This window comes from Hevea brasiliensis, chromosome 9 (genome assembly GCF_030052815.1).
Source record: "Hevea brasiliensis isolate MT/VB/25A 57/8 chromosome 9, ASM3005281v1, whole genome shotgun sequence".
NCBI classification, from domain to species: Eukaryota; Viridiplantae; Streptophyta; class Magnoliopsida; order Malpighiales; family Euphorbiaceae; genus Hevea; species Hevea brasiliensis.
This window is the reverse complement of record NC_079501.1, coordinates 83256805-83328893: the sequence shown is the minus strand read 5'-3', so window position 1 is coordinate 83328893 and position 72089 is coordinate 83256805. Positions and strand designations below refer to the sequence as shown.

Sequence of the window (72089 nt, the reverse complement as noted above, 5' to 3'; positions counted from 1 at the left end):
TCGAAAAATTATGCCATGGCCTAAGTTGTGTGTGAATTAGCAACACTGTGTTTTTAAATTATTTGACTAAATTATATTATTATGAGTTTTAATAATTTGTGAAATGGAGTTAAATTCTTATTGACATTCACTGTCTTCTGAGTTTAACTATGTTTTGATTTCTGAGATTTATTGTGATATTGTGTTAAATTCCTTATGATAATTATTGTCTTGAATTTAACTATGATTTTAAGTATCCACTATTTACATGACTTATGAATTGTGATTTAAATTTGTATTTGGTTAATGTTGTGCACCACTAAGACATCGTCTCAGCGATAGCTTTTTATTCTTTATCGCAGTAGACAGACAGACAAAGTGAGACTAGGTCGCTAGTACCTCCAGCGAGAGATTTTTTAGTATAGTGAGTATACCACATTTGGCATTTTGTACTGTAATGTATATTCACTGTATGTATATTTTGTCTTTGGTTTTGAGCAGTTGTAAATTCAAATTGTACCTTGAAGTTGTAAAATAATTATGAGTTACTTGGCTTGTAAAAATTTGTATTATATTTCTGTATCTCAGTCTTTGAAAAATCACTGTGGATTTGAGTTGAGAAATATGTGTATTGAGAAATATGTTGGAGTTGAGATTTGAAAATATATTGAAGTGCTTTTTATAGGTTTTCTGAAGAACTGTTTTATCCAAAATACAGATGGCACTCTGCCAAAATTTTTACAGAAATTCCAAATAAATCAAATGAGTTAGTTGTTTCACTTTAGTTCACCAAAGTCTTTAACACCTGTAAGTAGTGCTCACCACTGCAAAAGAAGTAAGAAAAGTTTTTTTTAAAAAATCCCTTGTAGTGTATTTAATGGGTTATCAGGAGACGGAGTTGGTAATTCATTAGGTATAGTACGGGATCATGTTATGCCTTACAGAGGGGTAGGGTGTGACACTTAGCACGATGGAATTGCTACCTCGCGCAGGTACTGAAGGTAAAACTAGTAGACTGTCGACTGAGATTTTTGGAGTCCAGATCTGCAGAAGTGTCAGAAGAGTTGAAGATTGTCACCTCCTCAGCAATGCATGTAGATAGGGCTCATTTTATACATGTTATGTATATCGTTCATTCCTAGCACATTGTAAATTATTTGTATATCTTGTACAAAATAAACTCATGTAATTAACCTGTGAATTATGGAAGCTACTCAAAGTAAGTTTTTTTTTTTAAAATGTGAATTGAATTTGAGTTATAATGAGATTGTACTTGTGAATATTGAGATAATGGAAAATCTGATGAGATTTCTGAAAAATCTGGATACTGTATTGAGATACATTATGTTTGAAAAATTTTTGAGACTGAATCTGAATTTGAGAAACTGATGAGATATTATTGAGATAAATTGAGCTATGAATTTGAATATGTTGTGAATTGTCTTTGGCAGGTTCAGAAGAACTGTTAGTCCAAATTACAGCCGACACTTTGTCGGATTATCGTTAAAATTTTTGGAATTTCCAAATTAGTTAGATTTTGATAAAAGTAAAAATAGCCTAAACCTTAAATAAAGTTTTTGAATAAATAAATCAAGAACTGTAATGAAATCAGATAAGATTAGCTGCTCCGGCACGCTGTGTAGCATGCCTCACTCGGCTACACTGTAGACGGGTGAGGGGTGTTACAGGTAAACCAACTAATCCAATCTCCACTAATGTAGCAAAACACAATCAACAGATTTAAAGGACTTTTAATGGTTGTAATGGGGCTAAGGGGTAATAATGTGGCTAACAAAGAAAAGGTAAAATGAAAGCAAAATATGAGAATAATTAAATTGTTAAAAGGATCAAGATACACTTTTCTTAATATATATATATATATATATATATATATATATATATATATATATATATATATATATATTATTTATTTTTTATTTTTTTTATATTTTTATTTTTTAAGAATCAAATGGGAGGAAGAACTTTATAATAAATCACTAATGCTAGCATACAAATTTTGAACTCTTTTAGGGACTACATGAATAACATTGAATTTTGCATTTGCAATTATCCCTTTTTAATCCACCTCCAAACTCATTTCTTTGTATACTTGGGTGGTAAATAATTTTTTTTTTAATGTATCTATCATTTAATCAAATTATTCTCATGAAGGGTAGGTAAGTGTTTAGGTTTATGGCTAGGTAAATTATGGGAGCCAAGGAAATAAGGGGTATAAATGAAGGTTCAAATTGGTTTCAAAAGGAAATTTTAAAGTGGGGTTGGTTAAGGCTAAAAATGTGGATTTAAAATTCAAAGAATGCATTGATCATTTCTCTTTCAGGTGAATACTAAGATTTCACCTCGAAAGGTCTAGAAGGCTTGTTCTAGGATTGGTGAGAAACAATTAGTTATTTCTTACTCTAGAGTTTTCTTTAAGCACTTAAAACTCAATGTAATTAATTGGGTGGCCCTTGACTAAGAAGATATAAACCTAGATAAGAATCTTATAGCCTTATACCAATCCGGAACTTTCAATCCATCAAATCTCTCTAGAGGCAAGCTCAATTGCTTTTCAAAATAATTTTCAATCTTCTAAGAATTAGGTAGAAATTTATTTTTTATGTATGCATGATTCCTAAAATGAATGCAAAACTTAATTAATAAAAAAAATGAAATAAAAACTATATATAATCTATATGATATATATATATATATATATGCAAGTGTAAATATTTACATGGTGTAAGTGTATGGTGTATGTGAACTAAGTAATTGAGTATGAATGAGATGTAAATAAGTGATGCAATTTAAGTAATGTAAATAAAAAGGAATAAAAATTTTGCAAAAATTTTGCCCTCCCCCAAATTCAAATGAGACAATGTCCTCATTGGCTTAATCGAAGTGGCAAGAATGTAAATTAAATCAATAAATGATAGCTTGAGAGATATAAACCAAGAAAGAGTGGAAAAGAGTTACCATGTGGAATATACATGCCTAGTGTTGAATGATCAGAATATGTACATGAGGTATGTTAGTTATAAGTATTCGGAGCATGAGGCATGTTGATCAAAAAGCATGACGCATATTGAAGTAAAAGTAAATTGACATGCCCTGTGCTGAATGCTAAGCAACTGACACTGGGTAGCAACATGGGGCATGTCATGCTTCATGAAAATTTTGGTGGGTTTCAAAAATTTTGCAAATTCGAAGCAATTCAAATAGCTCACATGATAGAATAACTCTTAGGATGAGGCATGGTAAAGGAAAGCAGTGTCAACATGCGGCATGTGAATGTCTAGAAGTTACCTTAGATGCTGAATTGTCATAGCTAATAGAAGAGTAGCTGCTGTATTTTCAATAATCAAGTTATATGACTATCAAAAAGCAATATCAGTAATGCAATATCAATTTACAATAGCCCATAGAAACTGAGATTAAAGAAAATGATCAATGCAATAGAAATCTGGATTACAAAGACAATGCAAGTAGCACAACAAAATAAATCAATACAGCCAGTAAAAATGAACAAGTCAACTTAAGATGCATAAAATAAACAAAAATAAAGAAAAACAAAATTACACAAATAGATAAAATATGTAGAGGCTCCAATAACCAAGAAATTAACAGTTCAAACATAAACATACTGAGCAAATTACACAATTAAAAACTAAAGTTTCATAAGGTAACTGAAACTAACAAAAACAAAGTTCTAAAACTAGACAGCTGGTTGGTCTCCTTCATTTGTGGATTACAGTGGCTCATTTGCTGCTGCAGGTGCTTGCTCATTGGATTTCTCAGAAGCAATATCCAGGTTTTCCACCATAGCCTTCATCTCTTCAAAAATGTCTTAGCCCCATTTGTACAACTGGTTAAAAGAGGCTGCCAGCTTGTTATAAATGTCAATCATTTCTTTGTCATGAATTTTCTGCTTTTTCCTAAATGAAGAAAACTTCTTTTTAATCTTTTTCTCATGCTTGGCTTGCTTCTGTCCAAGTGCATCAACCTTAGCTTCTAAAGCTTTCAGAGCAACCATAATATCAGAGCTATCATCAGAAACAGGTTGCCATGCATCACTCATCTTGTCAATTTTGGCTTCCAAATTTTTAAGAAAAGCAAATAAGTCTGATTGCCCAATAGTAAGTGGGTGAGAGCTAGAAGGACCAGCATCAGTTGGCTATCCTATACCCTATGATTGTTGCTCTGTAGCATCATGTCCCCCATCTACCAGCACATAAACATCACCCATTTTTATACAAATTTTCATTTGAGTCATGATAATCCTGTCCAGAAAGGACTGGCCAACCATAGATACTATAGCATACTGGTCAGGGTTTAAACCAAATGATTTGGCAATTACAGTCACTATCCCTTCAACAACTATATTACCAGCTGAATTCTTGGACACTATGTGTTCCACATGAGAGCAAAGAAAATAAGCACCATTTATCTTTTTCTTCTCTTTCATGCACTATAAAAAGAATAAGTCATGTTTTCCTTCTACTCCATTACTATGCCTTCTGCCTAATATAGTGTAAGACATGAATCTTTGCAAGTATCTAAGAGCAGGGTCTTGGATAGCTGAGGCCTTAGCAGAACTAGGGTTGTAATATTTTCCATATGGTGCAATTAACTTCCAAAATGAAGGGGGCTCATAAATAGTCCTTTGCCACTCAATCACTTTTGCACCATCATTACAAAAACCAAATAAAGCATTCAATTGAGCAATGTCAAGTTCTCTATCCTAACCCAGACACCTAAAGGAAATGGTGTCCCTATGGTTATTGTTAATGGGCTAGAAATCCAATTGCAGGGAGCTTAAAAACTCAAATGTCAATTCTTTAGAAGCAGGTTCTTGAATTTTAGCAAAATCACTCCAACCTATATTCTCTAAATATTCACTAACAGAGTCATAAAGCCCTATCTCCCTGAGACTGTGTTCATCAATGTACTTGGTGGCTAGAATTTTCTTTTTAGCAAGTGCTTCATAATTTTTCCACATTTCAAAATCTCTAAAGTCCATGGGTAAAATGAATTTACCTTCTCCCTAGATTGAGGGATATTTGGAGTAATTTGAGATACTATTGGAGAATGATGTAGAGGCGATTGAACCCTAGTTAGAGCAGAAGAGACTTGTGGTGAAATAGGATTTTGGGCAGTAGAGCGAGTCCTGGTACTGACTGGTTGTGGAGAAACAACCCTAGGCTATTTCGGTGGAGCAGTAGAGCTAAGCACTGATTTTTTTTCTTTTTTGCGTCTCATACACAGCTAAAGGGGCAAATTTTGTGTGTTTTTGGGGGGAAGGTGTGGCATCTTGGGTTGCATTGCTGGGATTTGGGGTAGAATGAAAGGATTGGCGAGGTGAAGAATTAGGGTTCGTATTGGGAATTTGGGGATTTGAGGCCAAAATGGGAATTTCGGGTATAGCATCGAGTGGTGTAGGATTTGGTGTTGGGGTTGAAGAGTTGCTGTTACTAGCCATTTTTATGGCTTACAGCTTGGGTATGTGGGTGAAAGGTTGTTTGGTGCGCACCATGGAAGGAACAGTGAAGGTCTTGAATCGTGTTGCTGATGATATGAAATAGAATGAGATGGCAAGGGTAAAGGTTTAAGTGGTGATATACCTAGGGTCTGACATGAGGCATGTTGAGAATAGTTGGGGGTGACATGCCTCGTGTGACTTGGGAAAAGATGAATGGCATGAGGCATGTTGGATTAAAAGAGAAAAGTGACATGCCCTGTGTGATTGTACATGAGGTGCTACATGAGGCATGTGAGACCCCATGAAACTCTCGGTAGGTTTTGCATTTTTAGCAATTTAGAGTCCTAAGAACAGGTTTTGATGGTGACACTACCCCTAGCATACATCATGTTGAACCTAGTGCTAATTGACTTGATATACAATCCAAAAATGTGATCCTAAACACACTGAAGCGAAACCCAAAACACAATTTGCATAAAAATTTCACTCAAAATCCAATTGAGACCCAATTAATCACTAAGAACAATTAAAATCCATCAATCCACCAAACACAAACTAAAACATTATTCAAGTAATATTCACATTAACAATCACACCACAAGGAATAACACCCAAATTCAACCCCAAACTCAACATTAAAACTTCATGAACAAGGAACAAAAGTTTTGCTGTAGACACTGCTCACATGACTAAATTTCTGCAGAATTGTATCATGAAATTTCACAAAATATCCAATGGCAAATATGTCAATCTCAGTACAATACATCAAAAAATCAAAAGCATGTTGCTATTGATTACCATGAAAGTTACTATATTTCTCACCAATTTCCTCAAAATTTTAAAACAAAATGGCCTTTCACTCCACCATGTTGCTGCAATCAGACATAAAGCTAAAATTAGTTCAGATTTAACTTTGTTAAGAACAACATGCACCATGGAAAACAAATATAAGGTTCAACAACTTCCCAAACACTTGTTCCTTCAATTCAGCATACACATTTGCTTAAAAATCACCATTAACCTGCAGAAAGAAATTTTAATGTCAAATTTGAGTTCAATGGGGGTATAAAATGAAACAAAATAAAAGAAAAATTAAGTATAAGGAAAAATTTTTGGGTGCCTCCCAAAGAGAGCTAATTTTAGGTCATTAGCTTGACCCTCCTTAATTCAGTGAATTGGTGGATCATCAAGGAAACAACTTGTTCCCTTCTCAATTGGCTGGCCTGTGATATAAATCTTAAGCCTTTGACTATTAACTTTAAAAATCCTAGAATTTTCACTCCAAATATCCACAGCTCCATGGGGATAAACTTTCACAACCTTGAAAGTACTAGACCATCTTGATTTCAACTTCCTAGGAAAGAGTCTAAGTCTAGAATTGTACAATAAAACCAGGTTACCCTCTTCAAACTCCTTTCTTTTAATATACTTATCATGCCAAAATCTAGTCATTTTCTTAAAAATCGTAGCATTCTCATATGCATCCAACCTTATCTCTTCAAGTTCATTTAATTGAAGCAACCTTTTCTCTCTAGCACTTTTTAAGTCAAAATTCAAAGTTCGGATTGCCCAATATGCTTTGTGTTCCAACTCAACCAACAAATGATATGATTTTCCATAGACTAACTTAAAAGGTGTAGTTCCAATGCGTGTCTTGTAAGCTGTCCTGTATGCCCATAATGCATCATCTAGCCTCAATGACCAATCCTTCATTGAATGATTAACAATTTTTTCCAAAATTCTCTTCAATTCCCTATTAGATACTTCAACTTGCCCACTGGTCTGAGGATTGTAAGGTGTAGCTACCTCATGAGTAACTCCATATTTCTTCAAAAGATTTTCAAACTGTTTATTGTAGAAATGAGATCCACCATCACTGATTATAGCTCAAGCAGATCCAAATCTAGTGAAAATAAACTTCTTCAAAAATTTCACTACTACCCTTGCATCATTTGTAGGGGAAGCAATGGCCTCAACCCATTTTGACACATAATCCACACCTACCAAAATGTGTTTATTCCCAAAAGATGATGGGAATAGTCCCATGAAATCTATGCCCCAAACATCAAATAACTCAATCTCCAAAATTCCTTGTTGTGGCATTTCATTTTTCTTTGAGATATTCCCCATTCTTTGACATCTATCACATATCAAAATAAATTCTCTCACAATTTTGAACATTTGTGGCCAATAAAATCCACCTTGAAGTACTTTAGCCACTATTTTATCCACACTAAAATGACCTCCATAGTCAGAAGAATGACAATGCTCTAAAATGTTTCCTATTTCCTCTTCAGGCACGCATCCTCTAACTAGACCATCATTACATCTCTTAAATAACAATGGATCCTCCCATGTATAAAATTTCACATCATGCAAAAGTTTCTCTTTCTATTGATAGCTTAAATCTGGTGGGAGAACTCCACATGACAGGTAATTGACAAAATCTGCAAACCATGGCAATGCAGCAGCAACAACTAGTAATTGCTCATTTGAGAAGAACTCATCAATTGGAAATTCTTCTTCATTTCCATCTTTACTCTCATACTTAATCCTTGATAGATGATCCGCTATAACATTTCCAGCTCCCTTTTTATCTTTAATTTGTAAATCAAACTCCTGTAGCAATAGAACCCATCTTATCAGTCTTGGCTTTGCTTCTTTTTTATTCATCAAATATCTTATAGCGGTATGGTCTGTATAGACAATCACTTTTGATCCAACCAGATATGACCTAAACTTTTCCTCAGCAAATACCATAGCTAAAAATTCCTTCTTAGTGGTGGCAAAATTTACTTGAGCATCATCTAAAGTTTTGCTGGCATAATAAATTGCATAAGGCCTCTTCTCTTTTTTCTGACCAAGTACAGCTCCCACTGCAAAGTCACTAGCATCACACATAACCTCAAATGGCAATGACCAATCCGAAGGTTGCATAATAGGGGCTATTGTTAGAGCTTCCTTCAACCTGGTAAAAGAATCAAAACAAGCTTGGTTAAAATTAAAAGGAACATCATGATTTAACAAATTTGTAAGAGGTTTAGCAATTTTTGAAAATCCTTTATAAATCGCCGGTAGAACCCAGCATGCCCAAGAAAACTTCTAATTTCCTTCACTGAAGTTAGTGGAGGCATCTTCTCAATCACTTTTACTTTGGCTTTGTCCACTTTAATTCCTCTATGTGACACCAAATGTCCAAGAACAATGCCTTCTTGCACCATAAAATGGCATTTCTCCCAATTTAACACCAAATCTGTTTCTTCACATCTTTTAAGCACTTTAGAGAGGTTAGATAGACAATTATCAAAAGAAAAACCATATACATAAAAATCATCCATAAAAGCTTCCATAATTCCTCAATAAAATCAGAGAAAATGGCCATCATACACCGCTGAAAAGTAGCTAGTGCATTACATAAGCCAAAAGGCATTCTTCTAGATGCAAACGTGCCATATGGACATGTGAATGTGGTTTTCTCTTGATCACTAGGATGTATTGGGAATTGAAAAAAACCAGAATACCCATCCAAATAACAAAAATATGAATGTTTTGCTAACCTCTCTAACATTTGATCAATAAAAGGAAAGGGAAAATGGTCTTTCCTCGTAGCACTATTAAGCTTCTGTAATCTATGCAAATTCTCCATCTGGTGATGATTCTAGTAGGTATCAACTCATTATTTCCATTTTTAACAACAGTCACACCTCCTTTCTTAGGGACTAGATGAACTAGGTAACCCAACTACAGTCAGAAATAGGATAGATGATCCCAGTTTCAAGCAATTTCAAGACTTCTTTCTTCACCACCTCTTTTATATTAGGATTCAACCTTCTTTCATGTTCTATGGTGGCTTTAAAATTATCCTATAAAAGAATCCTATGCATGCACAAGGTAGGGCTTATACCTTTGATATCATCAATGGTGTAACTAATGACTTTCCTATGTGCTCTTAATTCTCACAACAATAATGATAGGATAAGTTGAATTAGGTCCAAGAAAAGCATACCTTAATGTAGATGGAGGTGGTTTGAGGTCTACCTGTGGTGCTTCCTTCTCATCTTGCAAAGGTGGTTGTGCAACTTCATGTTTCAACTCTTCAACTTGTAAAACTTGATCTCCTGCAACTTCTTGAGTAGCTTCCAAAATTTAAGCAAAAGCTGCAACTTCAGGATTTTCATCCTTTGTTATTCTACTATGTACCAAATAATTCTCCAAAGGGTCCTCAGGATATCTTTTCCTAAATTCTTCTTCCACAATCTCGTCAATAACATCCACCCTTAAACAAGGGTCAACTTCATGATGTTTCTTCAAAGCTTGATTCAAATTAAATTCCACCTCTTCTTCTCCAATTTTTAATGTCAATCTACCATTCTTCACATCAATTATAGCCCCTACTGTGGCTAAAAATGGCCTTCCTAAAATTATTGGTGTGTGAATATACTATTCCATTTCAAGAACCACAAAATCCACAGGAATGAAAAATTTCTCAACTTTTAAGGGTACATTCTCCAAAATTCCTACTGGATATTTGATAGATCTATCAGCTAGTTGCAAAGAAATGGTTGTTGGCTTCAATTCTCTAACCTTCAACTTTTCACAAATAGAGAGTGGCATCAAACTTACACTAGCTCCAAGATCACACAATGCCTTTTCAATACTTGTCTCTCCAATGTCACATGGAATAGAGAAACTTCCTGGATCCTTCAATTTCGGTGGGAGCTTATTTTGCAAGAGAGTTCTACACCCCTCTGTTAATGCCACAGTTAACATAATCTTCTAGTCTCCTCTTATTTTACAAAATTTCTTTCAGAAACTTAGCATATGAGGTCATTTGAGAAATTGCATCTATAAATGAAATGTTGATGTATAACTTCTTCAAAACTTCCAAAAATTTCCTGAACTGCTTATCTAGCTTTGCTTTCAAAAACCTCTGAGGATATGGCAATGGTGGCTTGTATGGTGGTGGAGGCACATACTTTTCCTCTTTTTCTTTTTCAACTTCCTTCTTTTTGTTTTCTTCCTCATTAACTTCATCATGATTTGAAGTGGGTTCATTCTTGTCTTCATCTTCTTTCTTCCTTTCCTTTTCTATCTCATATTTCTTTTTATCTCCCACAATTTTCCCACTCCTTAGGATCACTGCCTTGCAATGTTCTCTAGGATTCTCTGGTTGACTTGGAAGTTTTCCTTGTGCTTTGCTAGAAGAACTTGCTTATTGAGCTATTTGGTTTTCCAACATCCTATTATGAGTGGCAAGCTGATCTATCCTTGAAGTTAATTATTGAATCATTTCTCCTTGTTTCTGTTAAGCAGCTAAGAAATTCTCCAACATAGACTTCAAAATTGAATCTTGGTCTGAAGACTGAGTAGGTGATTGTGGAATAGGAGCATTTTGATTCCTTTGTGGTGGAAATCCAGGTGGTACTCTGTTTAGCTGAAAATTCTGTTGTTGTTGCTGAAAATTAGGAGATTGTTGATAATTCTGCTGCTACTGTCCTTGTCGACCTCCCCAAGAAAAGTTAGGGTGATTCCTCCATAATGTAGTCGAAAAAGGATTACCAACTAGCTTCTGATTATAATCCCCAATAAAATCAACTTGCTCATTTGCAAATTCTTTCCCATAAGAAGGAAAATCATTGACACAATGCATATTTCCCGCACCAATATCTTCTGCATAACTAGATCCTCCAAATGAAGAATCAACCTTCATGCTTAACTTATCCATTTTTCTCGTTAAAGCATCAAATTTGGCATTGAACATACTCATGGCATTTAACTCATATACACCAGCTGAAGGCTTCTTTATTTCATTCCTTTCACAGCTCCATTGATAATTGTTGTACGCAATTTTATCCAATGCTGAATAAGCTTCATCTTCTAACTTCTCCATAAGATCACCTCCTAAAGATGCATCAATTATACTTTTAATTGCTGGAGAAACACCATTGTAGAAATGCTAAACTAGCATCCATTTAGGGATTCCATGATGTGGACATCTCCTTTAAAGATCCTTGTATCTCTCCCAAGCTTCATAGAGACTCTCATCATCCCTTGCTCTGAAAGAAGTTAATTCATTTCTCAATTTTGCAGTCTTGCTAGGAGGAAAGTATTGAGCCAAGAAAGGTTGTGACAACTCATCCCAAGTAGTTATTAAACCCGGAGGTAATGAATGCAACCACTCCCTAGCACGATCCTTCAAAGAACAAGGAAATAATCTCAGCCGAATGGTATCATCTGACACTCCATTTATCTTCAGCATGTCACTAATCTCAAAAAAATGTGCAAGTTGCACATGTGGACTCTCAGTAGGACCTCCCCCAAACTGTGATTGTTGAACCATTTGACAAAGTGAGGGCTTCAACTCAAAATTATTCGCTTTCACTCTAGGCCTTGTAATACTTGGTCTAAAATCTTCAAAACTAGGGAAAGCATGATCCTTAATTGACCTGTTGTTGTTGTTTGCCATAGCTTCTATCACTTGTTGCTCTTGATGTTGCTCTTGCTGTCTTTGAATTTTGAGTTCAGCTTTTCTTCTTTTAGACTCTACTCTTAAAGCTTTAGCTGTCTTTTTAATCTCAGGATCAAAAATTAAATCAATTTCTACACTTTTTGTTCTTCTCATATAAAAGATATACTCAACTCAACTCAACTCAACTCAACTAAGCCTTTATCCCAAAAATTTGGGGTCGGCTATATGGATTCGCTTTCTCCACTCTAAACGATTTTGGGTTAAATCCTCAGAAATGTGTAATGCTTCTAGGTCATGTTGTACTACTCTCCTCCAAGTCAATTTAGGTCTACCCCTTTTTTTCTTTCTATCATCTAACCTAATGTGCTCTACTTGTCTAATTGGAGCCTCCGTATGTCTACGCTTCACATGACCAAACCACCTCAATCTCCCTTCTCTCAACTTATCCTTAATTGGCACCACTCCTACCTTTTCTCTAATACTTTCATTACGGACTTTATCTAGTCTAGTATGGCCACTCATCCACCTTAACATTCTCATCTCTGCAACTCCTATCTTAGACGCATACGACTCCTTCAGTGCCCAACACTCCTATCTTGATGTGTACTCCACAAGTATACGTGTCGTTCAAGTAGTAAAGAAAAGATATCATTCCACAGAGATTTGTTTTTTGAGTACCAAACTATAAAAGTCATGATTATTTGGGCTATCCATAATGTGTGCGAAAAAGTAGAGTAAAAGATGCTGCAAATTAAATTGGGAAAAATAAGGAAATTATAATGAAATAAGCAATTAAATTTCTAAGCACTATACTAATTTACTAAAATTTCAGCAAGTAACTAAAGATTTAATTAATTAATGTAACGATTAATTCCAGAGTTGAGGTTCATGAAGAAAATTTTATTGGGATTTGGATAGGCAAACCAAGATTAAGGGAAATACAAGTTTGAAGGAAGTTGATTCTGATTTCCTTTAAGTTTTCTTTCAAGCAAACTAAAGAGTGTTTTAAAGGAAACTAAACCCCATTCTCATGCGAAGTTTAATTACCTAAAACCCTTTAAGTACTTTAATCAACTTGAAATTCCTCTTAACCTTCTAGTTTATTTCTAACACTAGGTGATTAAGTTTATTATCTTAATTATCTATCATAGATTTTCACCTCTCGGTCCTTCAATCTAAGATTAAGAACAAAACCCAAAGGGTACCAACAATGAGTATGTAAATAAGCACGCAAGATAAGAATCAAAACTTATATATATATATATATATATATATATATATATATATTAAAATCTAGTTAAAACCAGCCCAAATCCTAAAATAAAACTTAAATCATTACACCCAACTTTGAAATCCTAAGTATCTACTCACTCATGCTTGTATTTACAAGTAGAAAATATGAAATAGAGCAAGAAAATATGAAAATAAGACTAAAAATAAAAGAACCCAGAAGAAGAGAATCTAAATCTTTGAAAATGGAAGCTGGAAATGTCACTCTACAGGTGTTCTTCCTCTAAAAATGGCATGGTTCCTTCTTTCCTTCTTCCTTTGATTTTTCTCTCTTTTTCTCCTTATGGTAAAAATAAGAATATGATGCTTATATAACCCCTCAAGGTTTACCCTAAAAATAGTCTCTAAAGGGATAAACACAAAATGTGTAAAAGGTGTGAAAAGAGAAAATTTTTCCATGTCAGCATATCTGCCAGCGCCATCTCGCATGCCTCATGTTGATTTAAACATGCCTCATGTTGATTCGGAGGAGGAGCCTTTAGATTCTACACGACTAGCTACACGGGGCATGTTGAAGTCCTTGAAACTTTCGACGTATTTTGTTCCAAAATCTCTGTCTACATGACCCAGTATTGAATTTACATGCCTCATGTGGATTCCTGCTGGATGACTCTTATCTTCACACGACCTTTAACACGGAGCATGTTGAAGCCTTTGAAAATCTCGGCTGGTCTTTTTCCTTAGACAAATTTTCTTCATTTTTTCACACTACTTTAAGCTTCCAAATCACTTTGAATTTCTTCTATATGGACCTTTTTGCCTTCAAATCTTAATAAAACCTATCAAAAACATTAAAATTCCAAGAATCAAATATAATGAAACTAAAATTAACAAATTAACTAAAATAAGCATTAAAAGCATAAAATTGCTAAGCTAAAAAGGGCAAAATGGGTGCAAAACTATCCTAAAATACCTATATAAAATTGGTTTATCAGTTTTTAGCCTCCAAAAAATTTTATCATGATTCCATATGAGTTGGCTTTCCCCTTTTTCATCTGAGACCTTCGCTATGTCGCTCACAACCCTAACTTCCCTTTTGGGACCAACTAGGATAATTTTCATCATTAAAAGCATTTTAAAACGTAGAGCAACACTATAATTATTTTTTGATTAGTTTTCGAACATTTCCTGTAATCTTTTTGAGTAACTAAGAATACACTTTAACTTAGTGCATAGTGAGCTTTGTGTCATCTTTTTGAGTAACTAAAAATATGCTTTAAATTAGTGCATAGTAAGCTTCATGTAGGTGCCTTCAATTCACTAAGATTTCATAGCGCACGAGATTACAATTTCCACTTAGACGTGTAACCCACTAAGCAATCATGAAAGGCACCAATATCATTGTCATTTCATTATTTTTGGGCACCACAGAAGCAACCTTGATGACAAAATTGTGTAGATAAGCTTGAGATCTACAATAATAGGTCAAATATAAAGCCAATGTTTAGTTTATGTAATCGAGCAAGTTTAGTCAAGTAAAATGAATTAATATATATATATATATATATATATATATATATATATATATATATATATATATAGGGACTTAAAGGATTAGGCATATGAGACTAAAAATGTCAAATATTTACGTCAAATCACGATTATATCCAAAACTTCTAATTTTGTGTGAAATATCCAAACCTTTAGAATTTGTGATAATTTTATCCAACGGGGTGAAATTGAATTTGAAAAGTTAACGGTAAATTACAATATAATATCTGAAATTTTATTTGATTAACAAATAAAAGTTTTGGATATAATCATGATTTAACATAAATATTTGGCATTTTTTGGTCAATTGATTACACTTTATATTTAAAAAAGTAAATATATTTTATATTTATTTTTAATTTAAGTTTTATACTAAAAAATATTTTTATTAATTTTAATTAACGTAATTTTCTTTTGAATCAAACTAAACAAATTTAGATATCTAAATATAAAATGTAAAAATAAATTCATACCTTTTCACAAAATAATTTTGAAAAAAATATATAATTGAAGAGAATGTATCCCACATGAATTGTAGTGGCCTTTAAATAAAATGTGTATTGTATATATAATTTACTTTAATTAACATATGTATTTTATTTAATGGATACTACAATTCATGATAAATTGGATTTAAACATATTTTTTTTTCACTTTTTTCCTTTTCTTTCCTTTTCCTTGTGAAAAGAAGATTAGGAATGCAGAATCATGCATATTATTGCATTGTTTTTTTTTTCCCTTTGAATTAGAATTCAAACTCATTGATTAGTTTTTCAAAGAATTAGTGAGTAATAACTATAAAAAAAATCATATGTGGAGTTGATTTATCACGTGGATCAAAATATATGATATATAATATTAAGATATATAAATTTTATAAAATTTGTATGAGTTCCTTACATTGCAAATCTTGTGTATATGAAAAAGTAACATATTCTAGTTCTTCACAAATTTTAATAGAATTGTTTTTTCTTTTCTTTATGAAGAGAAGAATAAATTGTAGAACCATGTACATTATTGTATTGAGCTTTTTTTTTTTTCAATTCTTTGCAATTAAAATTCAAACTCATTAATGGGTTTCTCAAAAATTTAGTAAACAATCAGTGAAAAAATTTATATGTAGATCCAATTTATCATTAATTGTAATATTTATTAAATAAAATACATATATTAAGTAGCGTAAACTATATAAAAAATACACTTTTTATTTAATGAATGCTACAAGTCATGTGGGATACATTCGTTTCATTTATTTATTCTTTTCAAAATTGCTTTGTAAAAATTTCTAAAATTATTTTTACATTTTATAATTGGATAAATAGATTTGTTTGGCTTAATTCAAAAGAAAATTATGTTAATTTCAGTTAATACAAATGTTTTTTAGCATAAAATTTCAATTGAAAACTAATATAAAATCTATTTTTCTTTTTAAAAATAAATTATAATCAATAGACTAAAAATGCGAAACATTTATGTTAAATCACGATTATATCCAAAACTTTTATTTGTTAATCAAATAAATATTTTAACTTACCATTTGACCCCTTCAGATACAATTGTGACAAATCTTAAAGGTTTTGATATTTCACACAAAATTGGATATTTTTGATATAATCGTGATTTAATGTAAACGTTTGACATTTCTAGTCCAATTAACCTAAGGATTAATAATAGTGTTTATTTTGAGGACTGTTAGGACAACATGAATATTAAAGGAGTTTAGGCACTAAAGTTAGAATGAATAAATATTAGTTAAATAAAATGAACTTGTAGGGCTTGGATGGACATTTGTTGCATGCTGCTAGGCTAATGCCAATTGGATTGTTGCATGAGTTATAAATTGTTATTTTTTTTACAAGAGTTTAAGTCATAGGTATAGGGAAAACTCTGTCGAATTTTTAGCATGACCTTAGGATGTTTATTTGTTTTTATCAAGTTTATTTTTGGTTTATAATTGATTTTTTTTTGGCATATGTGGATAGTTGATTCAAATCCGATATCTTCTTCTTTTTAGCCAGATAAGAGACATGTGGTTGGTAGTTTGTGAATTGATATTGAACATGCATCTAGTTGAAGACTCCTTCATCACCTCTCTCCCTCTAGAAAACTCTTCAAGATTGCAGAATTATCAAGTGTGTGGGAGAAGCTTCATTGCCACCATTCTAGATGTTTCAAGGGACTTATTCACTGACTTTAAACTTGTGGCCCAAATTGTTTTAGTTACCAACTTACTTCAAGTATTAATAAGTGTTTGTGTGTGCAGGTGGTGTGTGCAAGTGAATGAATGCAATTAAGTATAAGGTGTTCAAGTGTGAGTGTCCTAGAGTCTAGTGTGAATTATTAATGTGTGCAAGTGAAGAAAGAGTGAGTGCCTTAAGATTGAAAGTCTTGTATATGTGTGAGTATTGGTGTAACTGAGAAGAAAAAGTAATAGTGTAAAACGTAAGTGTTTTCTTTAGTTGTAAAACTTTAGTTTAGTCCCTTTCAATAAAAAGTTTTCTTCACTCAAGTCCGCTTCAGCATTGGGCTTCCTATTTCTTTTTGCTTCCAATTTTTAACAGTTTGGTATTAAAGCCTAACGGTCTGAGACCATTGACTGGAGTATTGTTTGAGGTGCTACTCATAGTTATGCTCGTGTACAGTCAGGTGCTATGAAGCTTATTAGTCAGGAACCACGCTTACTTGGTATTATAAGTGACATTATACTAAGTCATGATTGTAGATTTAGTTGGTATTGTGGGGAGCATTAAGAAGCTAAATGGTGCTAATTATAAGCATTGGCACATGTGTATGCAATCTTATTTATAAGGCCATAGTTTGTGAGGCCTTATTGACGGAGTAGAGATAACACTACCCACTGACGATAAGGACAAAGAAACATGGATGATCAAAGTGGGGAAGGCCATGTTTATGCTTAAGACCTCTATGGAAGATGATTTGCTCGAGCATTATGAAGATGCAAAGTCACCTCAAGAGATATGGGATGCCTATGTCACTTTATTCATAAGGAGAAATGATGCTCATCTATAGTTGTTGGAGAATAAGCTCTTATCTACCTTGCAAAAGGAGATGACGATAAGTGAGTATTTTGCAAAAATAAATTTCTAAATTAGATCTTGAGTCTAAAATTAGTGAAGCAAGAATGAGAAGAATTATTATTCATGGCTTAAGACAAGAGTTCAATCCTACTGTCACTATAATACATGGTTAGTTAAGCCAACCATTGTTATTAGAATTGGAAAATCTATTAGCCATACAAGAAATGCTGGATAAGAAAAATAAAGGGCTTCTTCAAATGAGAAGAAGAAGCCTTGTTTAGTACAAGAGGTAGCGGTAGATAAGGGTGTCACATTAGTGGGTGATTGAAGTAAAATCTAAAACAATCAAAGGATCAATAACAAGGGAGCTTTCAATCAAGGGGAGCTCAATAAAGACTTGGAAGAGGAGGTCAACATTGAAGAAATTATAGACAACATGATAAAAGTTAAAGTGCAGTAAGCTTGGTCACTTCACTCAAGATTGTAGATTAAAGAAATAATATGTTGAAGGGAATTTAGCAACCAATGCACGAGAGAGAGATGAGGAATAGAATTTTCTTACATCCTTTGCAAGTGCAACATTCGAGACACAACAAAGGAGACAAAAGAGGTGTCACTCATCACCTATAATGATAAGGTAGTTAACTACAACAAAGATTGGATCATAGACTCTGGATGCTCCAATCACATGATGGGAGATAGAAAGAAGCATTGCAACATGTCTTAATATAAAAGAGGATGAGTGGTTATAACTGCTAATAATTTGAAGTTGCATATTGCAAATTTTGGCAGTACTATGATCATGCCACGCTTTAGTCCTAATCAAGTGCGGTTAGAGAAAGTTCTCCATGTCTCAGGTATGAAAAACAATTTATTATTAGTTTCACAATTGACATTTTCTAGAAATTATGTGGTGTTCAGACCAGATAATGTCAGGGTATTTAGAAGGTTGTCACTTTGTGGCAAGCCTATCATGGAGGGAAAAAAAATTATAGTCTATGTATGTAATGTTCGCTGAGTCAACAAACATAGATAAGGCGAGAAAGAATGAGATAGTTGACTTGTGGCTTGAACAACTTGGACAAGTTAGTTACTGGAAGTTAAAAATTATGATGCCAAAGTCAATGCTTAAAGGCCTTCCTTAATTAGAGATTCGCAATAATATTATTTGTGCTAGACGTCAGTATGATAAAGCTCATCAATTGCCATACAAGGATTTAGAGTACAAGGCAAAAGAACCCTTAGAGCTCGTCCACTTAGAAGTGTTCTGCCTAGTTAAAGATTCTTCCATTAGTGGGATGTGATATATTGTGACTTTCATTAATGATTATTCAAGGTACGTTTGGGCATTCTTTATGAATGAAAAGTATGAATCTTTGATCAAGTTTAAGGAGTTCAAGCAAAAGGTTTAAAATGAAGTTAGAAAGAAGATTAGATGCCTTCATACTGATAATGGTACAGAGTACATATTGGACGAGTTCACAAATTATCTAAAAGAATAAAATAATATGTGTCAGTTGACTTGTCTAGGGACTCCACAGTAGAATGTACTTGAAGAAAGGAAGAATCGACATCTTGCAGAGATTTGTCAAAGCATGTTACATGCTAAGAATGTGCCTAGCCACTTATGGGCTGAATATATAAAGATGGTAGTGTATATCACCAATCATTTGCCACAACCTTGCCACAACCAAAGCTAGGCTTTGTCTTCCCATTCGAGAAGCTATGGAATCACAAGCTCATAGTCAGTCACCTAAAGGTTTTCGACTATGTTTGCTATGTGTTTGTGCCTGATCACTTATGTAGCAAGTTTGATAAAAAAGCACAATGATGTACCTCTGTGGGCTATGATAATGCAAGAAAAGGTTGGAGATGTTACGATCCCACTGCCAACTGATGCTACATTTCAAAAAATGTTATCTTTGATGTTATATCATCATGGTGGTTTTCAGAGGAAGTGGTGCTACCTAACTCTAAGGGGCTAGAAGATAAGCTATATGAAAAGCTAGATAAGGAAGAACAAGATAAAGAAGACAATATTCAAGAGGCAACTGACGAAGGGCCAACTATTGATGATGGAGAATAGTTTAGCTCACAAAATCAATAATGATCCAGAAGCTTGTGGCAAATAGGTGTACATCATGAAACACCTAAAGATATTCGATCAAGCTAACATAAGGAAATTGAACAAGCAAAACCTCAACTTCGAAAATTTAGTAAAGTAAAGCATCTAAATCCAAGTTATGTCAATGTTGCTTATGCTGAAGTAGGTAAAATTAAGAAGCCTATTACCTTTGAAGGAGCATATAACAACAACAATTGGCAAGAGGCGATGGAAGTAGAAACTAATGTTCTAAAACAAAATCAAACATGGGACTTGGTTCCAAAGTCAAAGGATGTCAAGCCTATGTCTCTTCAATGCGTCTATAAAGTGAAGACTCGTTTACATGGCTTAACCGAAAGGTACAAGGCTTGCTTAGTTGCTCATGGGTTTTCTCAGCAATATAGCTTGGACTATGATAAGATGTTTAGTCTAGTAGTGAAGATCACTATAATTCGTGTCTTATTAGCACTAACTACTAATAAGTCTTCGAAATTATGGTAGATGGATGTGAAGAATGCCTTCCTTCTTGGAAAAATTGATCAAGATATTTATATGGATTAGCCTAGAGGATTCACCTAACTTTGTCTGCAAGTTGAGAAAAGTTTTTTATGGACTAAAGCAGGCACCACGAGCATGATATGGGAAGATAGCCAAGTTCCTTATGCAAAGTGGATATCAGGTGAAGCCAAGTTCCTTGTGCAAAGTGGATACGAGGTGACACCTCTTGACTTAAGTCTCTTTGTCAAAGCTAAAGGAGATAAACTAACAATAGTGCTAGTTTACATGGATAATCATATCATAACAAGAGATGACAAAAAGGAAATTATCCAAACACGAAGTAACTTATCTATTCATTTCCAAATGAAAGAGCTCAGAGAACTTAGACATTTTCTTGGGCTCTAAGTGGAGCGCACAGATGATGGCTTATTTCTATGCCAAAGGAAGTATGCTAAAGACCTCCGAGAGAAATTTGGAACGATGGAGTGCAAGCCAATTAGTACACCCATGGAGACTAATGCTAGGTTATACACTGAAGAAGGAAATGATTTGGAAGATACTACCATGTATCAACAGTTGGTAGGTAAAACTTAACCATGACTCGACCTAACATATCTTTTGCCTTGGAAGTTATTAGTCGCTTCAGGTAGAATTCGAAGATGCCTCACTTGGAAGCTATGTAAAAAATATTAAGGTATGTTAAAGGTACTATTAATTTTGAACTCATGAATAAAAAAAGGGGAGCTTGCAAAATTAGTGGATATTGTGATGCTAATTATAGAGGCGATCAAGATACAAGAAGGTTTACTATTGGCTACGTTTTCACTCTTAGATCAAATGCAGTATCATGGTGCAGTAGAAGGCAACCTACAGTATCATTATCAACTATTGAAGGTAAGTATAGAGTAGTGGCAATGGCATCTCAAGAAAGTATGTTGCTGTTACAAGTGATGAAAGATCTACATTAGCTCATTAATTGTCCTATGATGCTACATTGTGATAATCAATCTGTTATACACCTGGTAGAAATTTCAGTATTCCATGCTCAAACAAAACATATAGAGATACACTGTCACTTTGTTCGAGAAAAGGTGTTATAAGGAGAGATCGAGCTACATTCGATTAAGACACAAGACCATGTGGCCAACATATTCATGATGAGTTTAAGTCCTTTAAAACTCAATGACGCTGTACACCTGGAAGAAAATTCAGTATTCCATGATGCTACATTGTCATAATCAATCTGCTATACACTTGACAGAAAATTTAGTATTCCATGCTTAAACAAAACATATAGAGATACATTGTCACTTTGTTCAGGAAAAGGTATTACAAGGAGAGATCGAGCTATATTCGATTAAGACACAAGACCATGTGGCCAACATATTCATGAAGAGTTTAAGTCCGTTAAAAATCATTGAGTTTCGAGAACAATTTGATATGAAAAATGAGAGTCGGTGCTAAGGGAGAGCATCACCACCTCTCTCCCTCTAGAAAAATCTACAAGGTTGCCAAATTATCAAGTGTGTAGGAGAAGTTTCATTGCCACCATTCTAGATTTTTCAAGGGACTTCATCATCGACTTCAAACTTGTGGCCCAAATTGCTTTACTTATCAACTTACTTCAAGTATAAATGAAGGTTTGTGTGTGCAGGGGGTTTATGCGAGTGAATGAGTAACCAATATGTATGAGGTGATCAAGGGTGAATGTCCTAGAGTCTAATTTGAATTGTTAGTGTTTGCACGTGAAGAGAGAGTGAGTGCCTTAAGAGTGAAAGTCTTGTGTATGTGTGATTATTGGTGTGTGTGAGAGGGAAAAATAATAGTGTGTGACGTGAGTGTTTTTTTTTTTTTTTAGTTCTAAAATTTCAATTTAGTCCCTCTTAATAAAAAGTTTTCTTCATTTAAGTCCACTTTAGCTTTGGGCTTCTTTTTTTTTTTTTCTCCCAATTTTTAAACATCTGTATCAATGTTATTATATATATTTTGGCATGTAACATCACAGCCTTGGAGATAATTTGGAACCAATGAAGTGCTATGTATGTCTACCCTATGAATAACTGTATAATTTTATTTTATTTTTGTTACTTTAGAGTTGCATTAGGCTCTTCTACTTGTGATGGAATATTTTTATTGACAATTAACCTTATACTATTGATTTTGGAAGTCCTATCTCGATTTAAATCCTAGTGCCGTTACAGCTCAAGTATTCAGATCGTGACAGGTATGAACTGTTCATGATGGATTATATTTTTTTTCATTATTGTATAATGGAAAAAACAAATTCAATGATTGGTTATGTATAAAATAAGTCCACACGTTTTATCCTTCATTTATATTAGCACTCAAGTAGAAATTGATTTCAACATTATTTAAGATTGTAAAGACACAGTCTAAAAGCAAGTTTATCTCATATTTCCAACGTGCACTGCAAGGCATAGAAAATCTGCTAATCCAAAGACCATTCACAAATTCAGAAGAGGATTGGATAGGTCGATGCTAGAATATTATGTCACACAGTCATGAAATTTTTCTGGCTAGGAGGAGCTATATCATTAATTCCAAGCAAATGCAGAGAAAGTTTACAAATATACATGATGTGAGAGTAAATTACGTCCCCTGATAAAGATTTTTCTTGTTTAGACCTCGTTTATCATGAATCTAAAATATAAGATATAAGTGGAACCTATCTATTAAATACATGGATCCCACTGTATTTTGAATCTATAATAAACTGATATAATAAAGAATCCCTTCCCCCCCCCCCTTTTTTTTTGGTATATTGGATAAAAAAAAATCTCAAGAGATTGGAGTTGTTATAATTTAAACCGACTTAATTAGTGGACTACTAATCCAATGTATGTGCTTCAAGTTGTTTAATTTTCTTAGCAAAAAAAGAATGATTACTGATAAAAGTGGTTAGGCCCTGAAAAAGCTTATGTTTCCTATAAGACCAATTTCGATTTACTCTACTCTCAACATTTTTTCAATTACATGATTAGTCATTTTAATAAAAATAAAATAAAATAAAACAAATAAATAATTATATAATATGAGGTTCTTGGACTAGGCACATATTGCAGTAGTGCTAGGCACTTGTACGCGAATACAAAGAGGCAACTGAATACTATGGAACAGACTACTAGATTAAATTTGCTTTATGTTTTCCTATATATGCGAATACAAATAGACAAATGCTTCAGTTCATCAATATTATTTTAGCATCAACATTTATCTGTAAAATTAGATAATTTCTGTTTGCTCAGCTATCTCTGAATTGTCTGCAAGGTAATATCTCTCTCCAATATTGCTTATTGTTTTGTACACATCAAGCATGCTGGGCCTCTGCTCTGAAACGCACTGTATGCACTCATATGCAACTCTAAGTAACTCAAAAATCTCACCATCATGTCCTTGCCCTATTATAGGGTTATCAATGGCATCATATAGACAAAAAGAGCTAGAGAAGAGAGCACTTACCCATTTATCCAAACTTCCATCATCAGAATTGTTTAAAGAAGTAGCCTTCTTCCCAGTGATTAGCTCAAGCAGCACAATTCCAAAGTTAAAAACATCTTCCTTGAGATAACACTGCTCCCAAAATTCAATATCCATAGAGAAACTCCAGCTCGAATTGTTCTCTTTTGGATTGATGAGCATCGCCTTTCCAAAGTTTGATAACTTGGGTTCAAAATTCTGATCAAGTAAAATGCTTTTTGCGCTTACGTTAAGATGAGCCACACGAAAATTGTCGCCATGGTGAAGCCATGCCATTCCTCTAGCTAAACCAACTGCAATTTTCACCCTCAAAGGCCACTCAAGAATCTTCTTCTTGTCCTCCTTTGAATGTAACCAATCGAAAAGGTTTCCAATTGATATATATTTATACACCAGAAGCCTCTGGTTTGATTCTATGCAGAATCCAAGGAGTGTAATTAGGTTTTCATGCCTCAGTCTACCTAGCGTCTTCAATTCAGACATGAACTGTTCTCCCAAGTCAAAGTGTTCTTCTAAGTCGAAGAAATTTGATAATCTCTTCACTGCAATAGACCAACCGTTAGGAAGGGTTGCCTTGTACATGGTCCCCATTTGTCCCAGCCCAATGATATTTTGTTGGTTAAAATTTTCTGTAGCTTTGCAGAGATCTCTGAAGTTCATCCTTGTAATATACTTTTCTGAGCTTGAAATCTGTGAATGGGTTTGCTTGATTAGTATTGAAGGATTTTCGAGTGTAAACATTACTTTTATTAAAATTGATAAAAAAAAATAATTTTTTTTATTCAAGTTAATTTTGACAAGTTTTTAAATACAGACAAAATTACAGAAACAAACAAGGTCTGAAATATTTTTAGCCATTAACCCTTAATTCTAATATTTATATTATTTATCATGCTATTTTACAATTATAGAAAGGAAGAAGATGATTATAGACTATAACTAAGGACTCAAGGTTGTGAGGGAGAAAGAGAACCTGTGTCTCTAGAAGGAACTCCATAGTTGACATGCTACCCAATTGGTCAACTTCTGTTTTCTTGCGCTTGCTCCTTCTGATCATCAACATAACCATAGCTGCAACTGTGATCATCTTATTCCTTTTCCCCACGTTCACCCAAGGTACACAATAGGACGCATACACAGTTGCAACTGAAACCGAAAAAACCACGTAACCAATCGCAAACCCACTCTTGAATGAATAATCAAATTTCCTTGGACGATGTACTCTGCATCTTTCCAACGGCCCTCCACAGAGTCCAACGTTATTTGCGTAGCTGTCAACTGAAATCGTAGCGTTCTGAAACATTGGCACTGGCCCTGATAATAGATTATTACTGACATTAAAGGCCTTTAGCCGAGTAAGCCAACCAATTTGTTCAGGAATATGACCTGTTAGACGGTTGTGGTCTAGTTTAAGAATATTTAGAGTAGAGCAATTGGCAATACTTAATGGGATTTCGCCCGAGAAATTGTTGGAGGATAGATCAAGGCTTGTAATAAATGGTAGTATTTTCGAGATGTTAAATGGAATTGGTCCCTGAAGCTCATTACTGGAAAGGTCTAAGCCTGTTAAGCTGGTACAATTCTGAATCCCCAGAGGGAATCGGCCCCTGAGCCCCATCTCAGAGAGTCTGAGATTTAAAACTTTGTTCTCATCAGGATGCCAGCAATCCACTCCAGTAAATCTACATATGTGGCCTTCGGAATTGTTGTTCAAGTCCCACGAAGACTTCAAGTTATCAAAAGGGTCTTCCAAGGAAGCTTTAATAGATCTTAAGCAAGCAAGATCAGTTTCAGTGGCCACAGTTGCAGTAAAAGTACCCAGCAATGACCAGATAAGTATGGAAAGAAACTGCATCAAAACAAGGAACCAAAGATGAATAGTTGCATGCAAAATATATGATAATAAAAGGAATGATATGAGAAAAAAACGATAAAATGAAACAAAATCATTTTAAATGAAGTAAGAATTTAAAGACCATATTTGAATCTCACAGCTCCTCCAGAACTTAATAAACAGAAACAAGAAATGTATAATTAGATGGAGGCACGGTTCATCAAGAGAATGATCTATAATTCCATTGTGAAATTAATGAGTCAAGCTCAGAAAACACGCTGCTAGAATTTCCACGAACGCCCAAAAAGGATAAAGCCAAAAATCAAAGTCCACAAAACTACTCTTACTTCTGATTTCTGAAGTACGCATTCTTAAATGCAGATCAGAAAATTCGACCCTTCTTAGTTGAAAGTTCAAGGTATTTGCCAAAGCATGTTGGCCGAATTTATAAAAACTTCTGATTTAAACTTAATTAGCCTATGAAGTAGTGTATAAGTTATTTTTTTAAAATTATTTTTAATATTAATTAATAAAAAATATGAGTTAATTACTTCCAATTGGCGAGGGGTTAATCTGAGGTTTGAATTAATTGGGTCAAAAACTCAAAAATGGATAAAATTAAACATAAATAAAAAGTTCAAGAGAAAAAAATAACCTTCTTCCAATTTTCTAAAACTTGTGCGCAATTTGAATTTTGATTTTAAATTAACTTTCACATATTTATACTATAAGCTTTAAAAGCATTACAAACTTCAGTACAAATTAATACTTTTTATATTCTTATCATTAAACAAGTTTTAACATTCATTTTAATTTAAAAAATTTTTATTTTACTAAAATAGAAATTAACAAAAATACAAGTGGTAGCTAGTTTTGTTCATACACTTTTTTTTTTTCTTTCTAATTTTGTAATTTTATCTTATATTTATTTGAAAGTTAAAAAAACATAATTGAAGAATATTAAATTTTCAATTAAGGTAAAATTTTATTCTGAAATGCCTAGAGAGCGTAGATATTCAAAAGAGAGAACCCTCCCCAAATACTTAATAAGCATTTTCTTTGTTCCTTTTTCTATACAAGGAGAAAAATTGTCCAATATTCATAGAAACTTGACCATATAACTAGAGATATGCAATTAGTCATTTTGATTTTAAATCATAAATAATTCATAAATTAAATTATCAAAATCTTATAATATTTAAATCAAATCGAATCAAAACAAAATAATAAAAGAACAAATTTAGCTCGGTTCGCTTCCGACTTGTTGATTTGTTGCCTTTCCTACATGTAAATATAATTAATTCAGAATTAAATGATAAATTAAAATAGTTCCAAATTCTACACCACAAGTTTGGCCCTTAGACCACGGCCTACTTTGCGGTTTGGCACTTAGACCACGGGTTGGCCTTGCAGTTTGGTACTTGGACCGTAATGGACACGCTGTCTACCCTCACATTGCAAAAACATGTGAGTTGGCACCCAGACCACTGTTTGATCTTGCTTGTGGGTGATGTCCACAGAACGTGGTTTACTCTGCGAGGAAATGAAAATGATAGCGCCCAAAAGTTGAGACTTTTATGCATAAGTTAATAAAACGCCCGATATGACATGAAGATCCATTCCGTTCAATTAGTTCCAATTTTTTTATCTGAATTAATCAAATCGAATAAAAAAAATTAAATAATCGCTGAAACTGAATTGAAAAACTAAAAGAATGAAATAGAAAAATCGAATTAGATCGATTTGATTTAATTTTTTGGATAAAATAAAAAATTGTTCACTCATTTATAACTATTTTTGCGATGAAATTCTAGATTTTCTATGAACCTAGAAAAGAAAGTTTAAACTACATAAGAGCACAAAAAATTTTAATACAACATAGAGACGAACAGAGAGAAGAGTTTTATCTTTATATCAATCCTTCTTCCATCAATAGGTTCTCCTCTCTTTTCGATTTTCTTCATCGCTGATTTCTTCTTTAACCGTTTAGCCATAAAAATCCAAAAATCTATATCTATATATAAATATTATAAACTAAGTGTTGAAAATATAGATTGAGCCATTCATGATGGGTGAACCCGAATCAAAGAATTTGTTGATTTTTTTTATGTATTAAATAAAAGAAAAAATAGTAAATATAAAATTCATAGAAAAGTTAATTGCATGGCAGTTAACAAAGACCATGCAATAACTTCTCTTAAGACCAACAATTGTGTCTATTAGTGTAGACACATATAACAAGAAACTTGGCTTCTGCACGTTAACATAGAAGCAAGGAAACCGTGGTACAAGAAAACAAAAAGTGTGTTTTGGTCTTCGTTCTTACACTCTCATTTTCAACCATTTTTTTTAGCATTAATTTCTGCAATTAAAAGTACACTTAACAAATATTGGATAGAGATTTTAGGATATTTTATATGAAAATGATGAGATGTGATCCATATAATTGAATTTACGTCTTGGGTTCTATAATTTTCTTCACAAAGTTTTAAAATAGGTTAACATAGTATTACCAAGTGGAAGTCTATTTATTTGCCAAATGGCACCTTAAATGGGGAGAACAATTTTTTTCTTTATTTTCATTTTAATGGTTCCTTGATCATTAGTAATAATTAATATGTATATGTTAAATAAAATTCATTAGTTGCATTATTATCATTAATTAATATTAAAAAATGTAAATAAAATTAATATATATCTATGCCTATGGATTATAATTATAAAAAATGTACATTTTGTTATTAGTAATAATTAATTTCTAATATATATATATGTAATTCATTTGTCTTATTCTTACCACTAATTAATATGTGACATTTTAATTTCTTATTACTTAATAAAAATTTAAATAAAATTAATATATCTATATCAATGAATTATAATTGCAAAAAATTCTTAAATTTGGAGCAAATAAGTACAAATAAATTAGAAATACAATCAAATAACAAAGTGATTACCATAAATTTAATGTATGTTATTTCTATATTTTTTAGCTATAAAAAGCCACAGTTACAAATATAAAAATGAACATAACTATGGCATATAAAAGGCTACAGTCAGAAGTTTATAAGCTTGAATTCATCAAGCAAAATTACTATTAAAAAAATAACTCTACTAAGCTTTAATAGCAGAAAAAAAAGGCTTGACAAATCTACAATCATTACAAACCTCCATCATTGAATCTTAAAAGTTATATTAAAAAATGTTTTCAGATATGATGAACAAGAGTTTTTACTAATATTTACAAGGTAAGTTCTTAAATTTTTAAGATTTTTTTTTTTTACATTTTTTAAATTTCAGCTGCTTTATTGTTGTTGTTTATTTTATTGATGAATTAAGCAAAGTTTCTTGAAATTTTAGGAAGTGAGATAGTCGAACCCCTTGGAAGACGGCAAGAATAAGCGTGGAAAATAGAAGTCATTGAAAAGCAAGTCTAAAATAGCATGGAAATATAAGTCTTGAAATTGATCCAGTAGAGAGAGAGATGAGGTTTCCTTGCACATGGGGCTGAAACTGTTGATAGTGAGAAAGGACCCCGTCAACTGAGATGGCCCGGCTAATTAATCTATATTTGAAAATATTGTTTGTTAAATATTCTCAAAGTATGAGAAAAGAGAGATTATTCACTACTCTGTAAATTTACTCTCTCTTACAATCATTTAGAGTTCACTTTTTACATTTTAAAAATAAAACAATAGTCCAAAAAAAACTTTATAATTTCTCATAAAGTGTATTTGATACCACATACGCTTGCAGCCACATAAAATTGATGAAAATAATTTTAAATTTATGTGAATATAAATATAATACACCAAGTGGTGCAGCGTGAAACACTCAAAGAAAAACATTCACACAATACACAATGCATTTGAGAGAAAAATATAACTCTACTGAAAATTATACTAATAAAAATCTGAAACTCAATTACACATAAATTAGGTTTTTATAGAGTTGGAAGTGCCTTAAGGATGTTGGAGTAGCTTGGTTAACTAAGCTATTCAATGGCATACTAAAATTAGGAAAGACTACAAATGACTTGAGAAATATCACTTTTTGGATCCTATCCTTAAGAACAAAGGAGACCTCCAAATTTGGACAAACTACCAGGCATAAGTTGCCAATGAAACAATGGGAAAAAGTGATTGAGCGCTAACTTAGGGACATTAGTAAGGTATCAGAGAACTAGTCTGGATTTATGCCTAGTAGATCTACGTGCAATAAAGCCTATCTTTCTATTAAGCAGATCAATGGAAATTTATAAGGAAAGGAAGGATGATCTCCACTTGGTATTTAACGACCTAGAAAAGGTATATGATAGAGTGTCGAGGGAAGTTCTCTAGTGCATGCTGGAGAAGAAAGGAGTCAATATGAAATATATATATATAATTGTCAATAAGGACATGTATGAAGGGCCGATGACAAGTATAAGAACAGTGAGTTTGCATCAGGGATCGACTTTGAGTTTGTACCTATTTGCTTTATTTGTGGATGAGTTAACTAGTCATATTTAAGATGATGTTCCAAGGTGTACATTATTTGCAGATATTGTTGTCTTAGTAGACAAAACTAGTGAAGGGGTTGATTAAAAGTTGGAGTTGTGGAGAAGGACTCTTAAGAATAAGGGTTTTAGAATAAGTAAAAGTAATATATGCATTGTGAGTTTAACTTTTTGATTGGATGGAGTTTTAGTTCCAACATGCAATCAATTCAAGTATTTAAGTTTTTATCATCCAAAAGAAAGGAGATGAGGGCGTAACTCATAGGACAAAAATAAGATGGATGAAGTGGAGGAGTGCAACGAAGGTGTTATGCGACTGTAAGATGCTTAACAAAATGAAAAGTAAGTATTATAGAATTGTGATCATGCCAGCTATGATGTATAAGAGTGAATATTGCGCATCTAAGGTATAACATATTTATAAAATGAGTGCAACAGAGATGTGGATGTTAAGTAAGATGAATGTCTAGTATTACGAAAATGGATAAGATTAGAAATGATCATATCTACTACAGAGTGCATGTAGCACACATCGAGAATAAAATGAGTGAGTATTGATTAAGATGTTTTGGTTTTGTCCAATTCAAATAATAAAATGCTCCAAATGAAAATAATATAAATTAGTGATAGAATGAGTGAGGTGAAAAAGGAAGAGACCTAAAATGATGTGGAGGGAAATAATATTAAAGGATTTGCAATCTTTGAATATATGCGATATTGGTTTTGAATAGAGCTGAATGGCGAAAAAAGATCTATACAACTAATTCTAACTAGTTTAAAATAAAGGTTTGTTGTTATTGTTGTGTGAAATATTTGCTATGGTCAGAGGTTAGTATTTCAATCTTTATTTTTAGATTTTCATTGTGGTTTGTGATTATTTATGTAAACATGTATATATTTTGTATTTGATTTACATGTAGTATCAGGTAAATTGTAATCACTGCCTAGAATTTTAATGTGTAAACATACCTTTTTTCTTATGCCAAATTGGATAGAAAATGCCAAACATTTTCGCTAATTAGTAATTACATCCCAACATTCTAATTTTGTATCACATATCCCAACTTTTAAGTTTATGAGCAATATTGTATCCAAATCTCAAAATCTTAGAATTTATTTTTTTTAGCTACAACAAAATGCATTGACTATAAACTACTTTTTGGCTTCATTTTGTTATCAATAACTGTTCTAAATGGACAAAATTCAAAATCTCCCAAATTAATTTCGAAGTTTTGGCTATAATCACTTCCAATTTTAAAGATTGGGATCTATGATCCAAGATTACAATGTTTAGATATAATTACCAATTAACAAATATGTTTGATCTTTTATGTCTAATAGGCCTTGTTTTATTTAGGGGCGATGTATATATTGTTAGATCAAACTAATCTATTATTTAAATTTGGGCATTGTTGCTGATTTAATAATTTCAGGTTGTTTCTATTTGATCAAATTTGACTCATTATATTCTTGAGATATTTATGTTTTCTGCCCTGAAAATTATATAAAAGATTTTAGTCCAAAAAAATAGTTTATTGTATCCAAATTTTAAAGTTTATTTCATTTCATTGAGACATTGTTATGACATAACAAATTTCCGTTTATGATATGCTTTTTTTGTATATATCTTTATTCTTATTGTGATGTAATGTGATTACTTAGATATTTAAATGGTCAAGAGTTACTTCAGCACATTTACTATGATAATATATATTAAAATCTTTTGCAATAATTTATTTGATCTCATTGAGTTTTATTGACATTAATCTTTAATTAAATACGTTAATATAATTAATTTAGCCCGTAGAAAAATTTTTATATTCAGTGTTTAATTAGAATAAAATGATAATTACTTTTTAATTTCTTAATTAATCCATAGTTATGAAGAAATATTAATAATTTGATAATTTTATCAGAAAATATATGAATTATTATGTATTAAAATGTCACGACTCGATTTTATGGATCAGATCGGTACTAAGATTTGCGCTAGTATAAAGCTCTCGACATCCGTAGTAAGCCTCACTATTCCTAAACTCATAACTAAGCCCAAATTCAAGGCCCAACATACATAACAAAATAAAATAAAATAAAATATTATAAATCAATATTGGCCAGCTCAACCAAAAAATCATCATAATCCACAACTAGAGAAACTCAACTCAACCCTGATGCCAATGTGCATAAACCATTTAATTTTTCATTAATTAATATATTATATTTATAAAATTGTGTCACAATTGTAATGGCCCGGCCCACTAGTGATATTGTCCTCTCTGGGTCGAAGCCCTCACGGTTTTTAAAACGCGTCACTAGGGTTACGAACCACCAACTTATAAACCCAGCATCTCTCCCGTGTTTTGTCGATATGGGATTTGCCTAGGGTGTTACAATCCACCCCCTTATGGGACTCAGCGTCCTCGCTGAGTTTTGCCCCACCATCGTTCAAGTTTGCACGCGGAGCGGCTCTGATACTACAAATGTAATGGCCCGGCCCACTAGTGATATTGTCCGCTTTGGGTCGAAGCCCTCACGGTTTTTAAAACGCATCACTAGGGGTTACGAACCACCAACTTATAAACCCAGCATCTCTCCCGTGTTTTGTCGATGTGGGATTTGCCTAGGGTGTTACAACAATGAAGTTCTAAGAATAAAATAAATAATTAAAGTCTAATAAATAAGTAAAAAATCCTAATTTACAATATTATACTCTACGGGAAATAGTGCAGTTTAGACTCTGAAGAAAATTACTCATCCTACAACTTAGGAAAAATTATTGAATACGAGTGAGTGTTCAACTTGGTGAGTTTAAATATTGATTATAGATGCAATATCTATAACTACCTAAAACTAATACAATTCTACCATGAAATGTATATCCAACACATATAACAAATAGTGTACCCAATATTCAAACAAGATAATAATTTAGAGCTACTCACGCACCCAGTGTATTACATCAATATATAAATATGAAAGTTGATTCACTATACAGCTTTTTCAATCCAAAATCCGTCAACGAGCTTAACTCAAGCTGGACTTTCGCTTAAATCTATGTACGGGGGTCAACGAGATCAACTCAAAGCCGTGCCTCACCCCAACTTTTTATATCCATAGGGACCAAGTTCTAGTGAGACTAGCTCAAGCCACAACTACCCGTCCAATCCTGATCCATCATATGCCATATGTAACACACACTCACACAACTCCAAATTATCCTCAAGGCAGCAAACACAATTAATTATCAACAAATAAATATGCAATAACAGGAATACCTCTAATATATTTTAACTAATTATATGCATAATTAAATAAATATTTATAAAAATACATGAGCATGCCAGATATATAAATAGTATTGAAATTACAAAAATAACCAATAAATAATTTACAGAGCTGACGAGTCAACTGTAGCTAGTCTGGACGAAAGAAGAAGGCGGCTGACTCTAATCACCTACATAGACACATTGATCTCTATTAATTGACTGACAGAATAGAGCAATTAATTTAATTTACAAAAGCAAGAATAAATCCTAAAGTCTTGCCAAAATTTTAGCAGAGTCTCCCTTATAACTGGACTTAACCCCTTGCATGAAAACTCAACAAAATGCAACACACCAGGCCCCATGCCCATAACAATAATATTACACGCCCATCCATGGCCTATAAGAATCTAATCTAATCCTAATAATCTAAACTCTAACTCGGATCCCTAACTTCTCTATGATCCAATTAATTATATATAAAAAAAAACACTCTAAAAGTTCTGAAAATATTCCTGGGGGTCCTTCCCATCATTTTAAAGTCTATAAAATTTATTTTAATTATTTTTAGCATACAGGAAATATTTTACAAATTAATTAGCTATTCTAAAATTAGGTAAAAACTATACACTTTGAGTTTGAGATTACCTTTGCAAAAATTACTATCTGGAACAAATATTACAGAAACCAAAGTAAGCAATCATACCAGGCATACCTACAAAAAACCCAAAAAAAAAAAGTAAACAATAACAAAATAACCAGATACACGACAAAAGTAATTGCTAATTTATTCAGTAACCCAAAATAAGCAACAAAAGAAAAGGATTTAATCATACAAAATCTTTTTTCTGCTACGGAAACAAGCTCAGAGAGGGAGGATGCTATGACTCCATACACATGCTCACACACACTTGCAGATTTTGCTTGATACAATCCTCTCTAATTCTAGTTTGCGATTAAGTCTCGGTTATTGTTGTTAATCTTCCCTAATTACATTGATAGATGGTAAAATGTGAAAGCATCAACTTAATCTAATGGTGTCTAACAAGAAAAGGGCTTATTAAATAAAAATGAAATATTAAAGTACTTTAGTGTATAAATTAAAAGTAGATAAACCATGTTGAAAGCACACTACAAATTTAAGAGAGAATTCAAACATATTTTGATTAGAGATTGAAAACCATATCCAAAAAAGAAAAGGAAAACCTGAGACAATTCCTTCAAAACAAAAAATCCCAGTTAATGTGAACACCATTAATTGAAGAAAGAACTTACCTAGAAGTCCAGTATAGTAGGAAAGGGGTACATCAGTATGGAAGACTTTAAAGAAGCTCTCAGGTGCTATTATAAGACTGTATTCTTCCCAGTTGGTTAAACCCCATACCAAGTCACCTTTCTTCATGTCAGGGTGCCCAGAATCCTCCACTTTAGCCACTCCCAGACTAAAGTGGTTGTTGAAAAAAAATACTAAGAAGAATAATAAGAATACTGATCCAAGTAACACTTTGATCTCTCTTCTATTTTATTAATTTTTTTTTTTTTTTTAAATTTAGCTCCAACTTGTGAAGCTCATTACCTTATAGCCCTTGTCATGGGGTTTCTACCATTCTTACAGGGCTATCCCATGACTTTCAATCAATTTTCGTACACTCATTAAACAGAGAGAGACAAATAACAAAAGGAAAAAAAAATCCCAATTTACACATTTTAAGAAAATTTCAATTATGAACAAGTTGTATGATTGAAAAAACAACCCATTGTAACTGTAAGAAAAAAAATTCACTATCCTCATATTTGAAAATTATAATTTTACAAAAATATTTAATTTAATTGATTTCTTTTTCCCAATTCTCAAACACCAAACGAAATTAAAGAAATGGAGATAAAATATGATTGTGTTGAGAATTCAATTGAATTCTTGGTTTATTCCAAAGGAATTTCCACAAATAAAAAAATAAGTAAAAGTAAAGTGAGAGGATACTGTGCGAGTCATCATCAACAATCAAATGTACACTAAAACCAAACAACTATTTTTGGTAACCAAGAACCTAACAGAAAAAAAAAAAATAAATAAATAAAATAAAAATAAAAAGATAAAGAAGGAAGTCAACATTACAGAGCCTAGACGGTATGAAGCGAAGTTGGGATCTTCAGAAGGGAGACTTCTCATTTTACCCCTCAAGTATGGATCGCAGGACAAGTAGAGATTCTTGACCAAAATAGCTTTGCTACCTTCTGGTACATTGAGCTTAGTGCAAGCAGTGATCAAGTACATGTCTGAGTCTGCAGGAAAACCACTCACGTAATTCTTGAATATCACTTGCTCGTTGCTCACTACCTCATTCTCACCCGCCATGGCTTTTTCCCTTTCTTGAGATGGATCTCTCTTCTCAATCCTTATTGTTGCGGATTGTAGATGATCATAGACCGAATGCACTATTTAAATCAAATTATAATCTCCATAATTTAGAAATTCAATTTAATTTTTAAATTTTAATATATTCCATTTGATTTTTAAAAATAAAAAAAAAATTAAAATAATAGAATAGATTGACATTTACTTTTTCTTTCTCATTTTCTTATCTCTAGAATTATAAATTGAAATATGTCAATACTAAAAGAGAGAAACGAAAAAATAATTTCTTCACAAAATATTCAGTTATATTATAAATTTAAAATATTTATATATATAATAGAATGTATAAAGTATATAAAAAAATATCAAAATGTAAAAATTTTATCAGTTTAAAACAATTATAATTTTTATGAAAATATAAGTATTACATAATAGTGATTTATATTTTATATAACTTTAAAATATAAATTCTATCATTTGAAAGAATAAAAAAAAATATTAAAGTATTATACCAAATATATATATATATATATATATATATATATATATATATATATATATATATATATATATATATATATATATATATATATATATATATATATATATATGAGGGGCTAATTTATGAACAGATGAAAATATTTTTTTATGTTAATATTTATTTATGAAAATTATTAACTATTATAATTACGATTATAATTTTGAGATGACCATACGAAGTGTTCCTGTGATAAGTGTATAATTTATTAATTTTACTCCCATCACATTTAGTGTTTTTAGTATGTTTTTATGCATAATTCAGTTAATTAAAGTATATTTATCATTTAGGCATATTTTTAGATAGTTGTTGGAATAATTATGTTAAATAGAGAAATTTTTAACATTGGCATTAATTTGACTCTTGCTGTATTTTTCAGGGTTTTGGTAAGTTCTAGAGCATAGAAGTGTGGAAGAAAGCTTGGAAAGTTCAAAGGTCTCAGAAGTGTTGTTGATACAAAGTACACGGGTCGTGTAAGCACAACTACGGACCCGTGTAACATTATGCCAGAAGAAATCCAGAGAACCGAGGAAGAAACAAAGTACACGGGCCGTGTAACTTGATCCGTGTAAATCCTGGAGACCCGTGTAACCTTCTGTGCCAATGCAAGACATACCCATTTAGCTCCAGTAAGTTACACGGCCCTGGGCCGTGTAGTGATTCACGGGCCGTGTATCCGTCGATAATCAGTTTCCTGATTTTGCTCCAGTTGCAATTTTTGATAGAGAGAAAGACTCTTAACACCTCAGGGACTCTAAAAACCTAACCCTAGGCCATTTGTTATAAATAGAAGAGGCAACAGCCGACGTAGGGGGGATCAGACCTTCGTTCTCCATTCACATTCTAGATTTCTTCAATTTTCTTCTTTAATTTTCTGTAAGTCATGAACATGAGTGGCTAAGTTTTTAATTCAGTTCAAGGGATTCAAGTTCTTTTGCGTGATTTGTGAGACCAGGTTCTTAATTTAATTTATGTCTTTTGAATATCTATTATTTTCTGATTTCATTGTCTTTAATCTATTGAATGATTTGCTAAAAAGGCCTATTAGTTAATTGTTTGATGTGATCAATTGCTAGTTCATCTTCATAATCCGTAATTATTGTATAAGATTGAACATGAGTAGCACTTAGGTTTTATTGATCCCATTTTTTGATAATAACCTAAGGAAACAATAGGGTGAATTAAATGATTTATGCTTTATAAATTATTGTTCAGCTTAACTACTTCCTTTTCTTAAAGCAATTATTAATTTGATGAGGATTGCTTAATACCAATTCAGTTAATAATTAGAGTCAATAAGAGTGCTGGGCTCGAATTGATTAGTATAGGGAAGTTAGAGGTTTTACCTCGCTGTTTGGTAAATCTACGTTAAGTATTCAATAAGATATAATTGTATTTCTTTTGTCTATGATCGAATCAATGCATTGGAATGTGAATTGCCTTAGACTGAAGTTTGTTTAATTTGAGAGTTTCATATTTAATTTTAGTTCTTAATTTCTGATTTCTGATTTCTTCTTTGGACTGCGAATTACCCCTCCCCCCCAACCTTTGTTTCTTTTTCCATTACACAAGTGCACAAAATTTAGTAATTCAGTCTCTAGGGTTCGACTTGAATTTACCACTTACTGTAGAAAATATTTTATAGCTGGTAATTTTAGTTAATTTAATTTCTGGTGGAATCGACAACCATCAAGAATTTTGGTGCCATTGCAGGGGATTGAAATTTATTAGATTTCTTATTTTTAGTGTTAGGATATTCTGTTATTAATTTTGTTTGTGAAGTGTTGCTATTTTAAGGTTTTTGAAAAAATTTGCGGTGTTACTATTCATCGATAGATTTTTGGTTGAATTAGTAGGGCGGCCCATACCTATTTTGAAGGAAATGACATTCTGATCAAGACCAATAAATTCCTTGGCCCCACCCTCTTGAGGCCAAATTCCATCATTTTCTAGGGCTTTGAGGCATTTTTCTATTTTTACTTTGATTTCTTTTTATTTATGACAAGAACTTCTCAATCTGGTGAGTTGATCTTTGATCCAAAAGTAAAAAAAATAGCTAAACAGTTGAGAAAATTGGCTAAGCAAGCTAGGCAGATTCCAAGTACATTTGAAAGAGTCCAATCTCCAAGGCAATTAAGTTCGGATTCAGATTTGGATTCAAATTCCGAAAATGAAACCATGGCTGCTAGAACCTTGAAAGAGTTGGCTGCTTCTGATCTAAACCAACTGCCTTTGTGTATTCAATACCCTACTTTAAATGTTGCTTTTGAGTTGAAATCTGGACTAATTCATTTATTACCTAAGTTTCATGGTCTTGCAGGTGAGGATCCATATAAGCATTTAAAAGAATTTCATGTTGTGTGTTCCAGCATGAAACCTCAAGGAGTTTCAGAGGATCAAATCAAGCTTCGAGCTTTTCCTTTCTCATTGGAAGGCACAACTAAGGATTGGTTATATTAGCTTCCTTCTGGATCTGTCAACTCATGGAATGGGATCAAGCAGATATTTCTGGAGAAGTATTTTCCTGCTTCCCATGCTGCCAACATAAGAAAAGAAATTTGTGGCATCCAGCAATACAATGGAGAGAGTTTGTATGAGTATTGGGAAAGATTTAAGAAACTGTGTGTAAGCTGTCCCCATCATCGAATAAGTGAGTAGCTCTTGATTCAGCATTTCTATGAGGGACTTCTACCAATGGACCACAGTATGATAGATGCTGCTAATGGAGGAGCTTTGGTTGATAAGACACCAGATGAAGCAAGGAGGCTAATTGCTAACATGGCAGTAAACTCTCAGCAGTTTGGAATGAGAATAGATCATACACCTAGGAAGGTTAATGAGGTAAGTACATCTAACCTTGAGAAACAGATTTCTGATTTAACTTCTTTGGTGAGGCAATTGGCTGAAGGGAACATGCAAACTATTAAGGTATGTGGAATTTGTTCGGGTTCGGGTCATGTTACTGACATGTGTCCTGCATTACAAGAGGATGAATCAATGCAACATGCTAATGCAGTAGGAAATTATGGACAGTCACAACATAGGTATGATCCCTTTTCCAATACTTATAATCTAGGATGGCGAGATCATCCTAATCTGAGTTATGGGAATCAACCTGTGCAAAATTGATACCACCAGCAAAGACCACAAGTGAATCAACCACCTCCACCTCCCTTAAATCAAGGTATGTCACTTGATGAAATTGTTAAGGCTTTGGATAATAATATACAATAGTTTCAACAGGAGACTAGAAATAGCATTCAAAATATAGAGAGGCAGATTGGTCAGTCAGCTTCATCTGTGAGCAAACTTGAAGCTCAAGGTTCTGGAAAGCTTCCATCACAAACAGTCATGAATCCTAGAGAAAATGCAAGTGCTATACTATTGCGGAGTGGGAAGGAAGTTGATAATCAGACTCCACATGAGTCAATGAAAAAGAAGAAGCAAGGAGCAAAAGAGTCTGTAGTTCCTGAAGTTGAGGTAAATACTTAACCTAAACTGAATAAGGTTAATAATTTTGTTCTTCCTCCATTCCTCTACAGGTTAGCCAAGACAAAGAAAGAAGAACAAGAGAAAGAAATTTTGGAGACTTTTAGAAAGGTAGAGGTCAATATACCTTTACTTGATGCGATTAAACAAGTTCCTAGGTATGCCAAATTCCTTAAGGAATTATGCACTACAAAGCGTAAGTTAAGGAATAATGAGAAGATCAGTGTGGGGGAAAATGTGTCAGAATTAATTCAGCGAAAATTAGACCCTAAGTGTAAGGATCTAGGCTTGTTTTCTATTCCCTGCAGAATAGGTGATTCTAAATTTGAACGTACAATGACAGATTTAGGAGAACCTATTAATGTCATGTCATATTCAATTTTCTAGACTTTGAATTTGGGTCCTTTGAAAGAAACCTGTGTTATTATTTAGTTAGCTTATTGTAACACCCTAGGCAAATCCCACATCGGCAAAACACGAGAGAGATGCTGGGTTTATAAGTTGGTGGTTCGTAACTCCTAGTGACACATTTTAAAACTGTGAGGGCGTCGGCCCAGAGCGGACAATATCACTAGTGGGCCGGGCCATTACATTTGTGGTATCAGAGCCGCTCCGCGTGCAACCTTGAACGATGGTGGGGCAAACCTCAGTGAGGATGCTGAGTCCCATAAGGGGGGTGGATTGTAACACCCTAGGCAAATCCCACATCGGCAAAACACGGGAGAGATGCTGGGTTTATAAGTTGGTGGTTCATAACTCCTAGTGACGCGTTTTAAAACAGTGAGGGCGTCGGCCCAGAGCGGACAATATCACTAGTGGGCCGGGCCATTACACTTATCGTTCTAATGCTTACCCATTGGGAGTTGTTGAGGATGTGTTGGTGCAGGTTGGAGAATTGATTTTTCCTGTAGATTTTTACATTTTGGATATGGAGGACAGTGTTTCCACATCAAAGTCAGCTTTGATTTTGTTTAGAAGACCTTTCCTAAAAACTGCCAAGACAAAAATTAATGTGGATGAGGGTACCTTAACTATGAAGTTTGATGGAGAGACTATTAAATTTAATATCTTTGATGCCATGAGGTATCATGCTAATGATCATTCTGCCTTTTCTATTGATGTTGTTGATACAATTTTGCAGGATGTTTTTGAGTTTAGCATGGAGGATGAGTTAGAAAGAAAATCACAATTGCATGAATTAGAGGAAATTTGCCTTAAGGCTTATGAGAACTCTAAGATCTATAAAGAAAAGACTAAGGCATTCCATGACAAACTAATTCTAAGGAAGTAGTTTGTGGTTGGACAAAAAGTTTTATTGTATAATTCCATATTGAAGCTGATGCTGGGTAAGTTGCGTTCTCGTTGGATTTGACCCTTTGTTGTTACTAATGTGTTTCCTTATGGTGTAGTTGAAATTCAAAGTTTAGGAACTAACAAAGTGTTCAAGGTCAATAGTCATGAACTCAAGCTATTTTATGAGGGGTTTCAGGAGCATTCAGTGGATTAAAGAGCTTTGCCATGTCGAGCTAACGATGATAAACAAAAGCACTTCTTGGGAGGCAACCCATGGGTGGCTTGTTAGCTACAATCAAATTTATTTTCTTTTCCTTACTTCATTTTATTTTCTGGCATTTTTTTTTTCTTTTCTTATGCATTTGGGCTTTACATTGGGGACAATGTAAGTTTTAAGTGGGGGGGAGGAGAAAGTTGATTTCAAAAAATTAAAAAAATAAAATAAAATAAAATAAAAATTTTTTCTCATAAGCTTGATTCATGATTCTTTATTAACTCTCAGAGAGAAGTGCTTTGTCCTTGAAATGACTTTTCTATTTTAGGTTGAATTTTTGAGATTTTAGGCAAGGTAATAGTAACTTTAATGATGGATTTTCCCTCTTCTCCATACCATAGAGCAATATTTTTTTTTTTTTTTGCGTAAATCATTTAGGCTTGATTTAATGGTGAAATGATTAGTTATGTGTGCTTTAAACTGGTGTATGCATATGTCAGAACTTTGTTTAATCTATCAGGGTACTTTATAATATGTAGATGCATAAATTAGAGAAAATAAAAGGCTGAACTTGAAAATTGCTCCGTTATTTTAGTTAAGCAAAGTAACTAGGGGTCTTTTTGAACCCCATGTCGATTTTCAGGCCAAATGCTAGCTAGGATATGAGCAAGGTACTTTTCTGAAGGTGACGGTTAAAAAAAAAAAAGTAACTGTGACGAGAGAGAAGTACCAATTTCAAATTAAAAAAAAAAAAGGCATTTCTATCTCCCCTAAGATTTGCATAGAGCTATAATTGTTGTGCCTTGATAAATTAGCCTTATTTTTTGATGTGTATTGATTTAAAATTTTATGAAACTTTAATTGTGTGAGCTTAATTGATTTCAAGCCTTTTATTTTGTGTTGGAAAATTGTTGATATATTGGAATCGTGTTGATGGAATTTATTATGATGGCTGTTACCTTACTTGCCTCTTCTTTCAAACTTTTAATCTTTTGTTAAAGAATGTTGTGATAGGGTGAAGTTAAGGAACTTCTAAGTGGGGTTGATTGAGAGTTTAAGTCATGCTTGAAGACAAGCATGGAATAAGTGTGGAGAAATTTGATAAGTGCATAATATATTAATTTTACTCCCATCACATTTAGTGTTTCTAGTGTGTTTTTATGCATAATTCAATTGATTAAATTATATTTATCATTTAGGCATATTTTTAGATAGTTGTTGGAATAATTGTGTTAAATGGAGAAATTTTTAGCATTGGCATTAATTTGACTCTTGCTGTATTTTTCAGGATTTTGGTAAGTTCTAGAGCAAAGAAGTGTGGAAGGAAGCTTGAAAAGGTCAAAGGATTGAGAAGCGTTGTTGATACAAAGTACACGGGTCGTGTAAGCACAACCACGGACCCGTGTAACATTATGCCAGAAGAAATCCAGAGAACCGAGGAAGAAACAAAGTACACGGGCTGTGTAACTTGACCCGTGTAAATCTTGGAGACCCGTGTAACCTTTTGTGCCAATGCAAGACATACCATTCAGCTCCAGTAAGTTACACAGCCCTGGCCGTGTAGTGATACACGGGCTGTGTATCCGTCGATAATCAGTTTCCTGATTTTGCTCTAGTTGCAATTTTTGACAAAGAGAAAGACTCTTAACACCTCAGGGACTCTAAAACCTAACCCTAGGCCGTTTATTATAAATAGAAGAGGCAGCAGCCGATGCAGGGGGGATCAGACCTTCATTCTCCATTCACATTCTAGATTTCTTCAAATTTCTTCTTTAATTTTCTATAAGCTATGAACATGAGTGGCTAAGTTTTTAATTCAGTTCAAGGGATTCAAGTTCTTTTGCGTGATTTGTGAGACCAGGTTCTTAATTTAATCTATGTCTTTTGAATATCTATTGTTTTCTGATTTCATTATCTTTGATCTATTGAATGATTTGCTAAAAAGGCCTATTAGTTAATTATTTGATGTGATCAATTGCTAGTTCATCTTCATAATCCGTAATTGTTGTGTAAGATTGAACATGAGTAGTAATTAGGTTTTACTGATTATGATCACAGTTTTCGATAATAACCTAAGGAAACAATAGGGTGAATTAAATGATTTATGCTTTATAAATTATTGTTCAGCTTAACTACTTCCTTTTCTTAAAGCAGTTATTAATTTGATAAGGATTGCTTAATACCAATTCAGTTAATAATTAGAGTCAATAAGAGTGTTGGGCTCGAGTTGATGAGTATAGGAAAGTTAGGGGTTTTACCTCGCTGTTTGGTAAATCTACGTTAAGTATTCAATAAGATATAATTGTATTTCTTTTGTCTATGATCGAATCAATGCATTGGAATGCGAATTACCTTAGACGGAAGTTTGTTTAATTTGAGAGTTTCATATTTAATTTTAGTTCTTAATTTCTGATTTCTGATTTCTTCTTTGGACTGCGAATTACCTCCCCCCCCCCCCCAACCTTTGTTTCTTTTTTCATTACGCAAGTGCATGAAATTTAGTAATTCAGTCTCTTGGGTTTGACCTGGATTTACCACTTACAGCGGAAAATATTTTATAACTGATAATTTCAGTTAATTTAATTTCTGGTGGAATCGATAACCATCATCCTGTAACCAAATTGAACCCATTAAATTATGCTCTTTTGATACCAAATTGTTACCACTTCTAGATCAGACTTCAAATCTCCTAACAATCTCGAGAGGGAAACGAAATCTCTCTTTTCAAGACTCTTCTCTGTGCTTGCAATTCTGGACAATAACTTCACCTTCTACCTAAACACATTTCCATACAATTTGTAATTCCATTTCTTCAAATTCGTCATAAAGTGCCCAATCTGATTCATAAATGGAATATACTTCTTCCTGTTGTTACCAACAAAATCCGTAAAATTCTTGTGAGTAATCCAAGTTGCCATAAAACTTCAAAGGTCTAGCAACCCCTAAAGAAACTGTAAAGCTCTCCAAACGCAAAACAAGAGGACGATGGTCAAAACTAATCATTGGTAAATGAAACACACTTGCCTCAAGGAATTTAACCCTTGAGCTGTTATTACGCACCGCCTTATCAAGTCGCTGGTGCAAGCTCCCCCTTCTCCACGTAAATTTTAGCCCATGAAAGCCAATATAAATAAGATTTGAATTAGAAAATCAGGCTGAGAAAACCTTACAAAACCCATAGATCCTTCATAGAGTTATTAATACACTCAAGAGCCTCCCAAAAAGTGCTTCTTTTCCCCTTACAAGGACTCACATAAATATGGTTGCATACTCCGCAAGTATACGGGTCATTCAAGTAGTAAAGAAAAGATATCGTCCCACAGAGATTTGTTGTTTAGGTACCAAACTATAAAAGTCACGATTATTTGGGCTATCGATAATTTGTGCCAAAAATAGAGTAAGAGATGCAGCAAATTAAATTGAGAAAATAAGGAAATTATAATGAATTAAGCAATTAAAATTCTAAGCACTATACTAATTTACTAAAATTTCAGCAAGTGACAAAAGATTTAATTAATTAATGGTAAAAATTGATTCCAGAGTTGTGGTTCATGAAGCAAATTTCATTGGGATTTGGATAGGCAAAGCCAAGATTAAGGGAAATACAAGTTTGAAGGAAATTGATTCTGATTTCCTTTAATTTCTCTTTCAAGCAAACTAAAGAGTGTTTTAAAAGAAACTAAACCCCATTCTCATGCAATGTTTAATTACCCAAAACCCTTTAAGCATTTTAATCAACTTGAAATTCCTCTTAACCCGCTAGTTTATTTCTAACACTAGGTGATTAAGTTCATTATCTTGATTATTTATCATAGATTTTCACCTCGCGGTCCTTCAATCTAAGATTAAGAATAAAACCCAAAGGTCATCAATAATGGGTATGTAAATAACCACACAAGATGAGAATCAAAGCTTATATATACTAAAATCTAGTTAAAACCAGTCCAAATCCACAAATAAAACTTAAATCATTACACCCAACTCTCAAAATCTTAAGTATCTACTCATTCATGCTTGTATTTACAAGTAGAAAATATGAAATAGAGCAAGAAAACATGAAAATAAAACTAAAAATAAAAGAACCCAGAAAAAGAGAATCGAAATATCTAAAAATGAAAGTTGGAAAACGTCACTCTGCAGGTGTTCTTCCTCCAAAAATGGCGTGATTCCCTCTTTCCTTCTTCTTTTTATTTTTTTCTCTCTTTCTCCTTATGGTAAAAATGAGAATATGATGCTTATATATCCCCTCAAGGTATGCCCTAAAAATAGTCTCTAAAGGGATAAAGACAAAAGGTGTAAAAGGTGTGAAAATAGAAAATTTTTCCATGTCAGCAAATCTGCCAGCGCCATTCCACATGCCTCATGTTGATTTAAATTGTTTTCCACATGCCTCATGTTGATTTGGAGGAGGAGCCTTTAGATTCTACACAACCAGCTACACGAGGCATGTTGAAGCCCTTGAAACTTTCGATGTGTTTTGCTCCAAAATCTCTGTTTACACGACCCAGTGTGAATTTACATGCCTCATGTGGATTCCTGCTGGCTAACTCTTATCTTCACACGACCCTCAACACGGGGCATTTTGTTCCGTAATCTCTGTTTTCACGACCCAGTGTGAATTTACATGCCTCATGTGGATTCCTGCTGGCTGACTCTTATCTTCACACGACCCTCAACACGGGGCATGTTGAAGCCCTTGAAAGTCTCGGCTGGACTTCTTCTTTAAGCGAAATTTCTTCATTTTTCACACAACTTTAGGCTTCCAAATCACTTTGAATTTCTTCAATATGGACCTTTTTGCCTTTAAACCTTATTAAAACCTGTCAAAAACATTAAAATTTCGAAAATCAAAATGAAACTAAAATTAACAAATTAACTAAAATAAGCATTAAAAGCATAAAATTACTAAACTAAAAAGGTAAAATGGATGCGAAACTACCCTAAAATACTTATATAAAATGAGTTTATCAAATTCCCCCAAACTCAAATCTTTGTTTGTCCTTAAGCAAATTAAAAACAATTATACGCAATTGGAGTCCCTTTTTCTTAGATCCATGAAAATCACTCATTCAAGCTTTTAAACTTACCTCTAGCCACCAACAAACCATATACCCACCTTCAAGATATAAGGAATCCAATTCTCACCAAAGTTATCACGACTTAGCCTTGGGTCAGTTATTCGTTCCATCAAACCCAAACCAATCAATTACATAGAGAAATCATGCTAGAATAGGCTTTAAAACAATCCATAAACTAAAGTGTCTCAAATGATGATGGAAATAGTTTAAATGGATGAATGATGAGCCAATCCCATAGGCAAACTAACTAATCTAATCTCCACTAAAGTAGCAAAACACAATCAAGAGATCAAAAGGACTTTTAATGGCTGTAATTGGGCTAAGGGGTAATAATGTGGCTAACAAAGAAAAGGCAAAAGAGAAGCAAAACATGAGAATAATTAAATTGTTAAAAAGATCAAGATACACTTTTCTTTTATTATTATTATTATTTTTATTTTTATTTATTTTTTTTATTTTAAGAATCCAATGGGAGGAAGAACTTTACAATAAATCACCAATGCTAGCATACAATTTTTGCAACTCTTTTAGGGACTACATAAATAACATTGAATTTTGCGTTGCAATTGTTCCTTTTTAATCTACCCCCGAACTCATTTTTTTGTATACTTGGGTGGTAAATAATTTTTTTTTCTTTGTAACATGATATGATTGCTAGCCAATTTTACGTTAGTACTTCTCCCACTTGATTGTTATATACCCTTCTTCTTATTTTTTTTTATTTTTTTATTTTTTTTGCATATCTATCACTTAAACAAATTATTCTTACGAAGGGTAGGTAAGTGTTTAGGTTTATGGCTAGATAAATTATGGGTGCCAAGGAAATAAAGGGTATAAATGAAGGCTCAAATTGGTTTCAAAGGGAAAATTTAAAATGAGGTTGGTTAAGGCTAAAAATGTGGGTTTAAAATTCGAAAAATGCCTTAATCATTTCTCTTTTGAAGTGAATACTAAAATTTCACCTCGAAAGGTCTAGAAAGTTTGTTCTAGGATTGGTGAGACACAATTAGTTATTTCTTACTCTAGAGTTTTCTTTAAGCACTCAAAACTCAATGTAATTAATTGGGTGGCCCTTGGCTAAGAAGATATAAACCTAGATAAGAATCTCATAACCTCATACCAATCCGGAACTTTTAATCCGTCAAACCCATCTAGAGGCAAGCTCAATTGCTTTTCAAAATGATTCTCAATCTTCTAAGAATTAGGTATAAATTTATTTATTTATTTATTTTATGTATGCATGCTTCCTAAAATGAATGCAAAAATTAAATAAAATAAAATAAATTAAAATAAAAACTATACATGATCTATATGATATCTATATACATATATTTACATGGTGTAGGTGTATGGTATATGTGAACTAAGTAACTAAGTATAAATGAAATGCAATTTAAGTAATGTAAATAAAAAGGATTAAAAATTTTGCCCTCCCCCAAACTCAAATTAGACAATGTCCTCATTGGCTTAAATGAATGCAAAGATGGACAAATAGTAAATAAACTAATCAGCTCATACAATATGTACAATTGGGAATTAAAGCTAAATAAGAACAATTAATTCAAAATTAAGCTCAAAATAATATGAAAAATGTAGCTCGAAGAAAATATGTGCAAAATTATCCCAATTATATCAAATTAAATGGAAGTGAGTGAGGTGAAAAAGGGAAAAGTGAATTGGAAAATTTTAGATTTTTTTGTTTTAAGGTGAACATGTGTGCTGATTAAGTAACATGAGGCATGTTGAAGTAAAGGTAAATTGGCATGCCCTGTGCTGAATGCTGATCAACTGACACTGGGTATTAACATGGGGCATGTCATGCCCCTTGAAAATTTTGGTGGGTTTCAAAAATTTTGCAATTTTAAGCAATTCAAATAGCTCACATGATAGCATAACCCTTAATATGAGGCATGTCATACTCAATGCTATCAAACCTGATATAAAACTCAAGATTTCACTTTAAAAACCCAAAATTCTAAAAATACTCTACCAAAGAACAACCAAATCAGTATGAATTATTTTCCAAAACACTTCAAAATATATCTCAACCATAGTTCACACCTCAAAACACAAAAGTTTAACTCAATATCATTTATTGTCAACCCATATACTCATACCATCAAAGCATATTCAATATATTCAATAAAAGTCAAGAAAGTACTGTTCACATGAAAAAAATATGCAGCAAACTCAATATTTAATGCATGCTTGACAGTCAAAATAACAAAAATCAATACCTTGACACTTTATATTAAATTTCCACCAAATTAACACTTCAAAACACATATATAAACCAAACTTCCTCATTTCATCAAAGTATATTCAACCTAATAGCAATTTAGCATTAAAAAAAAATGTTGTTCACAATGAGCTAAAAGTGCAGAATACTTCCCCAAACAGCAGTTACCCTTCCTTCTTGAAGCATATTACTAACTCCAAATTATAACAATCATCCCTTCATGATTAACAAATTTAAAATAAGCTGAATTGACCAAACTAGCACATATAAACATAGCTAAAACACTGAAATAAGCCAAAATTAAATATAAACATGTTAAGCATCATTGCATAATACTAGAGAAAAATTTAATCCTTATCATCAATTTCTCTCAACTAAATTTTTTGATTTCATTCTAGCTCAAGCAACACATCATCATGGCAAAAAATTTACTCTTTACCAACAAATTAAAAGAAACACAGAAAACTTCCCCTAAATCAACAACATGGCTTTCTTTGCAGCAATTTCCAAAACATCCAATCTTTGCATTTTGCCTACAAACCAAATGTAACACCCCTATATTCGGTAGTGCGTTCTACTGTTCCGGTGACAGTGTTTGTCCGGACAGCTAGGATGCTTAGAATTATATTTAAATGTTAGTGAAGAGACATAAAATAATGAAATATAAGAAAGGAAAATACAAGGAAAATAAAGGAAAAAATAATAGCAATGAAATGTAACCAAGTTAAACGAGCCAAAAACCGTAGCGATGGGTGACCGCATCGGGAAGTTGCGGCGTGGGCCTTTGATTATCCTTGGACCGCGGGAAACCCTAGAAAATATTTTTGGGACTTAAATAAACATCTATTGAAAAATAAATGATATTAGAAATGTCAAAGAAAAAATTAAATAATTAGTATAAAGAAAAACGAAAAATCGAGAAACCGATAAAAACTCGGTGTTACCGAAAAAGCTGAAAAGCAACCCGAATAGGGGCATTGTGGTCAATTGACATCCCGAGTTGCCTTTTGACCTAAATATCCATTAAAAATAAATGATATTACACTTTGAAAATGTCATGAAAAATTAAAATGAGATACATTATGTAAATAGTGAAAGAAAAGAGGTTAAATGTGAGAATTATGGAAAATTTGATTAAACAAACATTATAATTGATTTTAGTGCTCCACTAACATCTTCAAAGTGGACCATTAAGCAGATTTGTGGCAGAATATACCTTCATCTTCTTCATTTAACAAACCAGCCGAAAACCCTTGGGAGAAAAACTCCATAGCCAAAATCTTCCAAGCTCCATGCAACCTTAGTTAAGTCACTTTTTCCACTAGGTTCCTTCACTAAACCTTGTCCACACACCTTGGGCAGCATACTTAGAGCAAGAAAGATAAGTTTTGGTGAGGTTTTGAAGAAGTACAAAAGAGGTAAGTGGGTGTTTTCAATCCTTGTTTCATTAAAAGTGTAACCAAAGTTGTGGGTAGTTGATTTATGGAAGAATTTTTATTGTTGATGAATTATTGGAGTTGAGCCATTTAGGCAGCCATGAAACCTCACCATGAATAGCTTGTCCTTGCATGTAAATGGTTGTTTGGATGATGATTTAAATGTTTAATTGTATTGAAGTTGAATTCCATGTTTAAGGTTTGATTTGTAAGCTTGAAAAGTGAAAATGGAAGTTGATGGATATGGGTAAACTTGTGGCAGCCTCATGAAGAAGATTGAAGTGTTTAAGTTCATGAAATATTGTTGAATTATGTTGCTTATGGTGGCAGCATGTGTATGTGAATAATTGTTTGGATTTGGACATGTGAATGAGGTATGTTCATGTGGTTAAATTATTGTAATTAGACTTTGAAAATTCTGAGTTATAATGTGTATGTTGAGAGTGGTTACAAGCTGCCCAAAATAACCAAAATGTGATGTAAAGTGTGTTAATGTTATGGTACCAAATCAGAATTGGCATGAAAGGTAAACTTGGTAAGTATTGAATGTGTAATTGGTAAGTATTGAATGTGTAATTGGTAAGTGTTGAAGAATGTGTAGCAGGGCAGTGTGTGTTTTAGCTTAGAACCTTAAGTGTGTGACTCCAATTGGTATGAGACCAATTGGAGGTGAAACTAGGCACAAAATGTGCCAACTTTCATGAAGGAAGCTTACCTAAATTCTGCCTAGAAGGTAACTTGAAAAATGACCAAATCCGGATTAGTGACTTGAAAGCCTGAAAATTGACCATTTGGGTAGTAGTTAGTGTTTTGAACATAACTTACTCAAAACAGGTCCAAATGACCTGGAATTTTTACCATGAATAGTTTAGACATAGATCTACAATTCTTATGAAGACACCAAATCCTAGAAATGGCCAGAACCAAGCCAAATAGCTTGTATAAATTTAGATACCAAAACTGGCTGAAGTGAAAATGACCTAAGCCTACCATTTTGGTGCATTCTGTCCAGCATTGGTAAATTGACCATATCTTGGTCTACACAACTCAGAATGACATAAAATTTTGCCCCGCGTGCAATAAGAATAGACCTACAAGTTTGTAGTTTGGACCGAAACCCGAAAATCGAGGGAACTAGGTCATCCGACTAGGTCAAATTAGTATACCGAAATCCGGCAAATTGAAATAAAATGCAAAAGGTCTGAAATTTTTGGCTCCATTGCAGCATCTATAGAATATTGCTTGCTTTCAAATATCTATGATGATTTTTGGTCTTGAATCGTGATGTAAATATAAGACTCCTCAAGGTATCCCAAAAATAATTTCAAAATGCTTTCTCCAATCTAATAGTTGCTTCCTTGTCTTAGTTATTGTCAATAAGAGTTTTGGAATTAAAGATGGGTGAAAGCAAATAGAATTGAAGAGCCATACGAAAAGATGAAATAGTCCAAGCTTTTATTTCGTAAATATTCATATATCAGCATCTATCTTCATTATGAATGCAACAACCAAAAAGCTGACGAGATTTCTGTCTTGGAGTTTTAATATCAACTGCACTTCATTTTTGAATTCTTGTATCCCTTGTCCTAACTATTTAGATAATCTTTTCACTGCTATTTCCTGTCCATTTGATAGTTGACCCTGAAAGTACATTACGTCATTTAGTTCATAGATGTACTACCATAGCTACATATATATGATCATAATATAGTACTAAAAGTGTGACTTGTTGCATTTTCACATTAAGTTTTATAAAAAAGTTAACAATTTTATTTTTTAAGGGATACTACCTCATAAACTGAGCCAAAACCACCTTCTCCAAGTTTATTGGAAAAATTATCAGTTGCTGCAACTAGTGCGTCTACATGGAAGAAAGATAAATGTGGATGACTTCTGGACCTGTCAAGCTCCTTTTCCCTTGGTGCATCATTTGGGTGAGTACTAGAAGTATAGATAAACATTTGAGGTTTTATAGGTTTTCTTTATAATGAAAACAAATAATCAGGTTTTCTTTCCTTCTCATCAAGCATATTGAATTGATGAATTGTAGTTTAACATTTATTTTAAAGTGAAAAATAACAATTAAATAAGAAACTATCTGAAAGGAATTTAATTATTTGCTTACATAATCTTTGTTGCTTCCTCACCAACCGGTATGAGAAAAGAATAAAAGAGGAAGCTTATGTGTATTTTCGACAAGTGCACGAGCCATATCAGGTAATAAAGTAATGAATAGTGTAACGCACTCACTTTAGGTAGTCCGTACATTCTACTGTTCCGGTGACTAATGTCTGATCGGACAGTCAGAATGTCTGAACTATATTTAAAATAGAGTGAGAAGCCATAAATAAGCTAAACAATGATTAAGCAAAGTTAAAGAGAAATCAAAGAATGAAATGCCAATAGGTTAAAGGAGCCGAGTCTGGTGATGGGTAACCTTATCGGGAAGCGACTTTGAATACAGTTGTTAACCCCAAACTCGTGGGGAAACACTGCAAGATAAATATTTGGGACTTAATTGAAGGATTTATGAGGTTTAGATGACAATAAAAATGTCAAGAAAATGTAAAAAAATTTATATCAATCGGTAAAGACAATTATGAACGGATAAGTTCAATGAAGGGCATTTTAGTCATTTCACTTAGAGAGTTAATTTTTCACTAACTTGTCAATTTAATTAAGTAAGATTTATGTAATAAAATATGAAGAAATATTGATAAAAATTTAAATGAAAATGAGTAGAGAAAAGAAGAAAAGAAAATAAAAGAAATGAAATTTAAATAACATTTATGACATAAGCATGACATGAAGATGACTTAATTAAAATTTTTAGCCAATCAAAATTAGACAAATACACTTATAAGAGATAAAAGGAAATTAAATAAAATAAAAATAAAACTCATCTTCTTCCTTGAGATAGTTGGCCGAAACACTCACCCAAACCACCCTCCATTAAAGCTTCTTCAAGCTTTAATTTTCTCACCAATTTCTACCATATTTCCGCTATCTCCAAATACAAAAAATTATTATTTCACTTTGAGAAGAAGATTGATAGCAAGTAGAAGAGAAGAAAGTGAAGAATTGGGAACTTGGAAATCTCTTAATCAAGGTTAGTGCAAATTTCTAACCTTTTCTTTTCTTTAACTCTTGAAACTAGTTTGATTTAAGTTAGAATTGGTTGAAATTTTGAAGAAATGATGTATAAGAAGAACCTTTGAAATTTCGATGCACTTTGATATAGTGATGGGTTGATGTATTTGATGAGTTTAAATATGTTTATGGATGTTGATGAATGCATAGCTATGAATTAGAATGAAAGTTTGAATGAATTACATGAATTAGGAGAGATGATCAATTAGGGTTTGGGAGAAATTAGGGGTTTTATGATATGATACAAAATTGAAGTGTTTAAGGTCACATATTGACCATTTGATGAGATTTGGTTGTGATTTAAGGTGAATTGTTGAATTGAATTGGGAATTGGATGAGTTGCCTTTGTGCTGGAATTCTAGATTCTGAGTCCAGTAGGTTTGGGCAGTCATAAGTAGAGTTATATAGCTTCAATTGGTATAAGACCAATTGGAGGTGCAACTTAGGACATAATGCCACATTTTTTATGAAGAGACCCTGCCCAGAAACCCAACACAAAGTGCACTAAAATTGGCTTGAATCCAGGTAACCATATGCTAAACCTGGAAAAATGATCATATGAATAGTGAATGTTCAAATGGGCATAACTCATTGTAGAGAGTTCCAAATGACCTGATTCTTGAACTCATGGAAAGCTTAGACATAGTAGAACATTTTTCATGGAGATTAGGAACCCTAATTCTGAACCTAACCTAATCAAATTGCTGACCAAAATTAGCTCAATAAAACTGCCAGAAACAAAACTGATCAGAAAATCCTAGACATTGACCAATCTGACCAGTTATGGTAAAAATGCCATAACTTGGGCTACAAAACTCTAAATAGAGTGATTCAAAAAGAGAATTAAATTTAAGACATTAAGAAACAACTTTGATGAAGAAAGGTTGGCCAAATTTCCACTGTAGATTGGCCTAATGTAACAGTGAACTTAGGTTAGAAAAATTGAAATTTTTGAAATACTCTTGGAAGGATTTAAATTGTGATTGGCAATTAATACCAACAACTTTGTAAACCAAAATGTGGTATGAACATGAATTTGGGACTTGTGTTCCCATTATATATGACATAACCAAAAATTTAGCATAAATAGTATGGTGAATAGTAACCATAATGACACAATGTGAAGAATCAATGCCAAAAATGTTAATGTGCCCATGTATGCCTAGTTTTATGATTGGTTTGGATAGGTTGGCATGCCAATAGGGTTCTGATTTGTAGTACTACTTTTGGCTCCGTGCTATTCTATGATTTATGGTTTTTATTGCCATTTTGTGATTTATGGCTTCTAGCCATTCTGTTATACACGTGGCTTTATGCCTGATTGACGTTATAGCTCTTTAAATGTTCTGTTGTATACCTTGCAGATACTATGTGACTGATGGTGTGACGGTCCGAGGTACTTGATACCCAGTGCCAGTTTACCCATTTATCTAGTCTAATCAACTTGTATAGGTTACTTGGGTATTAAAATAAGTCCGAAAAATTCACTAACAAATAATGAATAGAAAAATCATTAAATTAAATATATTACAAATAGCTATCAAAAATATATACTGTGTGACATAATAGTATAATTACTTTATTTCTAATAATTTAGTTTATTTTTATATTATTATTGTACCACTAAGCATTATGCTTAGCGCGTCGTTTTTTGCCACACGTAGGTACTGGAGACCAGGAGAGAGAGCCCAGCAGTCCTTAGACTGGGAGTTAGAGATCTTGATCTGCAGTAGGTCTCGAGTGTTACCTCATCAGCAGTGCATATTTTGGTAGAATCCACTAACCTTGTATTTTATTTTTTGACTTTATAATTAGATTACGGTAAATTTTAATAACTATCCCTGAACTTATATGGTTGTAACACTACAGTCCTTAAACTTTAAAACATAACATAAAACCCCCTAAACTTTCAAATTTTGTACAGTAAAATCCCTCTAACTTTCAATTACTGATTTTTCAGTTGAAAACTAATGTGAACAGCTCCCGCATGGCTCTTAGTCAATATTTCTCTCTCCTCTCTTGTTCAAATTGTAAAATTATTCTCTTTGAACCTGAATAACCATTCTATTTACAGTGATAAAAAGGATTCAATTTACACATAACTTGAGAGAGAAAGGAGAAATATTGATTAAGCTCCACACTAAAACTGTTTAGGTCAGCATCTAACTGAAAAACCGACAATTAGAGGTTAGAGGGATTTTACTGTGCAAAATTTGAAAGTTGAAGGGGTTTTATGTTACATTTTTAAGTTGAAAGACTATAATATTATACTAGATAAGTTCAGGGGCGATTGTCAAAACTTATCCAATTAGATTATGAATATGTAATGTAAATTATAAATTTGTACATTAATTTTATACGTGATGTAAATTAATAATATTTGAAAATTTCCTTTTTGGATTGTTTATGAATGAGTATGGATTTGGATTGAGGATGAAGATGAAATGATTGTTTTAAAAATGTGAGATGAAGTTTAAGATTGTGTAAAATTTATATTATTGAAATTATTGTTAAGATTTTAAATAGGTGGGAAATCGTCAAAATATTAATAAATTAGGGGAAACTCCATCGGTTTCTCCTATTGAATAATTGAACTTAAATTAACAAAACCATTAAATTTGATTACCAGGAAAAGTAATAAGATAAGATAAGGTACTCTGGCACAGAGTGTGACATGCTTGCTCGGCTACACTGTAGACTGGGTAAGGGGTGTTACAAATAGAGCATCGTTCCCAAGAGGAATTGTGTTTAATTACTAAACTATGGTTGTTTTGATTATTTAAACTAAAAAAAAAATTTAAGAGAACTAAATTAACTAAATGTAGCAATTTAAATGAAATTTAAAAGAAAATATGCAATAGACAAAGTTAAATAAATTCTCAAACTAAGCAAAATTTAACTAAATTAATAATGGGCAAGCAAGAATAAAGATCAAATAATTATAAAAGTGATTCCAAAGTTGGGGTTCATTGTTTAAACCAAATAGGATTTGGCTAGGTTCATCTAATTTTTAAGAAAATTCATGGTTTGAAGGTGGCTAATTCTAATCTCCCTTTATTTCTTTCTCAAGCAAACTAAAGAGTGTTTTAAGAAAATCAAACCCCACTCTCGCATGATGTTTGATTTACCCAGGGATTTTAATCAACCAATAAATCCTATTAATCCCTATTTTATCTCTAATACTTGGATAAATTTCAACAGTTGTCCCTAAATTTATATAGTTGTAACACTACTGTAACACCCTAGGCAAATCCCACATCGGCAAAACACGGGAGAGATGCTGGGTTTATAAGTTGGTGGTTCGTAACCCCTAGTGACGCGTTTTAAAACCGTGAGGGCTTCGGTCAAGAGCGGACAATATCACTAGTGGGCCGGGCCGTTACATTTGTGGTATCAGAGCCGCTCTGCGTGCAACCTTGAGCGATGGTGGGGCAAACCTCAGCGAGGACGCTGAGTCCCATAAGGGGGGTGGATTGTAACACCCTAGGCAAATCCCACATCGGCAAAACACGGGAGAGATGCTGGGTTTATAAGTTGGTGGTTCGTAACCCCTAGTGACGCGTTTTAAAACCGTGAGGGCTTCGGTCCAGAGCGGACAATATCACTAGTGGGCCGGGCCGTTACATTTGTGGTATCAGAGCTGCTCCGCGTGCAAACTTGAACGATGGTGGGGCAAACCTCAGCGAGGACGCTGAGTCCCATAAGGGGGGTGGATTGTAACACCCTAGGCAAATCCCACATCGGCAAAACACGGGAGAGATGCTGGACCTTAAGTGTGGGGGGGGGGCCACAAATGTAACGGCCCGTGTTTTGCCGATGTGGGATTTGCCTAGGGTGTTACAATCCACCCCCCTTATGGGACTCAGCGTCCTCGCTGAGGTTTGCCCCACCATCGTTCAAGTTTGCACGCGGAGCAGCTCTGATACCACAAATGTAACGGCCTACCACTAGTGATATTGTCCGCTCTGGACCGAAGCCCTCACGGTTTTAAAACGCGTCACTAGGGGTTACGAACCACCAACTTATAAACCCAGCATCTCTCCCGTGTTTTGCCGATGTGGGATTTGCCTAGGGTGTTACAATCCACCCCCCTTATGGGACTCAGCGTCCTTGCTGAGGTTTGCCCCACCATCGCTCAAGGTTGCACGCGGAGCGGCTCTGATACCACAAATGTAATGGCCCGGCCCACTAGTGATATTGTCCGCTCTGGGCCAAAGCCCTCACGGTTTTAAAAGACGTCAATAGGGGTTACGAACCATCAACTTATAAACTCAGCATATCTCCCGTGTTTTGCCGATGTGGGATTTGCCTAGGGTGTTACAACTACAGTCCTTTAACTTTAAAATATAACATAAAACCCTCTAAACTTTCAAATTTCACACAGTAAAATCCCTTTGACTTTCAATTACTGATTTTTCAGTTAGAAATTGATATGAATAGCTCCAGCATGATACTTAGTCAATATTTCTCTATCCTCTCTTATGCAAAGTGTAAAATTATTCTCTTTACGCATGAAAAATTATTCTGTCTATAAAGAGAAAAAGGATTCAATGTACACTTGGCTTGAGAGAGAAAAAAGAAATACTGACTAAGCTCCATGCTAGAACTGTTCAAGTCAGCGTCTAATTGAAAAATTAGTAATTGGAGGTTAGAGGGATTTTACTATGCAAAATTTGAAAGTTGATGGGGTTTTATGTTATGTTTTTAAGTTAAGGGACTGTAATGTTATAACTAGATAAGTTCAGGGATAGTTGTCAAAATTTATCCCTAATACTAGGTAATTAAGTTTAAAACCTTGATTATCTATCAATGGTTTTCACCTTTCGGTCCTTCAATCAAAGATTAAAAACTTTATCCAATGGGATCCAACACTAGGCAAGTCAATAAAGTACATAAGGAATGAATCAAAACTCATGAATATCATAAATCTAAATAAAACCCATCCAAATCCACAAATTAATTCAAAATATCACAACCTAGCTCTAAAATTTTAGAAAATCTACTCATTCATAATGATATTTACAATGGAAAATAATAAAATAAATGAAAGAAACACAAAATGGAGCTAAAGGTAGAAAAACCCAAGTGAAGAAAGCCCTAAATCTCAGAAAATCAGCAGCTAGATGTCACTTGCAACAGATCCTACTAGAAAATGGCGTTTCCACTTCTCCCTTTTTCATGGTCTTTTTCTCACCTTTCCTCCTTATTCTTTTTTTTTTTTTTTTACAGCTTGTTGTTTCTTTCCTTTGCTTTCCCTTTCTAAAAGAAGAAAATGATGTATTTGTATGTCTCCTAAAATCTACCTTAAAATAGGCTAAAAGGGGATAAGGACAAGAGGTACAAAAGTTGTAAGGTGTAAAAAATGGTCAAAGTCAGCCTCAAAATCTTCTAGGCAACATGCCCCACGTTGGATTTCAACATGCCAGTGTGAAAAAACTGGTGAAGTGACATGGGGCATATGACTTCATCAGAAAATTGCTGCCTCCCTTAACTTTTTTTCTTTGTTGTGCCTAACAAAGTAACATGCCTCATGTAATTTATCAAAAAATCATTGTCTTTCTTAAACAGAATTTCTTCAACTTCTTCGCCACTTAGGCTTTTTAAACACATCAAATAATATCTATTTGCACCTTTTTATCTTCAAATCACCTCAAAACCTAACAAAAATTATAAAAATTCCAAAAATCAAATATAAAACTAAAATTAGCAATTTAACTCAATTAAAGACTAAAATGCTATAAAATTCTAAAATTAAAGGGTAAAATGGATATAGAAACTGATACAACTATGGACAATATCCTAATTAACAATATCCTTTTCTTTGTAAGGAGGTCCTTATGTTTGCATATTGTGCTGAAAAGGGAAGATAAGAAAAAGAAACACTGCAACTATTACTATGATAATTAACCAATCATCTAGAGTTAACAGAGGAGTAAATTAAAACATATAATCAACAAAGCGTAAAAAAGGATATATAGGAAAAAAGAACCTGAATTTCTATTGATAATTTGCTTGAAGATACCTAACTCAAGTGCATCCACACGCATATATAAACTTTTTCCACCTTTTATAAATAGTCTTATATCTAGCAAATCACCATACCATGTCAAGCATACACGTCCTTTTGTCACACCTAGACTTGCATATGAAGTGAATGAACAATTCCTCAAGCACTCATCTTTATAAGATTTCATATCTAAATTTGTCAACACACGAGCAATTCAAGTATTTGGAGCCTTCACATTTGCCATTTCTACGAACCTTTCACCATTTCTGCAGAGTGCCATCTAATTCTTCCTGATGAAATTGCCTGACCCATCTCTCAGATACCATTGTTAAGATGATTTGGGTTGCTACCCAAGAAGACAAGTGCAGTGGACTTCATCAGCATACAGAACACAGTTACCATAGGCTCCACATAATCCATAGCTATCACACTGATCCTTGGGTGCATACCAAAACTCATCCTATCAACCTTAGTCTTCATGCAATGCGAGCCATTGGACAAAGCAGGACTCATTCACCACTAATCTTGTCAAGATTGAGCCATTTACAATGCCCACTCGATGGAAATCTTGTTCACATTGTTCACAAAGTTAAAGTTGAAGATAAAGCCTCTTTGCGTTGTAAGTACTCTAAACCATCTAATGCCATTCTGTTGTGCACCACAGAAGTATGTAAACTACAAAGAAATAGAGCAAATACATAAAACACTAAAATATACCTGATTCACTCTCTCAATATAGGGCTACATCTATGGGCATGCCATCGTCCCTTGTAATAATAAATTATCCATTATAAGCTCAAACTATACTACCCATTGTAGTAAAAGGGCATGAGGCGAAATATCATCCTCTAGAATTATATAAAATGCACCAGGTAATACCCAGGAAAGATGGTAGAGTCACAATGGTCTCACTTAAGTACCACCTCCTTAGACAGCATTTCCTAGACATGCACTTCATACATTCCTAATAGAATCAAACCACTGGTAAGTACCGTCTTCCCATAACACTACCACGATACTAAAGATTTATGCCACGAAGACATAGATATGCAGGAGTCGCCACCCAGGTAATAATCGGGACATATTCAGTGTTTCTTCCGAAGGTCATGGATGGCAACTTACTCCTTACCAAGTTTCCACAACCGTCATTACCATAGCCCAATGTCTAGGTTCGGGATAGTGAGTACGTAAGGGGACGGTGTTAGGCACCCCTTACGCCTAGTCTAACCTCGTTAATTCGAGTGCCAGTCCTCTACTAATGTTTCTAGAAGTCTTATTTATTATTCCTTTATTAAACTTTATCCTAAAAATGCAATTCTAATCCTACACACGTAAGTAATTTACAAAAGGGTTATTGTTTATAAACAATTTTCATATACAAGTAATTCCTATCTATGGGGTTGCTAATTATTTAAATGATATTTACCAGGTGACTAAAATTAATTTATGATTGAGAATTTAATTTACAAACAAATTCAACTTCAAATAACCCTACATTTCTATTTAACCTAATTAATTAATTTTTACCAAGTTACCCTAAGGATAATTGAACTAAGTTAATTATGTACATGTGTAATTTATTCTAATATCACATAAGGCCCAAACAATCATAACCTAATAAAGATTTCTAACATACAAATTTATTTTACAATTACCAAGTATTAAATTAAATTTATTTTACATGCCAATGTTAGTTTAATTTACAAACAAGATTAATTTTAATTTACAAAGCATTTATTTAAATTAATTACATGCAAACGTCACTTAAATTAAAAACAAAGTTAATTTTAATTTACCAAATAAAAATCCTATTATTACTACAATTTCATGCCAATGGTTGTTCTAGGAATTTAGGATTACTTACTTGTTAGTAATTGGAGTTGCCAAGGGGGCAAGCTACCCTTAAAAAAGGGTTTTCTCTTCTAGTATGATGATGATATCCCTGGCTTACTTCCGTTTAGCTTCATGTAAGCTCCACGCAAATGCCCTCTTTGGTACTTACCTTAGGGTTACTTACCAATTTTGTTTGTAATGAAAAATAAAGAAACTAAAGAAATGTGAAAATCCAATATTTATTTATTTAATTATTTATTTATTTTAATTATCTAACAATAATTTAAAATATTTATCTAAATAAAAAAAATGGAGAATATTTTATTGATGGCCTGTTTAATTATTCTTATATATATATTATTTTCGAAATTAAATATATATCTGTAATCTGAACATCCCAATTCAATAATAACTCTTATCCCATTCTACACCTAATAGAACTCTTGAAATATATATACCCTATTCATCTCTTCTGCTAAACTTTGCTCTCAAAGCCTGTTTGTCACCTCCTTTTTCTACCAAATACTCTCAACATGTATTTTCATAATCTTTTATTTATTGTTATATATGCACACACACACACACACACACACACACACACACACACACATATATATATATACGATTTATAATCTGATGTGCGCAGAAAATTCCTAAATTTTTACTTCTCTATTCATCACCTTCGATTCTGTTTTCAAGGAGATTCGAATATTCAATCTGTCAGTTGAAATTGTCTCTCATCCATTGAAAATAACCATTGTCTTAGAGGTTCCAGGTGAGTGGTGATTATAGTACATGGCACCATTTTAGTCCCTTTTAAAATTCCTTAGCATTAAAATTGTTATTAAATAAAATTCTAAATTAGTATTTTAACAAATATTTTATATGTGAGGTTCTAGAGTTTTATTTTATTATTGAATTTTATTCCGATTTTGATTAAATAATTGATTTTGTCAATTATCTCTGCATTAGAGCCATTAGGATCCAGGGAACAGGCCTTTAGTGTCTTTATATTTATTGATATCTGACTACAAAATTTACTGATGTGTTATACTGAATTTATTTGAAATTGATTTGATCTTTTTGACTCTCTGAAATTATTGAAATAAATTATTGGAATTACACTATCAGTTATTATTTTGCTATCTAAAATTTTTTGTTGATTTTGATTGATTTGTACAAATTGATTTTCTGTTTTGAATTGGTACCTGTGCCCAGTATCTGTTTTTGTTATCTGGCTCCACCATGTGGACTATCATAGTATTAGGTTGCATTGTCGAGTCATGCATTATTGCAGTTTATGGTTTGCATTAGTATCTAATGCATTGATATCTGTTAAGGAGGAGGAAGGTATCTAATATTTGGTAGCGCGCTTACCATCTGGCCTTTGGTGATGTGGGATATCATCACTCTGATGCACTGTACCATAAAATTTTTATTGAATGAATTTCTTTTATATATATGTTTTATGAAATTATTTTATTAATGATTTTGATAGTATGAGCATGATTTTATTGGATAGAAAATTTATTGCGAAATTAATCAAGCGTTTGCCTATTCTTGTTCTGTTGTGTGCTATAATTATCATTCACTGAGCATTTAGCTCAAACCATGTTTTCTCTGTCTGTTATCTGTTTCAGATCAGCAGAATTCTGCAGCTAATCCAAATATTTAGTCCATTTTATGGAGAGGGATAATCTTTGATTTGTTCTCATGGTATGCCCGAATTCATGTTTTCTCGGGCTAATAATTAGTTTAGTTTATTGAACAGCTTAAGTTTTTATTTGAAATCTATAAAGACTCCGCAGTTTACTTATGAGATATTTATGATATATATTCAGCATTTTATTTATTTGGATTTTGTCTATTTTTTGGGATTAGTAAGTGACAATATATTCATTCAAGATACTCTTGCATGATTTAAGAATACTTAAATTATGCGCCGGTCATGATTCAGAATTTTGGGTTGTGACAAAGTTGGTATCAGAGCTAGGTTGCGGTCTAGTAAACTTGCGGAGCATAGGATCCTTAACGTCTTTTCAGTTTATCATTACTTTAGATATCTGCGTCCTTCATACTTTTTCACCTGTCTTAATTTGGCTCACATTTTCAGATTTAATACTTGTTTATTAAAATGAATAGATGCCTGAGTCTATTAAACGTAAGAGGAGAGCTAGGGCCAAGGGTCTTAATGGTGCAAATCTTGATCCAACAACGGAGGTACCACCTCAAACTATTAATCAGACATCTGAACAGATGCCTATGGCTAAGACTGGGGCATAATCGTTCCTTTATTTCTCCATACTTTTTCATTATATTTAGTACACCACCTACTTTGTTAGAGTATCCTTTATCTGTATCAACACCTATGAGGAACACAATAGACACTGATATGGTGTATAGGGGATGTATAGTTCACATTGGAGATAGGGAATTAGCTACAGATCTTATTTCTTTAGATATATTTGAGTTTGATGTGATTTTAGGAATGGATTGGTTAGCCACTTATCACGTTTCATTAGATTATCATAATAAAGTTGTACTCTTTAAAATTCCTGGGGAGGCAGAATTTCAATTTCAGAGAGATCGTAGTATAGCCTCTAGTAATCTTATCTCAGTGGTGAGTGCTAGATGATTATTGCGAAAGAGGTGTAAGGGGTATCTAGCTTATGTTAGAGATGTTCAGGTAGAAGGTGCAGGTTTGGAGAATATTACAGTGGTTAAGGAGTTTCCTGATGTGTTTCATGAAGATTTATCAGGTTTACCCCTGGAACGAGAGGTAGAGTTTGGTATAGACTTAGTTCCTAGAACTGAGCCCATATCTATGCCACCTTATCGTATGGTACTCACAGAACTTAAGGAGTTGAAGGAGCAGCTACAGGACCTACTAGATAAGGGGTTTATTCACCCAAGTGTTTCTCCATAGGGTGCTCCTGTGTTATTTGTACGGAAGAAGAATGGGTCTTTGAGAATGTGCATTGATTATAGGCAATTGAATAAGGTGACTGTGCGTAATAAGTATCCTCTTCCACACATAGATGTCCTATTTAACCAACTTCAAGGTGCAAAGTGTTTTTCCAAGATTGATCTTTGATCTGGGTATTATCAATTGAGGGTCATGAAAGAAGACATACTCAAGACTGCCTTTAGGACTAGGTATGCACACTATGAATTTCTTGTACTGCCTTTTGGTCTTACCAATGCTCCAGCCGCTTTTATGGATCTCATGAATAGAGTTTTCTAGCCTTTCTTAGATTAATTTGTTATAGTGTTCATCGATGACATTCTAGTGCACTCAAAGAGTAAAGAGGAGCATGAGTAGCATTTGAGAATTATCCTTCAGACCTTACAGGAACACAAGCTATTTGCCAAGTTCTCAAAATGTGAGTTATGGTTAGATAGTGTGGCTTTCCTAGGCCATATAGTATCTAAGGATGGGGTGTGTGTTGATAAGAAGAAAGTTAAGGCAGTGCTTCATTGGCTTAGACCCACAACTGTGTCAGAGATTCGTAGTTTCTTGGGTTTAGCAGGGTATTATAGACGATTTGTTCAAGACTTCCCTCATATTGCAGCACCTTTAACTAAGTTGACACAGAAGAATATGAAATTTCAGTGGTCTGAGGCTTGTGAAAAAAGTTTTCAGGAGTTTAAGACTCGTTTAACTACAGCACCAGTGTTAGCCCTTTCGTCTGGATCAGGGGGTTATGCAGTATATTGTGATGCTTCTAGGATTGGTTTAAGATGTGTTTTATGCAGCATGGATGGGTTATTGCATATGCTTCTCGTCAGTTGAAAAGGCACGAGCAGAATTATCCAACTCACGATTTGGAAATGGCTGCAGTAATTGTTGCTTTAAAAATCTGGAGGCACTATCTGTATGGTGAGACTTGTGAAATCTTCACTGACTATAATAGTCTCAAATACATCTTTGACCAACGTGATCTTAATCTTAGGCAAAGGAGATGGGTAGAATTGTTAAAAGATTATGATTGCACCATACAATATCATCCTGAAAAAGCTAATGTGGTGGTTGATGCTCTAAGCAAGAAGTCTTCTGGTAGTTTAGCCCATATATCTACCAAGATGAGGCCTCTGATTGGTGAATTACATGAGTTGCTAGATCAGGGAGTAGAGTTTGAAATCATAGCTGGATCATTCTTAGCAAATTTTTGAGTTAGGCCTATCTTGATTGATTGAATTAAGGCTGCTCAGAAGAGGGATTCTCAATTGTGTGAGATTATAGATAGTATTCATCAAGGCCAAGCTCAATGGTTCATGTTAAATGATAATGGAGTTCTTCGTTATGGCACTAGACTTTGTGTCCCTAATGTTGATGAGTTGAGAAGAGAAATCATGGAGGAGGCACACCATCTGCTTACACAGTACACCCAGGTTCAACTAAGGTGTTCCGTGACTTAAGGGAGCATTATTGGTGGGGTGGCATGAAGAGGGACATTGTAAACTTTGTTGCTAAATGTTTGACTTATCATCAGGTTAAGGCAGAACATCAGAGACCATCTGGGTTACTTCAGCTGTTACCTATTCTTGAGTGGAAGTGGGAGCATATTGCCATGGACTTTGTTGTGGGTTTACCTAGTACACAAGGTGGTTACAATGCAATCTGGGTGATAGTGGACAGATTGACAAAATCTGCTCATTTTCTTCCTGTGAAGACTACATATGACTTTGCTAAGCTTGCACAGTTGTCTATAAATAAGATTATTAGTCTTCATGGAGTTCCAGTTTCCATTGTCTCTGATCGTGGTACTCAGTTTACTTCTCAATTTTGGAAGAAATTCCAAGAAGCTTTAGGAACACGAGTAGACTTTAGTACTGCTTTTTACCCTCAGACTGATGGACAGTCAGAAAGGACCATATAAACACTAGAGGACATGCTTCGTGCATGCGTTATGGATTTTGGTGGTTATTGGGATCATCATTTGCCTTTAGTGGAGTTTGCTTATAATAACAGTTATCAGGCAAGTATAGAGATGGTTCCATATGAGGCATTATATGGTCAAAAGTGTATGTCACCAATTTGTTGAGATGAAGTTGGAGACAGAAGGCTTACTAGACCAGAGTTGATACAATTAACTTCAGAGAAGGTTTGACTAATTTGTGATCGACTTTTGATTGCTCAAAGTCGACAAAGAAGTTATGCTGACCCTAAGCGTAAAGATATAGAGTTTATGGTTGGTGATCATGTATTTCTGAAAGTTTCACCTATGAAAGGAATCATGAGGTTTGGGAAGAAAGGGAAGCTTAGCCCTCGTTTTGTTGGTCCATTGAAATTTTGGAGAGAATTGGAGCAGTTGCTTACCGTTTAGCTCTTCCACCTGGTTTTGCACATGTACATCCAGTTTTCTATATTTCTATGCTTAGGAAGTATGTATTAGTTCTAGCTCATATTTTACAACCTCATATCATACAATTTAAGGATGATATGTCATATGATGAGCAACCAGTAAAGATTTTAGATCGAAAAATTAGGAAACTCTAGTCTAAGGAAGTGGCTTTGGTCAAAGTCTTGTGGCATAATCACTCAAGTAATGAGACCACATGGGAGGCAGAATTGATGCATACATTTTGCATAGTCATTTAGGTCTAATTTCATAGCTATTTTATTCTATTATTAGTTATTTTTAGCAAATTTCATTAGTTAATTAGTTAGTTTTCCATAATTGTTGATTTTGGATTAATTTGTATCTTTTACTTTGTTTTGTAGGAAAAATGGTGTTTTTGAAGGACTGAAGAGAAATTTTGCCATTGAGGAGTGACTTCTACAGCCAAAGATGTCAAAAACAAGTTTTCAAGCTGAAATATGCATTGATCAAATTGTGCATAACTTGCCGCATAAGCTATGCAGATTTGCATAAGGAGAAAAATCACTGTTCCAGAACCAACCGAAATGTGCATAAGGAGACTGCATAGCTTATGAACATTCACGCCTCCCTTATGCACTCTCACGGAATTGTGCATAACCTATGCACCAAGTCATGCAGTTTCGCATAAGTGAACCAGAATCAGTAAGCGCATAAGGGATCGCATAACTTATGCAGTCCACTTATGCAGTCCCATAAAGAGTTCATTAATGAGCTGGCAGAAGATTCCCTCAGATAATTCCTCCTAGAACATACCATTTTAGGGCTCCATGTCAGAAAAATGCTATAAATAGTCTCATTTTCCCATTTTTAAAAAAGAGGAGAAAAGGAGCAGAAAAGGAAAAGAAGAGGAGAGGCAGCAGCTGAAGAGTCACTTTCACCTTCCACACCATTTTCAACCAAGATTTGCAGATTTCTTTCTTTCCTTACATTTTTCTACATTTCTAGTGTTTAATTTCTTGTTTCTTAGCTTAGATTAAAGCTTTATTTCCATTTAAACTCGATATATCTTGTAAGCATTATGGGTAGTGAGTAGTTTACTTTTGATTCTGGAGTAAGGGTTGTAATATTTGAGATATTTTGTGGATTTTGATTGGGTAATCCATATTTTGTGGTCTTAATGAGTTTTATTCATTTTTTGTGTGCTTAATGACATGCTTAGTGTAGGATCCCATTAAGTAATGTTCTTAATCCATGGTTGAAGCACCGAAAGGAGAAGGCCTTGTGATAGAAAATCAAGAAATTGGACTTAATTAACTTAGACCTAGAAATAGGCTAAGGATTAAGAGGATTCACAGATTAATTAAAGAACTTAATGGGTCTTAATTAACTCTAAGTCCACGAAAGTAGGATTAGATTGATTAAGGCACTCTTTGTCTCACTCGAAAGGGAATTCAAAGGATTTAAGAATTAATCTCCTTAAAACCCATTAGATTCACAAGATTGGATAACCAATTTAAAATCCCAAAATAGCTCGGATACGAAATCCCGAACTCCGGAATCGCCTTTTTTTACCATTGTTAATTTCTAATCGAATTTAATTTCTTGCCATTTTGAATATTGCCATATTTGAACTTGCTTATTTCAATTTGATGCAATTTTAGTTTAATTAATACATTGTTGAATAGAATATTAATTTTGCACATATAGATTTCACATTCTCAATACCCATTAATTCATTATTTTAATTTCAAGAATATTTCAATGTACTCAACTTTTTATATTATATCAAAAATTCAATCATTAACACAACTTCTCGTGGGAACGATATCTTTACTGTATTACTTGTACGACCCGTGCACTTGCGGTTGGGCCACATCAAGTTTTTGGCGCCGCTGCCGGGGAGTTGTTTGTTTAAGATTGAATTCTTGATTATTTTAGTTGTTTATAGTTTTATTTTTGTTATCTTTTCATTTTTGTGTTTGTTTGTTCTTTTTCAGGTACTTTTGATCTTTTATGAGAAGAGCTAGAAGCACAAGTGATACATCCTTATTATTCAACCCTGAAATTGAGAAATTTTGTAAGGCCAACAAGAAAGAAACCAGAAGAAGGAAAGAAGCTTTGAGAGAAACTGAATTAGAAGCAGACATGGCTGATGAAAGAATTAGAATTGGTGTTGGTAATGCTGGAAATGATCGAAACAATGAAAATGAAGCCCAAGGTGAAGAAGTTGTTAATGCTAATGTGCCTAGGGGAAGTATGATGGATCATGCTTTTCCTTGTTTTGATGACTTGAGAGAAAGTATAGCAAGACCAAGGATTGATGCAAATAGTTAAAAGATGGATTTTGGAGTTCTCCAGATGATTCAAAATTCTCAATTTGGAGGACATCCTTCTGAAAATCCACACACACATCTGAAGAAGTTTGCTATGATTTGCGACATGCAAAAACAACCTGGAGTGTCTGATGATGCAGCAAGATTGAAACTATTCCCGTTCTCTTTGAAAGATAGAGCATTGGATTGGCTTGATTCTTTACCTCACAACTCCATTACAAATTGGGAGCAACTCACTGATGCATTTCTTGCACAATATTTTCCACCTGGAAAAACTCAAGAATTGAGGAATCAAATGACAGCTTTCAGACCAAGAGAGGATGAAACTCTTTATGAGTCATGGATGAGATGGAAGGAATTAGAGAGACAATGCCCACATCATGCCATTCCAAAATGGATGATAAACCAGAATTTTTACACCAATGTCACTCCTGCAATCAGAGGGACTATTGATGCTCAAACAGGAGGAGAATTTATTATGAAGCATGAAGATGAAGCTTATGAGCTATTGGAGAAAATTGCAAAGAATACTCATCTTTGGAGTAGTCCAAGAGGACCAGCTCCAACTCAAAAGAGGCAAGCTGCTAGAATGTATGACCTTGATCCATTCAACATGATTAATGCAAAATTTGATGCACTTACAAATGTACTTGCTAAGAAGATGGAAGATTTGAGTATGTTGGTTAGTTCATCATCATCAGCTGGAAGTTCACAACAAGTGGCTTATGCAGAAGAAACTACCAGCTGTGGAGTAGATTATGGAGAACAAGCAGCATATGTTGGTAATTATGGAAACAAACAGATGGGGAATCCTTACTCTCAAACTTATAATCTAAATTGGAGGAATCATCCCAACTTTTCATGGGGAAATCAGCAAAATCAAGCTCCAAATCAGAATTTTCAACCACAACAGCAACAAGGAATTCCATATCAGCAAAATAGGCAACCATTGCCTAATTTTCAACAGAAAAATATGAATCCTCAACCAAAACAGCAAGAACAAAGTTCTACCACTGAAGCTTTATTGCAACAGATTCTTGCTAACCAAAACAAGCATGACGAAGAAATGAGAGAGACGAAAGCAAGGCTGGAACATATGCAAACACATAACAGAATGCTGGAAAATCAGATTGCACAACAAGCATCTTCCTCAAGTACCAAGCCTTTTGGAAAACTTCCAAGTCAACCAGAAAACCCAAGAGAGCAGTGTCAAGCTATTACTTTAAGAAGTGGGAAAGTTGTAAATAATGAGAAGAGAGAAAATGAGAAAGAAACTGATGAGAGTGAAAAACAAGAGAGTGAAAAACAAGAGAATGCAGAAAAATGTAAAGAGGAAATTGAAGAGAAGGAAGAGAAATATATACCTCCTGAGCCTTACAAGCCACAACTTCCCTTTCCACAAAGATTTCACAAAGCCAAGCTTGATAAGCAATTTGGGAAGTTCTTAGAGGTTTTGAAGAAGCTATACATAAATGTGCCTTTTGTTGATGCTCTTTCACAAATGCCCTCTTATGCAAAATTCTTGAAAGAAATTCTCTCAAATAAGAGGAAACTTGAAGATGATGAAACTGTAGCTTTGACAGAAGAATGTAGTGCTATCCTCCAAAGGAAGCTTCCTCCAAAGCTTAAGGATCCAGGGAGTTTTTCAATTCCATGCCACATTGGGGAATCATGTTCTATAAAAGCTTTATGTGATTTAGGGGCTAGTGTAAGCCTTATGCCCCTCTCCATCTATGAGAAGCTCAACATGGGAGATCTTAAGCCAACCCACATTTCTCTTCAGTTAGCTGATAGATCAATTAAGTATCCTGAAGGGATTTTAGAGAATGTGCCTCTGAAGGTTGGGAAATTCTATATACCTGTTGACTTTGTCATCTTGGACATGGAGGAAGATTCTAATATCCCAATCATCTTGGGAAGACCCTTTCTAGCTATAGCAGGAGCATTGATTGATGTTAAGGGAGAAAAGCTGACTCTTAGGGTTGGTGAAGAGCAATTGGTTTTCAATATTAATAACTCTATGAAGAAGCATCATTCTGAAGCTGATACTTGCTTGAGAGTTGATATTATTGATGAGGTGGTTGAAGAACATTTCAGAAAGAAATATCCAGAAGATCCACTTGAAAATTGCTTGGGTCATGGAGGAGGCATAGACTATGACAACCTCATGTGGCTGCATATGCCCAACACTTAGAGGGAAGTCCACCATTCATTTCTGCTCCAGTTTTTTAACTCACACAAGAGGAAAAAGCAGAATCTAAGCAACCATCATTCAAGGAAGAAGATGCACCTAAGGTAGAACTTAAGCAACTTCCTTCTCAGCTCAGGTATGAATTTCTTGGCACTAATAACACTTATCCAGTAATTGTAAATGCAAACTTGAGTACCTTAGAGGCTGATAAGTTGTTAAGAGTGTTGAGGCAATTTAGGAAAGTCTTAGGATACACCATAGATGACATTAAGGGAATAAGCCCACACTTTTGCATGCATAGAATCAGTTTGGAAGAAAATTGTAAGCCATCTATTGAAGATCAGAGGAGGTTGAACCCAAATATGAAAGAAGTTGTTAAAAAGGAAATTTTGAAGTTGCTTGATGCAGGGATCATATACCCTATCTCAGACAGTACTTGGGTGAGCACAGTACATGTTGTTCCAAAAAAGGGTGGAATGACAGTGGTCAAAAATGAAAATAATGAATTAATTCCTACTAGAACGGTGATTAGTTGGCGAATGTGCATAGATTACAGAAAATTAAATGTTGCCACTAGAAAAGATCATTTTCCACTTCCCTTCATTGATCAAATGTTAGAAAGACTGGCTAGGCATTCTTACTTTTGCTATTTAGATGGATATTCAGGTTTTTTTCAAATCCCTATCCATCCAAATGATCAAGAGAAAACCACTTTTACTTGTCCACATGGAACCTTTGCTTATAGGAGGATGCCATTTGGGTTGTGTAATGCACCAGCCACTTTTCAAAGGTGCATGATGGCAATCTTCTCAGATTTCATTGAAGACATAATGGAGGTTTTTATGGACAATTTTTCTGTTTATGGATCTTCATTTGACATATGCTTGGCTAACCTTTCTAAAGTTTTGCAGCGATGTGTAGATACTGACCTTGTGTTAAACTGGGAGAAGTGTCATTTCATGGTTCAGGAAGGGATAGTGCTTGGACATTTGGTATCTAACAGAGGAATAGAGGTTGATAAAGCCAAGGTTGAAGTGATAGAGAAGATGGCTCCTCTTACCAATGTCAAAGGAATTCGAAGTTTCCTAGGACATGTCGGGTTCTACAGACGCTTTATCAAGGATTTTTCTAAAATAGCTAAACCTTTGTCTAATTTGTTAAGTAATG

At 33.6% G+C, this 72089-nt stretch overlaps 3 protein-coding genes and 3 non-coding genes across 6 annotated transcripts; 1 reads left to right on the top strand and 5 right to left on the bottom strand.

Moving 5' to 3' along the window:
• Positions 1-6625: 6625 nt before the first annotated feature.
• Positions 6626-7588, bottom strand: LOC131182918 (uncharacterized). The gene is made up of 2 exons (XM_058152369.1): positions 7400-7588; positions 6626-7303 (listed from the first exon to the last, which is right to left on the bottom strand). The coding sequence occupies exons 1-2, from the start codon at positions 7586-7588 to the stop codon at positions 6626-6628; spliced, it is 867 nt and encodes a 288-aa protein (XP_058008352.1).
• A 3848-nt stretch (positions 7589-11436) lies between these two features.
• LOC131183482 (small nucleolar RNA R71) lies at positions 11437-11543 on the top strand. Its single transcript, XR_009151537.1, has one exon. It is a non-coding gene; the product is annotated as a small nucleolar RNA R71 (small nucleolar RNA).
• Positions 11544-23370: 11827 nt separating this feature from the next.
• LOC110667234 (probably inactive leucine-rich repeat receptor-like protein kinase At5g48380) lies at positions 23371-26005 on the bottom strand. The gene is made up of 2 exons (XM_021828028.2): positions 24820-26005; positions 23371-24536 (listed from the first exon to the last, which is right to left on the bottom strand). Exons 1-2 carry the CDS (start codon positions 25699-25701, stop codon positions 23592-23594), a joined length of 1827 nt encoding a protein of 608 aa, XP_021683720.2. The 5' UTR covers positions 25702-26005; the 3' UTR covers positions 23371-23591.
• An 8098-nt stretch (positions 26006-34103) lies between these two features.
• LOC110655409 (2-alkenal reductase (NADP(+)-dependent)) lies at positions 34104-35797 on the bottom strand. Its single transcript, XM_058152368.1, has 3 exons — positions 35553-35797; positions 34717-34883; positions 34104-34156 (listed from the first exon to the last, which is right to left on the bottom strand). The coding sequence occupies exons 1-3, from the start codon at positions 35795-35797 to the stop codon at positions 34104-34106; spliced, it is 465 nt and encodes a 154-aa protein (XP_058008351.1).
• Positions 35798-38876: 3079 nt separating this feature from the next.
• LOC131183564 (small nucleolar RNA R71) lies at positions 38877-38983 on the bottom strand. Its single transcript, XR_009151611.1, has one exon. It is a non-coding gene; the product is annotated as a small nucleolar RNA R71 (small nucleolar RNA).
• Positions 38984-69011: 30028 nt separating this feature from the next.
• On the bottom strand, positions 69012-69118 carry LOC131183558 (small nucleolar RNA R71). The gene has a single exon (XR_009151605.1). It is a non-coding gene; the product is annotated as a small nucleolar RNA R71 (small nucleolar RNA).
• Between the last annotated feature and the right edge of the window lie 2971 nt (positions 69119-72089).

What these genes read in the sequence shown, in the direction of transcription:
- LOC131182918 (XM_058152369.1), bottom strand. Translation starts at nt 7,588, where the DNA reads ATGGGGAATATCTCAAAGAAAAATGAAATGCCACAACAAGGAATTTTG. An exon ending in CCCCTACAAATGATGCAAGG is followed by an intron (nt 7,304 to 7,399) that starts GTAGTAGTGAAA and finishes TACAATAAACAG; the next exon opens with TTTGAAAATCTTTTGAAGAA.
- LOC110667234 (XM_021828028.2), bottom strand. Translation starts at nt 25,701, where the DNA reads ATGCAGTTTCTTTCCATACTTATCTGGTCATTGCTGGGTACTTTTACT. An exon ending in AGTTCCTTCTAGAGACACAG is followed by an intron (nt 24,537 to 24,819) that starts GTTCTCTTTCTC and finishes ACCCATTCACAG; the next exon opens with ATTTCAAGCTCAGAAAAGTA.
- LOC110655409 (XM_058152368.1), bottom strand. Translation starts at nt 35,797, where the DNA reads ATGGCGGGTGAGAATGAGGTAGTGAGCAACGAGCAAGTGATATTCAAG. An exon ending in TACCGTCTAGGCTCTGTAAT is followed by an intron (nt 34,884 to 35,552) that starts GTTGACTTCCTT and finishes CAACCACTTTAG; the next exon opens with TCTGGGAGTGGCTAAAGTGG. An exon ending in CTACTATACTGGACTTCTAG is followed by an intron (nt 34,157 to 34,716) that starts GTAAGTTCTTTC and finishes GGTTTTTTGTAG; the next exon opens with GTATGCCTGGTATGATTGCT.